This window comes from Hibiscus syriacus, unplaced genomic scaffold (genome assembly GCF_006381635.1).
Source record: "Hibiscus syriacus cultivar Baekdansim isolate YM2019G1 unplaced genomic scaffold, ASM638163v2 tig00111221_pilon, whole genome shotgun sequence".
NCBI classification, from domain to species: domain Eukaryota; kingdom Viridiplantae; phylum Streptophyta; class Magnoliopsida; order Malvales; family Malvaceae; genus Hibiscus; species Hibiscus syriacus.
In genome coordinates this window covers 35,764-96,711 of record NW_024063025.1, presented here as the reverse complement: position 1 = coordinate 96,711, position 60,948 = coordinate 35,764, and the positions used below count along the sequence as shown (strand labels likewise).

Genomic DNA, 60,948 nt, shown 5'->3' with positions numbered 1-60,948 from the left:
TTACTCCTACAGACTTCTACAACACTGTTGCCTTTGTTTTGTACCCCCAAGACGGCTGCAGCAGTCGATACCCCCAGAGGGAATGAATAATCGCCATATTTAGCAATACATTGTTTGACATCAAATTGCTCCATCAAGGATCGACACAATTCCCTCCGAATTGGTCGATCCTTTACTCTTATCAATAATCTAAACCCCATTTCACTCAGCACATTCAACGTATCATTCTTTTTAAGGTGTTCAATTAATGAATACACCATTTTTATGCTGCACCTTGTCGACACATCCTACATTTTTTAACAATATATAATGTTATTGTTCTTATATATCTTGTATCAACGTATTTACAAGTTTAATGAATACCTTCTTTTCATGTGCTTTCCTCCGTTCTTTGTATTCTTTACTATCATTCCTTGACTGTGTGGTGTAAGATTCCTTTTGAGCATCACTCATCGAATTCCATTTTGACCTCACATCTTTTGTCACATAATATTAAGCATAAACGTTTCTTAATCAATACATTAACGCTAAATAATACTCAATGTCAATTTCATTTTATATATCGAACCGCTGTGTGTGCCATCTTCCTTCATCCTTTTGCATTCGGTCATACTGTCAACATTTTGAAATTTGTAATCAATTTAAAGTTCCTAAATACTTTAATCCAATTACCATTTCAACAATAATAACAAAAAGAAATTGATACTTACTAGAAGTACATATATCCACCCTTTGGTTGCTTTCCACCCATTGACTTCATTTTTCCTTCATATATCAGTTTACGCAAATCAAATCAAATACTTGTATACAAAAATCGATAACCACTCTTGTGGTAAAACGGTTGGTCTTCAAAAGAATTTGAATAGCCACTACAACAAGTGTCAGCACATTTATACAACCTAAAATATCATTTTCTACCTATAATATTATATACAGGTATCCATGTTTATTTTTTACCTATAATATTATATAATAATTGGTCCCAAAATCTCCCTATTTCCTTCAAACGAATGGGAACACTCAATACTCCAAGTATCGGCACATTTATACAACCTATAATATCATTTTCTACCTATAATATTAAATAAAAGTATCGATATTTATCATCTACCTAGAAGATCACTTTCTACATATAATCGGTCTCAAATACTTCTTTACTTCGAAAACCCCAAACAACAACACATAAAAACCCTAATTACTGTAATAATAAAAAACTAGGGTTTCAACAACGTACCTTTCGATTTGAAATGCAACAACAAACAAACAAACTTCAACGTATAAACGCCTTCTGAAATGCAGCAACAATTACGCTTCGATTTCAAAAACTCTATCTATTTTCAGAGGAAATTTAGCTATGTCTTTATATTTACACTGGATATGTTATTTATATTCAATCGATGCAATTACATAAGTGTCGATACTTTTATGTGAAGTGTCGATACTTTCGATACCGGTTTTGTCATTTCGATACCGGTTTTGTCATATTTTTACCTATTATATTGTTATGAATCGATACATTTTCATAAAGTATCGATACTTTTTAGGCGCTATAACTTCTTCTCTTTTAAATTACGAAATTGTCGATACTTATATTAATTTATCGACACTTTCAATATATCCGGTAGCTTTTTACCGGTTTTATCATTTCGAGACCTGTTTTGTCATATTCTTACCTGGTATATTTCTATGGATCAATACATTTGTATAAAGTATCGACACTTTATAGGCGCTATAACTTCTTCCCTTTTAAATTCAAAAAGTGTCGATACTTATATTAACGTATCGACACTTTTAATATATCCGGTAGCTCTTTACCGGTTTTATCATTTCGTGACCGGTTTTGTCATACTTATACATGTTATATTGTTATGGATCGATACATTTTTATAAAGTATCGACACTTTATAGGCGCTATTACTTCTTCTCTTTTAAATTCCAAAAGTGTCAATACGTATTTAAATCTAATCGATACTTTCAATATATCCAGTAGCGGTTTACCGGTTTTATCATAATGAAACCGGTTTTATCATATTTTTACCTGTTATATTGCTATGGAGCGATACATTTTTTCATTTGTATCGACACAAACCGACAAGCTAAGTTTGCCGGTTGCCAAATTTTTTAATATTTTCTTCATAATTTCCACCTACAACATTGTTATTACTCGATATTTCCGGTAGCGCTAAACCGAATTTATTAAATATATTATAATGTATCCGGTAACGCCGTATATTAACGGTATATTAACCCGCATTTCCTGAGAAAACCCCTAAGTAGTATCATTGATTACTCAACTAATTAATAGATCTAGACAATCAAATTTAATAATTTATTATAAACATTTATTGAGAGGTCAAATTTAATATTTTAATATATATATTATATGTATATATAAGACGACCCCACTAGTCTTATGGGCGTTTCGCCCTGCGACTCTGATTTACTTTCAAGCTGTGATGCTTATTTTGAGAAAGTAAAGTCAAGGAAGAAATTACCACAACCGTTGCAGGAGACTTTAACAACTGCTTTTGCAAGGATTCCTGTTTCATCTTTCCCACAAGTTCCTACTGGAAAAGGTGATGAGAAAAGCTTTATTGCATCTACAATTCGAGCAATATTATGTTCATGAACTTAGTATCACTATGGAAAACGCATCAGTTTCTAATTGTTGTGACAACTTTTTCTAGTGATTGAAATTCAAGCAGACACAACAATTGCTGATGCCGTTAAGATTCTATCAGATTGCAACATATTGTCTGCACCTGTGGTAAACCCAAAGGCAGCCAGTAGCTTGAACTGGAGAGAGAGGTACTTAGGAATCATAGGTTACTCAGAAATCATTCTCTGGGTACTCGAGAGTGCAGAACTTGATGCCGTTACTTTATCAACCAGCACAGCTACAGCTGTTGGTTTAGGTGCTGGAGCCGTTGGTGCTCTTGGAGCACTAGCAGTAGGTGCGTCAGGTCCAGCTGCAATGGGAGCAGCTGTCGCTGGTGGTGTGAAAGCTGATCAAGCATCAGGAGGAGATGCTCCAGCAGCTGCTGACAACTTGGGCAAAGAATTTTACAAAGCTATCGTACAAGAAGAACCCTTCAAGTCGACTGCTGTAAGTTTTATGGTGCAATATTGAGTATCTATACAAAGAGCAGGCCATCTTTTTTTATATGTAATTCTACCTTCTTTTTTTCTCTATGAATAATAATCAAACCCCCAAATGCACTGTCATAAGATATTCTGATTGGACCCTGTGAAACAGACTTAACGACCAGAATGATGATCTAGTCTTCTTTTATGCCATCTTGAAACACGTGATTTTTTATCTTACAGGTAAAGTCAATAGTTAAATCATACAGGTGGGCTCCTTTTATTCCAGTCGCAACTGACAGTTATATGTTGAGTGTCCTACTGCTACTCTCAAAATATAGGCTGAGGAATGTAGCTGTAATTGAGGCAGGCAAGCCAGAAATTCAAAAACTACATTACTCAGTCTGCAGTTATTGAAGATCCGGAAGGATGCAGAGGGAGGGACTGGTTTGATTGTATTATTGCACGGCCTATTTCTGATATGGGACTCCCTTTCATGTCTCCTGATGAGGTAATACTTTTTGCTCAAATAACTAATAAATATTTGGGTAAAGTATAGTAGTGGTCACCGAACTTTTCTAAAGCTTTCATTTAGGTCTCTCAACTTTTAAAACTTGTAATACAGTCCCTCCAACATTTAGTTCGTTTCCAATATGGTCCCTACGTTGGAGACCATATTACAAACGAACTAAATATTGGGGGACTGTATTGTAAGTTTTAAAAGTTAGAGGACCTAAATGAAAGCTTTAGAAAAGTTCAATGACCACTACAATACTTTACCCAATTAATTAACTCTAGTGATATTTTAATTCAAATATTATTTATTTATTTTTATATTTTATTTTATAATATATCATATTCAAGTATTAATTAATCTTATATTTTATGTTATAAATATAATTAGAGTATTATAATATTTAGTTTGCAATATTATTCAAATTTTAATTAATAATTAAATTAAATTCTATTATATTATATTTCGAATGATTAAAAAATTCTTGGTGATTAACTTTATTACGTAAGAATTCAATAATTTTACCCAAACAACATTCTTACCCTCGTTCTTAGAGGGCGACCTCAATAGCCCGACGTGGTGGAGTGTCTACTCAAGAAGGTGACAATTAATGCTGTAAAATCAGGTAATCGGTCAGGTTTCAGTCGGATCCTGGCAGGTCGGGTAAAATCAAGTACAGGTCAAGTCAGGTTAATTTGATGGTTTGATTCGGATCAAGTCGGATACAAGTCAAATCAGTTTGGGTTATTTTCAGATTGATTAACACCATATTCATATCGGGTTCAAGTCGAGTCATTTTCAGTTCGGATCGGATCGGTGTCAGTTCAGGTTTGAAGCAGATAAAGACCAGTTAATTCAGGATCAGGTGGACTTCAATCGGATCTCGTTCAGATCGGGTCACATCATTGATAGATAAAATTCAGGTCGGATGTTTACCAGATACGGATTGAGTTCAGGTCGAGTCGTTTTTAATTTTGGATTAATTATTTTATCATCGTTCGTGATTGTTGAATTCCAAGTTGTAATTGTATATGATTCCGAGTAAATTACAAAAGAAATAATCATGGATCAATTTTGTAAAAAAATATAAATTTAAGGACAAAATTGAAGAAATGTAAAATTACAATTAAAATTTTAAATAAATTAAGGGTAAAGTATAGTAATGGTCACTGAACTTTTCTAAAGCTTTTATTTAGGTCCCTCAACTTTTAAAACTTGCAATATAGTCCCTAAATATTTAGTCCATTTGCAATATAGTCCCCTAACATTTAGTATGTTTGCAATATGGTCCCCAACATAACTGTTGGGGGACCATATTGCAAACGGACTAAATGTTGGGGAAGTGTATTGTAAGTTTTAAAAGTTGGGGGACCTAAATGAAAGCTTTAGAAAATTTCAGTGACAATTACTATACTTTACCCTAAATATTTTTGCAACATTAAACTTCAATCTTCTTTGTCAGGATATTAGCGTCCAGAGCGATGACCTAATTCTTGAAGCATTCAAAAGAATGAGAGACAATCAAGTTGGTGGTCTTGCAGTTGTAGAGGAGCCAGGCAAAAAGATTGTTGGGAATGTAAGCATAAGAGATAACAGACATTTGATGCTTAAACCTGAACTTTTCACCAATTTCAGGTACAGTGAAAGACTTGCACATCTTTGAACCGGCATACCAACATCTCGTACTTAAGTGAAGAATTATTGCTCTTTACCAACAAGTAGTAATTAGCAAATAGAGCCATGGGAAAATTCAATGTTTATGTAAAAGCTTACATAGTTACATTACATATGCTAAATTGCTGAAGAAAAGAGACTTGGGTCACTTCCGAAGATGCTTACCTAGTCTGCCTCTCAAAATAAAAATAAAAAGATTGCATCTAGTATTTAAGCTAACAGTGTTCCATGCAATCCTTGGTGATTTGAGAATGCTTTAATCTGCTTGATTCTTAATTTCAGGCAGCTCACCGTGAAGGATTTCATTAGTACTGTTGTCTCAACTGGCCAAGATTTTGGAAGACCCACTTCACCAGTAACATGCAAAGTGGATTCAACTCTTGGTGGTGTGATCCAGAATCTTGCCACCAAAAAGGTGCACAGGGTCTATGTAGTAGCAGACGAGAATGAAGTTATCGGTGTAATTACGCTCAGAGATGTAATATCTTGCTTCATATATGAGCCCCCGAACTTTTTTGATAACTACTTTGGGTTTTCAGTGAGAGAAATGTTGAATAAGTGAAGTGTCTCATAACCACAACCCAAGAAGAAGCAGAGATACGATAGAATTTGTTTCAATTTACAGTTTCTTGACATCTTGTATAAGATGTCTTCTACATGTAATTTCAAATGAACTAAATCCAGTGAACTTTTACTGCATTCCTTCATGCGCTTAAATTGAACAAATTTCAGGGAATTCTAGCAAATGTTTAATGGTGAAACTTTTTCCCGGTAACCCGGAATATGCCAAGAAGATGAAGAAGAGTTTGAATATGGTGGAGAAAAAGAATATTTTTCAGATGTTGTAAGAAGTTCCTTTTCATGTTACGGATATTGAACTAAATCCAGGGAATTTTCTCAATCCTCTGTCATCTATCATTTGTCTAATTCTTTCCACATCTCCCCACCTTCCTACTGCAGCGTATATGTTGGACAGTATCACGAGAGGAGCTGGATTCTCTGGTTCTAACTCTGAAAGTTTCATAGCCATTTCTTCTCCTAGCTCACAGTTAAAGTGATACCTACAAGCACCAAGCAGAGAGGCGAAAATTGAAGCAGGAGAGTCTGGCAGTTCTCGTATTAGTTCTTTAGCTTCCTCTAGTTTTCCACATCTACCCAAAAGATCAACTATGCAACCAAAATGCTCAAGATTTGGGCTCAAGTCACAATCTTTACCCATCATTTTGAAAACTCGTAATCCTTTGTCAACTTGACCAGTGTGACTACATGAAGATAGAACAGCAATGAAAGTAGCTGAATTTGGTTTTACATTTTCCTTCAGCATCAAGTCAAAAATCTCAAATGCTGATTCATTCTCTCCATTTCTTCCATAACCACAAATCATTGCATTCCAAAATGCCGGATCATCAGGCTTCGACTCGAACTGATAACAAATTTTACGTGCACAATAGGTATACCCACAGTTCATATACATGTCAATCAGTGCGGTAGCCATGAACTCCTCGTTACTAATACCCATTCTAATAGCAAGCCCGTGAATCTCTTTCCCCTGCTTTAAAGCAGACAAAACTGAACAAGCTGGCAAAAGACTGGTCATGCATTTTAAACTCGGTTTTACACCAGCAGACTGCATCTTCTCAAAATATTTAAGAGCATCGACTCCTTTCCCTAACTGTGAAAATCCCCTTATCATTGAATTCCATGTCGCTGAATCTTGTTTCATTCCTTCAACTTCCAACTCCTCAAACAGCACGACAGCCATCTCACTTTGATTGTTTAACATCAGCCCTGCTATCATTGAATTCCATGTTATCAAATTCATGCTTCCTTTCATCTCGTTGAAAACATCATAGCCCCATTGCCAAGTCCGACATTTGCAATACATATTGACAAGTGCAGTTCCAACCATTGTATCAAACCGTGTCTCAGATTTCATAAGAACCCCATGAACCTGTTTGCCGAACTGTAGGTAGAAAAGACTTGCACATGCTGATATAACAGAAATGAAAGTAACACAATTGGGTCGTCCTACTTGACAACTCTCAATCATGCTCTTAAACACCTGCAACACCATAAGTGGAACCCCATTTTGCAGAAGCCCAGAAAGAAAAGCATTATAGCTCACAACATTCTTATTGGTCATCTTAACAAACATATTAAATGCTAGAACTATTTCTCCAAAGTTAGAATACATAGTCAGCAATGAAGTTGCCACATAAACGTCCAACTCAACTCCTATCTTGATAGCCAAAGAATGAACTTGCATGCCAAGTTTAAGACTTTGACAAGCTGGCAAGACAGTAGCTATAGTGACTGAATTAGGCCTCCACAATCCAAAACACATCTCTTTAAACACTGTCAAAGCTTCTTTACGGTGCCCATTTCTCCCAAACCCAGAGATCATCGTGTTTAAAGAAGCCAAGTTCCGGTCAGGCATTTCATAAAACACCTTCAGTGCACATTCAAAGTCAGCCAATTTCACGTACATACCTGTGAGAGCTGTAGCAGCGTAGATGTCGTGGGAAAATCCGGTCTTGATGAGATGCACATGGAGGATCTGGCCATGAATTAGTGAGTTAAGCTTGGCACAAGCTTTGAAAAGAGGAGGGAACGTAAATTTGTCGGGAAGCAAGGATGCTACAAGGTTTTCACTGCATAAACGAAGTGCTTTGTATAATCTATTTGTTGTCAGTTTTATAATTTGGTGTTTCATGGGATTATACCAGACAGAGGAAAAGGGAAAGTATTTTACCTATGAATTGGGGTGAATGCTGAAAATACCATATTTGAATAGAATATTTTCAAGTTAATTGCATTATATGTTCTTCAATTAGGATTTTATTTTAAATTTGTCTCTAAATTTTTAAATATTCTAATTTCATCCTCAAAATATGATTTCTATTCTAAATTAATTCTTAAACTTTTGAACATTCTAATTTTATCTCTAAACTATGAACCTCTTCCTAAATTGGTCCCCACACTTTTGAATATTCTAATTTCATCCTCAAATTCATCCAAATATTTGATTAGTTTCAATCATAGTTTAACCTAAATTTTATTTTTTTCAAACATATAATAATATAATTTGACCTAACGATTTTATTAGCAAGGGATGTGATTAGTATATACATATAGCTTGGGATGATATTAGAATGTTCAAAAAGTTTACGAACCAATTTAGAATGAAAGTCATCGTTTGGGGATAAAATTAAAACATTCAAAAGTTTGAGGACTAATTTAGAATTATAGCCATAGTTTATGGATGAAATTAAATATTTAAAATTTTAGGGACCAATTTAAAATGAGAATCATACTTTAAGGACATATATCGACCATGGATTGAAGTTGCGGTAATAAAAACTAATTAACAACCAATTTAATACTTAATATTATAAACAATATTAATTAATTTAATATACTTAATCAAATATCATTAAAGAAATTTATTAAAAAATTTATGAATGTTAATAAATTAAAGTTATTACCGCCAACAATTAGTTGTTCTGGTAGGATGAGACATTAGGCCCCTTAAGCAAGGTCAGAGGTTCGAATCCTGGCGTTTGTGAATAGAGCAAACTGGGTTGAGATGATCGCTCTCGCCTTTGCAGTACCCGATTTAAATTAGTTGGTCAATATATCGGATATCCGTGATTAATTAAAAAAAAATTATCACTAATGGAACATATTGTTTTGTCCTTTGGATTTGAGCTTCTACAAATATAATCAGATACTTCTTAGGCTACTCAAATGCTCCAAACGCAAACATCAATCTCCTCCGTCTAGTTCGTTCAATAACTTCTTTGTGGTCGTAATTGGTTCATTTTTTTGGATTCCTCGTAGAGGAAACATGATCACTAATGTGTTAGTTAAACTCGATTTATTGAGAGATTTTTCTATGTGCATCTTTGATATTGTGCCGGTCTCAATTTTACCTATCGTTGATGGACACATCTTAAACCATCAATATGTTAAACTCTCTAATAGTTAGATAAGGTTTTCCTTCTTTTTCATTCAAAAAATAAGATAAATAAGAATTATTTTAATAGATAATAATAAAATGTAATACAAAAATATTTTATTCATTTTATTTATTATAATATAATTTAATCTTTAGGCTTAATTATAAAATAAGTACTCAAACTATACATTTTTCACGAACTGGTGCCTAAATTATTTTTTTAATCATCCAGATGTCTAACGTTACCATTTGAGGTGTTCAGGCCTTAATGGCCGTTTAATTATTCTATTAAATGACGTATGTCACACTCTGGTAATTTTAAAAATTTTATTTAAAAAATTAAAATTGTATTAAAAACCCTCAACTTTAAAAACTTCAATTTCAATCCCTAAATCCATGCCGGTTGTCATCGTTTGACGTTGATCGAACCTCCACCAGAACCTACACCCGACAACAAGTCAAACCCAACCATAAATGTCGCATCTCCGACGAAGGAAACGAAAAAAATCGCGATCCAACGACACACACTCCAAATTTGTGACACTTAGGCAATCCAACAACACGCATAATGATAAGGGAGACGACTTCCAACCATGGAGATGTCAAGGGCGAAGGTCGTGACCAGTAAATGAGGTTAGGGATTTGATTTTTTTTTTGTAATTTTAGGGATTTTTTTTTGTAAATATAATATTTTTTTATTTTTTTTCAAAAATATCATAAAGTGATATGTGTCATTTAACGGAATTTTTAATATTTGTTAGGAGCGAGGCACCTAAAATGATAATATTTGTAACGTTAGTCACCTAGATAATTCAAAAAATAGTTTAAGCACTAATTTGTGAAAAACAATATATTATAATTAAGCATAATTTTAAATTAAAAACAACTTTTAAAAAATATATTAAATATTGAATATATATGCATGACATCGCAAGCTTAAGTATCGACTGGCAGTGGCAACTTGGCAGCCTGGATCCAGCCCAACAAAACTAATTAAAATTCTAATTTGATATTATAATTTGACAAGTTACTAAAAGAGTTTAATTTTTATTTTAACTGATATACTTTAAACAAATACTAATTATGAGTTTTTTTGTAAAATCTAAAATAGTTTAGGGATACAATTTTAGTTTATCCCATTTCTTAATATATTTTTCCTTCGACCCCACTTGCATCGTACTCTATCATCTTCTTTGTCACCACGTCATCATACTAACGTTATTCAACGTTTTAATAATCAAAACATAATAAAATGATCAAAATTTATGTTTTTTTAAAAAAAATGTATATGCAAAAGTTTATAAATACAATAGATAAGTGGTAATTCTTGTAGTTTACCTTTTTTTCTCGTTAAACCCCCCCCCCCTCTTTTTCTTGGGCATATTTCTTCAGAGGAAAAAAAAGTGTTTCCTTTGGAGAATCCAAGTTAACTCGCCGCGTTTACTCAGAAAGTAAGAACCTTCTTTCTTTTTATATATGTTTTCTTCATTTATTTTTATTTTGTTTTTTTCTTCTTAGATTAGGTTCATCTTTTGTTTGTTTCTTTATTGTTGCTTCGATTTGTGTCCAAGGGAAACTCTTCATTTAATTTCTTTATATGTTGAAACTTTAGGTGTTTTTTTTGGTTGATATTGTAGTTATGGATCTTGGATTTTGTTAGATTTGAGGATTTTGGATTGATATCTTTTAGTTGTTACTTAGTTTAGCTTTTAATTTGTTCTCGTTCTGGAGTCTGGACACTGACTCAACAGATCACAACCATCGAACGACGAAGCATGGGTTTGTGTCACTTTGGTCTTTCTGTTTATGTGTAAGGAAATTATGAGATCATTTTCTTTTGTACATGATGAATATGTTGAAATTGATTTCCTGCGTGGATTATAGCTCAAGATTGCAAGTTGGAAGTGATCAGTTCGAATCATGGGGATATTGGTTAGAGTTTATGGGGTTGGGGACATAGCTGCCTCTCGTTGTGCAGCTCAAGACTTAATCGGGTATTTGCTTGCACCTCAATGTAAAAGATTAAGGGTTGTATGTCAACCTTCATGAAAGGTTATAGAACTGATTTCTTAAAACTTGGTTTAGTACTTCAGTTGTAGAGGTCTGATTTTAATCCTACATGTTTGATGTTTATGTTAAAGAACTCTGGTTTCCTGTACTGTTCGTAGTATGTGTCTTTGTATTGATTTTGGATCAGTCTCCTTTAGAATTTGTAGGCAGTGACGATGTCGACTCCAGCAAGGAAGAGACTGATGAGGGATTTCAAGAGGTTGCAACAAGATCCTCCTGCAGGAATTAGTGGTGCCCCTCAAGATAACAATATTATGCTCTGGAATGCTGTTATTTTTGGGTATGTAACTAAATAATACTGGAGTGTCTTTTTTGCTTGTTTTCATTTAAAAATTCCATAGAATTGTGATGATCTCTTTATTGGATGGATTTGCAGGCCTGATGACACCCCCTGGGATGGAGGTAAAGAAATTTTTAGTTCATTTCTTGTTTGTTTGATGCATTTGTTTGCTCATCTCTTTAGCAGATTTCTGGCACACTTTCTGTTATTATAACCTACATAATTGGAGACAGCTCAGTAGTTCTCTAGTTCCATCATTAATTTGTTAAATGGTTGTGAGTGATGTATTTGTTTGCTATAATGGGGAACTTTGGCTTGAAAACAGGACAGAACTGTGAATTGTTTGCTGAAGGTTTAAGTTCTTTGATGGGGGTGACATTGGTAATGATCCCTTAGACTTCATTTTCATTGAATAATGAAGCACAATATGTAATAATCTTGTCATGGGCATAGCCTTGAGAAATCTCCAAAATTCAATAACCATAGGAATGGTGTTCTTGAGGGATGGCCATTCAACTTCTGCACTCTAACTGTCAAACCTGGAAAGAAAATTTGGATGATTATTTCTTTAGTGGATTTTAGTTTGAACTACTAGTATTTCAGTATCATTTAAGCTCTATTTTTTATGGATATTTCTATCATAGAATGTAGGTATGCAGCTAATAACTTTTAATTAATATCTATTTAGATATTTTCTAATCCTTCAGGCGCGTTTAAACTAACTCTTCAATTTGCGGAGGATTATCCAAACAAGCCACCAACGGTTCGGTTTGTTTCCCGAATGTTCCATCCAAACAGTAAGCATCTGGACAAATCCTAGTATTTAATCACATTTACATTTTCATTAACTCTTGCGTGCCCTGCATTTTTGTATGAAGTGAACTTTTCTGTGATGTTTCAATAGTTGAGAAGTGAGTGATACTTATGATTTGTGGATAAATAGACCTTACTTGGAAAGTGGGTGATCGAGGAGGCCTAAATGTGGTGTCTGCTTATGCATCTCCAAACACGAGCCATGTTCAGGAAACCCAAATGCCACTTTGCATACATACAATTGAAGCTTTTAAGATGATGGTTATTTAAACAAGTTTAGATGTTCAGCTTTAGTTTTTGGTTTTCTTCATCTGAAATATATTTTATGTTTTATAATGACATTTATTTGTGAGCTCTGATATATTGGTGAGGCAACAGCTTTGGCTTTGTTCTGATCCCTATTTTTTCTATAAAAAATCAGTTTATGCAGATGGAAGCATCTGTTTGGACATTCTACAAAATCAGTGGTCTCCAATTTATGATGTAGCAGCAATACTGACATCCATTCAGGTTCATATAATTCTTTAGGTTTTCATTTGCTGCTATTTAAGGACTGTGGAATAAGACTACCTACCTTTTATTTTAAGCTTAAATAAAGTTGAGGAAGCAGAAACATAGGTTTTCTTTGCGAAGCTCTACAGTCAGCCAGTGGCTGATTGTTACGCATTGGAATATCTTTCATAATAATGATGATATTAACACGTGTTTATTTTAATCGGAGTTTGGAGCCTAAGGTCCCTGTGTTTTGAAGCCACTATGATTTTCTTGTGTATGCAGTCGTTGCTATGTGATCCAAATCCAAATTCTCCTGCAAACTCAGAAGCCGCCCGAATGTTCAGTGAGAACAAGCGTGAATACAACAGGAGAGTGCGTGAGATTGTGGAGCAGAGTTGGACCGCTGATTAGCTTATGTGTTGGTTCCATAGTAAAAGAAGAAGCAAAAGAGTATCGGAGTATGTGAGATTGTCGAGCAGCTGATTGATATCTCAGAGGTTGGTTCTATGGAACATTGAAAATAGTCTGAATAACATTGACACATAAGATGTGTTGCAAACTCTGTTTACATTATTATGTTGGTTTTATGAGAGTGAATGGTGTTTTCAAAGACCATTAATAATGCAACTTAGCTTGCAATGCGACGTGTGGGCTAGTCCAACATGATTACTTTGTTGATTATACTTGATTTTATTTGTCAAATCTCACTTAGCTGTTCCACAGCCGTCACTTTTGTACTTGATTATATTAAATGTAAAAATTGGTAATGTTATTCATCAAGAATATCTTATTTTTATGTGCAAATCTATACCCTACATTAAAAGTAATCCCCTAGAGAGATGAAGAAACTGAATTTAATATTTTTTTTAAAAAAAATTATATAATATCATTAAAAAATAAGTAATAGAACCAATCAACCAACTAAAAACTTGTTATTTTAGTCCCATGAAAAAAATAATCCCATTAGGCATTAGTAACTACCCTTATTTAGTACCTAAACAAAATTCACAACTCTTTGTCAATGACCCCACCACTTGTCTACTCTTTGTCAATTACCCCCACCACTTGTCTTAAACTAGCTAATATTTATTTTAGCATTAAATTCCAATACTTTTTTTTTGAAAGAATCTTTATATTCCGTATAACTTTATTATTAAAATATAAAATATTAAACAATGATTAAAAAGATAGACTAGACTGACAAGTCTTATTGTTTAAGTGGTTAAATGTATAGATCTTTTTACATAGAACTCAAAATCTATTCTTTGTTCATTATAAAAAAAATAAAATATTATTTATAAAGAATATATATAATTAAACTTATTTTAGAAAATATTCATAATGTTTCTATACATGTTTGTTTATTCTATTAAAATTACATAATTCGTTTTAAAATTCAAAATGGGCTGATCTAGATAAGGTTACCTATTATTATTATTTTTAATCATTAATATTTAATTTATTAGTCGATTAATTCGGATCAAATATTATAGAATTTAAACTTCTATTATGAAAGTAATCTTATTAATATGATTATTTTCATTTGTAATATAAAAATTCAAACGTGTTATCTCACTATACACTTAAATGGTAGAGTTAATTTATTATTAAGAATGTTGAATTAAAATGGGAAGGGCCCACTTTTTAGGCCCATTTAAAGCTCAAACGTCGGTATTTTGTGGACCACATTACTCAAATATTTACAGTCTTGTGGTTTATTTATTGCAGGCCATTTTCATCTCTTTCTTAGCACATAGCATTTATTAAATAATTAATTTTGAGTTCACCTCTCTTACACACACATAAAAGAGAAAATTTTGCTGAAGAGTCTTTTGTTGGAGGAATCGTTCTCTGGTACGACCGTCAGTGCTACATTTGTGTGCATGGGGTTTCTACTTTTAAGATTGTTTTATTTTGCTTGTGTAGGTTCTACTGGTTCAGTTGCTATCCAGTTCCATATCATTTTGTGTTTTTATGATTGAATTATTGTTTCGTCTTTTATGGTAACTTAAGAGCTATAGATTATGTAGTGTAGTAACACTTTGACCGCCATTAGCTGCAAAACTAAAGATATTCAGAATGATTGGTTGTTTTTAAAGATGTTACTTTTTTATTATTATTTAGTTTAATGCTAACATAATAAGTACTGAGATTTTGGTTTGGAATGACTTTCTCAGATTTCCAGATTTAGAAACTTGTCATTATTTTAGGTTCAACTGAAATGGGAAAATCTCCAGCAAGATGGATCAAGACCTTGCTTCTGGGGAAGAAATCTTCAAAGTCCAATATCTCAAAAGGAAGAGAGAAGCTGGTAAGAAAGGACTGATTATCTTCTAATAGTAGTTAGCACTTGAAGATTGGAAATGTCTGTATATTGTAATTGTTGTTATGTGCAGAATTGTGGAAATAAAGGCCAGGTTTTGGTTTCTTCCAAGGTAGTTGTGCCTGACCTATCAGTGGACCCTCCATCAATTTCAGCACCTATTCCAGTGAGCAGTGCTTGGAACGCGGTGGAGTCTGAGAAGGGTATACCTTCCCAATTGCCAAATGATGGGGTAAATATTCCATCTCCAACAGCGGATGGAAGTGATGCCACGGCTGATGACTTTGGTAACCCTGTAAATCATGATAAGATTAGGCTTGACCAAGCTGCTGCGACAGTACAGGCTGCTTTCAGAGGTTACCTGGTAGCTACTCTCCCTTTAAAACTTACTGTTGTACTTAAGGGTAATGCAGAGTAATGAAATTCCTAAGCCTTTTCCTGCTATAGTCTTCATTCAGCTGTGTGAATATTCTGCTGACTATTATGGGCAGTAACTTGAGTGCACCGTCATTGTTCTGCTTATTTTGCTTGAGTTGACATTTTGGTGGTACTATTGGAGTTTTCTTTATCTGCATCATGTCTTATGTTGTTGCTGGTGATTTTTTGTTTATTATTTGAAGTTTCGGATATATGCAAGGATTCAATGAGATGTAACTGATTCGTACTTCTCTCATGGTATGTCAAACTCTAGGGTTGGCTGCTGCCTTTATGTTTTATATTTATTTCATACTTTCTTAGTGTGCGTATGTTTTAAACTTAGCCCCTTGATGTTGCCAAAACAATGAGTATAGGAAATGTAAGTGAATCAAAATTTCTTTGGGCATTTATTACAATTTACAGTAACTTGGGTAGTCAACCACTGATTTGACTGAACTTAGTTTCTCAGATTAATATATTATCATTTTCACACAAACATATTCTAGTTTAGAGATATTTCAATCTATAAATAATCAACCACCTACAGATTTGTAGTATTTATACAAATTTGAAGTCAAATATGGTAATTATGGGATTTCAATAAAATGTGATAGAAGTATAGAATCTGCTGTCAACTTTTGCATGCCCTTATATTAGGATTATATCCTCCTCAAAATCATATAGTTTCATTGATGAAAATATCATATGTTGGAAGGCTCGCCGGGCATTTCGAACTCTCAAGGGCATTATAAGGCTGCAAGCACTTATTCGTGGTCGGTTGGTTAGAAGACAAGCTGTTGCTAGTTTATGCTGTACATGGGGAATTGTAAAGTTGCAAGCGCTTGGTCGTGGCCGAAAGGTCAGATGTTCAGATATTGCCGTGGAAAAACATCTAAGACTGCCTCAGGTGATTTTTCTTACTGACAAATGGATGATGGCTTGTCTCTTGTTGCTGTCCTGATAAAAACTGTAAACACCAATTCTACGCCCTAGTTATATTTGTTGATGTAAAAGGTCTATGAGAAAATTGTATTTTTGTGACTGTATCAATATTAACATGGGCACATATATAGCAACCTCGCAATAATAATTAAGGATGATTTTGTTTACGGATGCTTATCTGGAAATCAAACTATACCTCCCTTTTGTTTCATTATGTAGGTTTTTGAGTAGCTAATTACACATAACATGCTTCTAAGCTAGCTATTATTTATTTTTTAAACAGGGTTCTAAAAGGTTGGACTCTGTCAAAGTGAATGCATCTTCTAAGGTGAAGAATTTATCAAATAATGTATTTGTTCAAAAGGTATGGTTTACTTTCTCGTACTACTATTGGATTCTGCTTGCCATGTAAATGAGAACTGTGCTGAATGCTGATAGAATGTTCATGATGTTTAGCCTTGGGACGACGTGTTTCATGTTCCTAACTGCCGTATTACCTCTAGGTCTTCAGTATGGTCCAGAGGAACCTAACTCATCCTGGCAGTGGCTTCAACGATGGACAAAGCCACGTTTTTGGGAATCCTCATCAAAACCAATTAGGAGTGGATAGACTAAGTGCAGTGTTCAGAAACTGTCCAATGGAAAAGTTGTCAGTGGATCTAATCATTCTATCTCGGGGTATGAGAAAAACAAACAAGGTCTTAGGAGAGTTTCTGGCAACTCAGCAGCTGATTCAGTTAGGGAACATCCACAAAATGAGCTTGAGAGGGTTAAGCGCAATTTAAGAAAGCTTTCTCACTCTTCAAAGGAGGTCTCTGATAAATCTAATGTTATTGACAAAACAAAGAAGACTCTGAAAAAACCTTCTAGTTCTAATGACCCTAATTTTTCAGAACAGGAATCTACTGAGAAAATGAGAGGTGTACCTGCAACACTATAAAAAATGTCAAATCTTGAGGTTGATTTAAAAGTTTCCTCGGAAGATGCTTCTCTTGATGAGCCTAACGTCTGTCCAGCAGTTGATCTGCCACCTGCCGAAAACAATGGTAAAATTGAGCACATACCAGTGACAGAGGAATTAAGCTCCAAGGATGAGCAGGTCAGTGATGAAAGCTTAAAAGCAAACCAAAGAAGAGCTTCTTTACCCACAAAAATTGATAATCAGGCAAATGGGTTTAATAACAATCCAAAAATTCCCAGTTATATGGCACCAACTGAATCTGTGAAAGCTAGACTAGGGGGTCAAGGCTCCCCAAGGATCACCCATGAGGTTGTTGAGAAAGATGGATTAAACAGGCGATATTCTCTGCCGTCTTCAACCAATAGTAACACAAGTTCACTGTCCTCACATGGTCAAACAAGAGTCCGAGTAGCTGGTAAAGTTTCTATCCTCAATGACAAATCTGAATCATCCTCTAAAGATGCTAATGGTAAGCACAATTTTACGTCGGATGTTTTATGGCCTTATGCTTGTGTTTTTGTTTTGCTATATCAGTCCGCATTACTTATGATACACTGCTTAGTTTATCCCCGTTCTTTAAGGATATGGAAATTGACTCCCACTGGTCTACATAAATTCATATCTACATGTTTAGTTAAACTTGCTCTTATGTGGTTGCTCTATGTCATAATTAGCATGCAAGTTTCACTTTGAGGATGGTATCCAACTTAGATAGTCATTATCTTTGCTTTATGAATCTTTATCAATATTATTTTCTCATATTCAATTGAAAGGTTCTCTGCCTATCTGCTGCTTTTGCATAATGATTATGCATTATTGTTGACTTGGAAATTTCAGATAAGGTGGTCAGAGCTCAGTGGAGGAGGTAATTTTTGCATTAGGAGTTGTTTCATTGAAGTTCTCACGGAGTTTGGGCACTGATGCAACTTAATAGAACTTCGGTTATGTGTTTTAAACTTCTGGTGTCTGGTTGTTGAATCAGAAATTAATCATCAAAACTTTTGTTGCTTGGTGTATCTTTAAGTTTCCTTTCCCAAAGAAGTTCCTTTATGTGTAGATGGATAAGTCTTTTTGGATTTTACCGTTGGTTATTTGGTTTGTTTTGGTTCTTTTGTGTTTGTATGTATAATTCTTTTGACCCCTTTTTCATCCCTTTGTACTATTTAATATCAATAGTGTGCTGATTTTCCAAGCTGGCTCTCAGAGATCTTGAAGTATTTTCTGTTATTGAAAGTTGATTCTGTAAGGTTTAATGTAGCCCATGACAGTAACTCAATTATCGTGTGGGTACGTCAGTAAATGTTATAACATCAGAGGATGTTGTGGCACCTCGAATGAGATCATAATGTTGAAAATGGGACCTGAGATCCACATTTTGAGGCTCTTGTATTCACCTTTACTGATCAGTGCTATATGTCCATGGTTTATTTCCTGAGCAAGTGTGTTGGGTCCATTAGGGGCCCGGACCCTGCTAAAAGGATGCCATCGGCCGCTGTAACATCATATGACCTCGAAGTTGGCTTTGAACTAGGTCATTGGTATGGTACACATCCTGATCAATGGAAAAAAAAATGGTACCGTAAGTGTCCAAACAAATGGCATGGCATTTTCCCACACCCTTTAAAGTTCCACGAAACTCCATTGACAGTCGGATAAAAAAAAAAAGAGTAATGCATGGCTTAGAACAAAGAAAACGTGTAGAGTTGAAGAAAGAGTATTATATATCCACCAACATGTCTTTATAGCAACGGCCGGCTTTGTATGTTCATCTTTCTAATCGTGCCACCCAGAGTAACCCCAAACACTTGAGTAGGGAGGTCCAACCCATAGCCCCAGTGAAGTGATCGAGGGAACTCCAGAGGACAGTTGACTCTTTACTTGTTTGTTGTGAGATATATGATCAAGGAATACAAACCTTAACCTACTTATTTATAACTGAAGGTTCTATATGTGCAATTGGCCATGCAAGTATGGTTCAAAACCCACGTGTGAAGTTGAAACTGAATCTAGTCGGCGTTTGTGGGATGAGTTAGAGAATATTATTGAACTGAGTTCTCCCCCACACCTTTCCCATACTTGTACCATTGTTATAGCTCAGAATGTTTTATATGCATAGCCATTCGATGTATCTGCTATTAATCGTCCAAGCTATGTTGAATCAGCAGTTGTATGTATGTTTTTGAGATGACAATAAATGCCATTGTTCATTGTGAATGCTATAGATTTCAATTAACAGAATCTTAGATTCTATAGGGTGGTGGCGAAGAAGATGCTGGATAGAGAATAAGAGTATATATCGCCATAATTTATGCAACTTTTGGCTTACAGGCTACAAATCTTTCCCAAGGATCCATCTGGCCTTTTATTGCGTCTACATTAATTTTTTCCATGGGAATTATCCGACCATCTTTTGTCTCGCATGAATCAAGCCAAACAATCAGCAATACTGAAAATAATCTCAAGTACCTCCCAGAATAGTTTAAACCATGTTTTCACATGAGCCGATCATGACAAGGAAGCTAGAAGAAGAGCAGATATTTTGAAAATACTCTTCCGAAACTATGGATTACTTACAAGTGAAGTTTTCTTGTTTTATAGTAGTTGAAGAGTGTTTAATAGAAAGTTTTGCAACCATAGGCTCTCTAGGTTATGCCTACCGTTGTTATTTGAAAGGAGGAATAATTTTTCCAATAAAGGAAAATCTTTTTTATATCTCAAGTGTCCTTGGAACGAGAGGGTATTCGACTGTAAAAACTGATGTATACGGTTTTGCAGTAGTACCTGTAGATATATTCTCTGGCCAAGAGAAGTAGCGATCGATGGTACCAAGAGGGATCTTGCAGTATGGGCTAGACCACATCTAAGCAATCACATGGAGCTGGATAACACATTCACGAGAAAATAGCAGGGAACATCTATACCGGTAACAAGTGCACAATGGGACGGACCGGTGGATTACTAGCAAGTCTAGAGAAATTGCAGAAAGATACAGTACAAGTGGACACTCACCTTAACAAACAAGTAAGAGAGAGCTCAATTTCTTTTTGGTCATATTCCTCAACAAAAGTAGTAACTATGGTCCACTAAATTATGATTAGCTTTTTTCTTGAAGGTTATCATAAGTACTCAAGATGTTATATGCAAGCTAAGAACTCTGTTCACAGTTTACAATATGATTAACATCATGCATCAACCCCATAATTCATTAACCACGTGGATAAATGCTAGGTTGCATCACAATTCATAGCTATATGAACTACTTCTTTGGTCCACTAGAATATCAACCGCATGTCAGTACGAGGATGCTTTGGTCCCCAATACTTTACAAGAGGTATATGCTATATTAACCATCTTTGCATCACCAACATTCATGATGAACATTACCACCAATTTCTCTAGAAATATTGCTAAACTCTTTTAAATCCATTTATAAAAGCAATCCAATAACGTGAATAGGGTTTAGCTTCAATAAGAAACAAATCAAACGGAAAAAAAGAAAATACTCGGAGTTGATATCTCTATCTAATATGTTGGCATTCTGAACCGGCAGATTGGGCAATAATGGCAGCCACTGTTCAATGCAATCACCATGAAAAATATCCTCACAAGGCATCGAAAAAGCATCAGTTCCAATCTCCAAACATATAACACGATCTTTTTCTTCGGCTTCGGCTTCTACCCTAACTTCTTTAAAACTCTGTAATTGATGATTCTGCAGCTGGAATCATGTCATTGTTATCCGAATACAACAAATCAAAACCGTGTTCAAAGACGCATGCTTCTACCCGTGATATCAAAAGCAATACTTTGCAATTATATCCTTCATTAAACGCCCTTTTCCACATTCTTGATCCACTTTCACTAATATCAGGAATAAGCCAATGATAATTATCAGTGTCTATGTCGAGTTGGAGACTGCAAAAGAAAGGATGAAGAGTTTGGCCTCTCGTTTCTCAAGAGTGTTGAAATCAAAAGTAAAAACTGCTGGGTCGAGCGAAAACAATCATGGTAGTAGTATGACAGACGGAACTGGATAGTTAATTCCACCAACTCAAACGCCATTGAAACAAGTTGAGATTCTGGGATGATCCCAAATTGTAAAACACACGGCGGTGAAAGATACTAAACTCGGAAGTCAAACTTGAGAGGCAAGTAACTAAGTCTGACTCATATTTTTCGGATTCTCCTCTCCTAATCCTATGGATATTTATAAGAAGAAACAATGGCGGTTTAAGAATAGAAAATTTGATTTGTTAGGACTAACTTATAAATATTCCTATTGGGTATCTATTAGGTTATGACTAGTATGTTCCGACAGAATTTATCACTAGTAAATCTTGTAAGAAGATTAAAGGGAATAAAGCCTACAAAAAAACTAAACCTCTACAGTTAATAAAATATTAATTATTTTTTTACATTTTAATGAATATTCTTTTTACTTATAAGTTTCCAATAAATAAATTATTAATAACTTTGTGTTTTTTTAACCTGGTTGAAAAGAATATATATGATCCTCAAATTTTCCAAAGCATTGATATTATCGCTAAATTTTGTTTTATTGTTTTAATTAAAATTAAATCACTTGAAACATATATATATAATTACTAAGATTATGCTTCATAGTTTGCTTCGGCAAACCAGCTTTAACTAGGCACTATGATTACATTACAAAGTCTCTGCTGTTTCCAATGTTGTTCAAGGAAGGGTTGTTTCTGAGTTGAGGTTCATCAGTGGGGTGATAATGGGCAATTGTTTTAGAAAGAAATCTCATAACCCCAACCAACCTCAGCCTCAACCTGCTCGCCCTCCTACTGGTTTGCTGTCAAACTTCCATGAAAATATGTTTGATATATTTGGACATGAATCTTTCTTCATATGAACATATGTTTTGTACTTCATTTTGGCATGATGTTTCGCATATGAAAACTATGTTTTGTAGGAGATGATGCAGTTAAAAGTTCACGTTCCCGGAAGATGTCTACTTCACTAATTCAAACTTCATCTGGTCCTTCGCAATCTTCTAAATGTAAATCACTTCTTTATTGATCACCCATTGCTTGTTGTCTTAACCATGAATGATCCCATCCTGTTGTTTTTCATTCATGATCCAGCAAAGTATTGTAAAGATGAACAACGCAGTGCAACACGCCAGGAGAGAAACAAGGATGTTTCTTCACATTCACGTAAAGGTACGAAAACAACTCGAGTCCCCAATACGGTGTGAAAATAGAGTTCCTTTTCTAAGATTATTTTCTAGTTTTCTATTTCCTTTCTAGAAAATCGAAAGAAGAGCAAAGGACATGGTTCCCCAACGACTCCAAGAGATTGGCCAGTTTCAAGGGTGAAAAAACTTGTATGGGTTCCTGGCCGGAACATCAAAAGCTTTTATTACAGCGTCTTGAGGGCTGCCACCCATAAATTCAGTGACGAAAACATAATCGGTGAAGGCGGTTTTGGAAAAGTGTATATAGGATATATAAATCCACACAGTATGAGTGCGGCAAAGCCTGACACTGGCAAGGCGGTCGCTATCAAGGTGCTCGGAAGAAGAGGGGTACAGAGCGACAAAGAATGGCAGGTTTGGTTCTGATCCAGATATCCACCTTCACTTTCACTATATCTGAGAGGAATGTGTTTTGTTGATTTCAGAATGAATTGACGTTTCTAAAGACATTAAATCATCCAAATGTGGTGAAACTTCTGGGCTATTGCAATGAGAGAGACCATAGGATTGTGGTTTATGAGTACATGTGTAGGGGAAGCTTGGATACCCATCTCTTGAGAGGTAGAGCTCAATACCTTAATATGACCAGAGAAAAATGGTTGATACAATCATGGAACTAACGAGCTGTAAATGGCAGAGAATGATACAGAGCTAAACTGGAGTAGAAGAATCAAAATAGCTATTGGAATAGCAAGGGCAGTAGACTACCTTCACAGTTGTGCAAGGCCAGTCATTCATCGGGACCTCAAAGCGTCCAATGTCCTTCTTGATGCAGTCAGTTTCCCTTCCATGATACTTATTTTTAATGCGTCTGACTTACACAGATGCATATCTAACATTTACCTCACGATGTTTCCATCATTCCTCGCTGCACAAAGCAATCATTAAGCTGAGCGTCATGTTGCAGGAATTCAATCCAGAACTATCAGACTTCGGACTGGCTAGGTATGGACCCTTAGAAGACCAATCACATGTTAGTTCAGGGGTCATTGGAACGAGAGGATACATTGCCCCCGAATACTTTACAACAGGTATATGCTTCAGCTTATCATTCTGTGCCGTAGAAACTTTGGTATATAGGTTTGGCACCCCTCATCATGGGCTAAATTTCTTGAACAATTTCACAGGGCATTTGACTGTAAAAACTGATGTATACAGTTTCGGAGTAGTACTCCTAGAACTATTCTCTGGCTGTGTTGCAGTCAAGAGAAGTAGAGACACTTCCGAGAGGGATCTCGCAGTATGGGCTAAACCACATTTAAGTAGTCACATGGAGCTGCGTAAAATCATTGACAAGAAAATAGTATGGAACATCGATATGGATGAAGCACAGAAGTTTGCTTCAATAATCTGCCGATGCCTTAGCTCAGACCCTAAGAATCGACCCACAATGGGTGAAGTACTAGCAAGTCTAGAGCAATTGGAGCAGGATATGTTACTCAGCAATCTGAACACACTTGGACTATCCAAGTACTACCGAAGGGCACACATATAAAAGTGAGTGCTCAACTATGTAAGTTTCTTTTGGTCATATTCCTCAGCAAAGGAGTATTTCTGATCCACAAATTATGATTAGTTTGTTTCACAAATATTATCCTAATCCGTGATCTTATAAGCAAGCTAAGAACTTTCTTCATATTTTACAATATGATTAACATACTGCGCCAACCCCATAATTCATAAAAACAAATTCTCAGTTGCATCACAATCCACAGCATGGAATAAGTTTAATATTAATATGCATCGGTGGAAGTGAATGCACTATTATACCAATGAGAGAAGCTGACTATCACAATGAGAAACTGTAATCCTCATGAAACAAAGGCTATGCTAATTTGTCACATGAAATGCAAAATTACATTTTACAAGCAACTAAAAAAGATATGCATACGCATAGGAAATTTACAAGTGGAATCAATGTGTTCATGCGGATGACTTATGAGATGGTAATGGAGATCCACCGGTTTTTAGATGCATAGGTGAATGAACCTGTCTCATTGGAGATTTCTGAACAGGAAGTAGAATTGATTTCTGATCTGATTGATTGTATTTGGAGGCAGTTTTGGTGGCTTCGAGCTGCTCCAGTGCTACCAAAACTTCTGACATTTTAGGCCTGAGTTTGGCTTCAAAACTTAGACATTGTAAAGCAAGGGTAGCAGCTGTATAAGCGTTTTTCTGGGGGTATTGCCCCCCCAACCTGGTGTCCATGATTCGAAATAATTTTCTTTTGTCACCCAAATAAGGTTTCGCCCAGTCTACAAGATTCTGTTCCACGCCAACTTTTGTTTTATCCACTGCACGTCGTCCGGACAATAGTTCAAGCAGCACAACTCCAAAGCTGTATACATCACTCTTAGTTGTCAATCGACCTGTTCAACAATGGAAGCTTCATTACATGTAACTTCTGACTATATAATATGCAAGCTTCATCAGGAACCATCTCATGCAAAGATAATTTAGATAAGTGCCCACATTTTTTTCAGGCAAGCAGTTTGCATGTGAAAGATAGAACCCATTAAAATGGTAGCTTTGGTTGAATATTCCTAGTTTTGGACCCAAGGCACTGCATATAAAAGACAAACATACCATATGCTGCTTGCTCTCTTAGATACCATCACAGTTTCTTTTTCAGCAACAAATATTTCTGATGGTAAATTAAGATACTATGAACTTAGAAGAAGCCTGCGGAAACAGCATGTAGTACTATGGGATTTCGAAAAACCTCATACCTGTAGCAACATATTCAGGTGCTGCATAGCCGTGTGTACCCATGACCTGAGTTGACACATGAGTCCTATCACCAGTAGGCCCTGCCTTGGCCAATCCAAAATCAGAAAGTTTTGCATTGAAATCCTGCATGCAATCGATTATTGCCATCAGAGTCGTGTATAAAATTTATCAAAAAATTTTAAACATAGGCACAGAATAATTATTTTTCTTTACTCAGCATACCCCATCTAGTAATATATTAGAAGCTTTAAAATCGCGATAAATGACTTGGGATTTTAAATCATGAAGGAACGAGAGCCCTCTAGCAGCACCTATTGCGACCTTAAGCCTCACTGCCCAAGAAAGTGGCTGCGGCCCTCCTGGAAAACAAGACATATCATGATTAGCATCAAAGGTAATACTTGTAGTTCGACATTAACGATAGTTCTCTCGTTCAGTTGTCTATAAGAAGTGATACTTACTTCTAAAAAGATGATTCTCTAAGCTTCCTTTCGGCATGAACTCATAGACTAAAAGTCGGTTTTCACCCTCTGAGCAATAGCCAATCAACTTAACCAGATTTGGATGATGAAGTTGACCAAGATAATCAACTTCAGTCTGAAATCAAGTAATGAACTGACTATTAGCAAACAGGGCATACACACACACACAGGTAAAGTGAATGGGGGGAATGAAACCTACCAACCACTCTTTGTGACCTTGAAAACCTTCAGGTTTGAGCTTCTTGACAGCAACAACCGTCCCTGATCCAGGCTTTGTAGCAGATAATGTGCTTTCATCAATCCATCCTTTAAAAACATAACCAAAACCGCCTTCCCCAAGAAGACTGTCAGGACGAAAGTTTCTGGTGGCACTCTTCAAGTCACTGAATGAGAAAGGTTTCAAATTGGGGGATGACAATATTTCCCCTTCAGTCCTTGGTGTTGGAAGATATCCTGAACTGCTTGAATCACTGAAAGATGGGATGGTTAAGCTTGAAGGAGCTGAAGAACGACTAGTTTTGCTGGAAACTCTTGAGCTCCCAGAAGCTGCAAAGAGAAAACAAATTCTTCAGCTCCCATTATTAAATAGAGAACACGATATATCAGATGCAAAAGAAATTCAAACTAAAAGTCATTTAACATCTGGTTTGCTTCCATGAGAATATTTAGCATCACAAAACCACCTAACTCGGCATATATTTGCATCTATGCAGCATGTATTTAGAAGTAAACTTCTTTTACATCTAGCTTATGATGAAATCCTGAAATACACGGTGATGTGGAAATCAGAATTGACCTAGTTACCCAGATAAACTTATTTCAATAGAAGTTTGACAAATATATCCCAGTTTAAGAATACAGCAACACTTATAAGATAAAAAAACACAGATTTTGCATAGGTGAGAGCACTTTTTGTATTTCCTTCAAAACAAAATTTTGTAGAATATTTTGTCCTACAACTACAAGAACCCAGCCAGCATATTCATGTTCACGTGACACTCAAAATATTAAAACAAAGAATTTTCCAGTCAAGCTTACAATTTCTTATAGTTTGCATTTTTTCCCCTTGAAACTCGTTAAAACTTTACTTAAAAAAAAGGAACACCGTTTCAGGCAACTACATCTATTCACCGACAATTCTTCATACTCAAACTGAAGAACAGTCCCAAGAATCTTGCTTTGAGCAGCTCTCTATACCTTGAACCACAACTAAACCCGTTGACAACAGTAACAGAAAGGATAAAATGAATGTAATCATTAGCAATAAGCTTTTACAAAATAAACACTAAAAGAAATCCAAAAAAAAAGTCAAATCCAACCGAAAAAGTTAAACCTTCATAGCCATAAAGACATCCCAAAATCTTCAGTAAAAATAATAATAACACACCAAAACAACAAATACCCGTTTAAAGGAAACAAATGGTTACCGGAAGTTGCCTGGGGGCTTTGGCTGGAATCCACTCTAGTAGAGGAAAATAAGCAGTTGCCCATTATAGAAAAGATAATTCTTCACCAAAGTAAGAAATATATTATTCCTATTTCATTTTATAGGAGGTAACACTTCAACAAGTCATGGTAAGTTATGAGGTCCTCAAGAAGAAAGGAAACTGAAAAAATGGCTCTCTTCATATTGGAATTTGTATCTCTTACGTGGAGCTTTGAGTTGTTTTAGTATGTGAAGGTGCAAAGTTTTGATAAATTGAAGAGAAGGAAACAACAAAGAGATGAAGAAACAGAGAAGAGGCTCAGGTGAAGAGAAGAGAGTGGAGCATGGGTGTATTTTATTGGGGGGAGGATTTGGATTTTGGAAGAAACCGCGTGGAAAGGGCCAATAGGGGAGGACTTGGCCATGTCCCTTCTTTTGTGAGATTACTGATTTCTCCTTTGAGACTCCACCTTCTTTTTTATGTCTTTACGAGTCAACCCCAAATAACTCTTTATGATTTTACTTTTCTCGCTTCATTGAATTTTCAAATCAACTTTACTTATATAAATTATTTGTATAGGATTATATTTCTTATATTAAAGATTCACGCTGTACAAATTTCTTTTGTTTACCATCTTGTTTGTTTATGTAATTAATAAAATTTTATTTCTTTATCACTCAATTATTCTCTGTATAAATATTTTATGTATTTTTAAATAAGACGGTATGTTAATTTATTAACTAAATACCCAAACAACATCAACAATAATAAAATAAACAATTAAATGCATTTGTTTTAATAAATTTGGATGGATGGGACTATTTATATGAATTTGGTGCGGACATTTACGGAGCTTTAACTAGTGGAACAAACATTTCTGGTTCCAACACCCAAGTAAAAACTTGTGTTCATTCATTTAAATTGGTTGGAAATATAAATAGAAAAACCTAATAACGTAAATAAGCAAACCCTCCCATATAAATGTGAAAGCAAACCCAAATGTTCTAAAGCATATTTGCACGTTCTATATATCCAATCCATCTTGCTTTGCTTCCAATGCACCACTTCCATTCCACTAATAAGTTTCAATAATGGTCCACGTCGTTTTATTAACATTTTCATTTTTATTCAAATCTAAAACTATTTTAATTAATTGCTTTTATATTATCACAATGATTTAATTATTATCTTGTTGATAAGATGATTAAGGTGATTTAAACACTAATAAGTGATATAATATCATAAATCATTATTGTTTATTTTATATATATACACATACACCATATAGAGAGAGTTGTGTTCCTTTATTGCATTTTTCGTGTGGATTTAATAAAATAGAATTGGGAAAAAATTTACCCAAAGAAAAAGTAAGGCTTAATACGTACTCAAATTATACTTTTTTTTACTCAAATTGGTGCCTACAGTATTTTTTGATTCATCTAGGCATCTGATGTTTAAACGTGATCACTTTAGGTGCTCAGGATTTAACGGCCGTTAGTTTTATTCGTTAAGTGACACATGTCAAAATCCAATAATTTTGAAATTTATTTTTTATAAAAATATTAAAAAATATTATATTTATAAAAAAGACCCTAATTTCTTTTAAATCACAAAAAAGCCTCAAATCCCCAAATCCTAGCTCTAGCCTGCCGCCACTGCCCTTTCTGGCCACGACCACAACCGTCGATGTAGTCTCTGCCATCATCCTAGTTATATTTCGTCGTAGTTGTCGTCGATTGGCCGTCGGAATCGCGTGGGATTGTGATTTTCATCTTAGGGTTTGTGGGGTATAAAACGTCAATTCGTCGTCGATCAACTGTCGATCAATCACGATTTCATAGGGGTTTTGGTACCGGGGAGGTGAAGTTGGTTGGAGTTTCATCGACGGTAAAAGGGTAGTCAGCGTGGGTTTAGGGGATGAAATAAAGGCTTTCAAAGTTTTTGGTTATTTCAAAATTTGTGTCTTTTTTTAAATATATTTATAATTTTATATAAAAATTTAAAATTATCATATTATGACACGTGTTACTTAATGAAAAAATTAACGTCGTTGACGGCTCGAACACCTAAAGTAATAATGTTTGTAACGTTAGACATCTAGATAGATTAAAAAATATTGTAGACACCTATTCTAGAAAAATAATATAGTTTGGTAGTTGGGTATTAAGCCAAAAGATAACGTCAAAATTAGGTAAGCAAGTAACATCACGTGACGAAAGAGGGCCAATCCCTCTTGTGTGGGGCCACTAGAAACAAAAGGCGGTCTAGAAAAGGCATCTACATTCCAAAGTCATTTCCCAGTCCCCACCCTCACTCACATGCCTAAACCTTGTGTTATGTGTAGAGACAGATCGATTATATAAAATTATTAATTAATTAATTATTTTTATTTTTTATCAATTCATTTAAAAATTCGTGCATTTAAAATAAATATAATCATTACATGTATTGATGATAAATTTGACGGAAATAAACTACAATTTGAAATTGAATATACTCACAAATAAAAAGGGATTACATGAACAAAGGTCAAGTGATCCGCTCACATTAAAGTAAAAAGGGCTGATTTACTATTTTCTATCAACTCAACTATATTGAAAAAGGAAAATCCTCTTTAGAATATAATTTGATGAAAATTGACCAAAACCTCTTTTCTATTTATTCACATTTTGGACCCTACCATTTTTTAGGAGCGATGTTCTAACCTTCTATATGTGATTCTATGAATCATGGTCAATTATTCTACTATCATCTATGGACGAAATCACTCTTTAAAAAGGAGTGTCATTTGACATACTAATTTTGTAAACAAATTATATTAAAAATCAAATTAATATCATTTTGAAAAATAATCGACACCACAGCTTAAATTGATTGGAGTCACCATTATTACTACGCAGATAAAGAAGTAAACCGTGAATGCTGTGAGCTTTGACTTTAGTCTGCCCATCTGGGGATAATGGAATATCTAATTTTGCTTTTAAGCAAGGCTGCAGGTTTGGAATTGGGAAGACTTGAATCAATTTTTTTAACTTTAATAACATTCTTTGATTATTTCTCCTGCCCTTGAGCTTCCTTATCATTTATATATGTTCCATAATCATGTGTTGTGTTGACAAATCTCTCCTTTATCATTTCTTTTACACCGTTGAATTCATTCCCAATATTCAAACTCAAGATTTTATTTAAAAGAAATTAATTTTTTTATTATTTGATCTAAAAAGAAGGTTGAGAAATAAACTTGTTATAAAGTTAAAGTCAAAAGTGTAACACTTTCTCTCACTGCCATGGATGGGGGATTAACAAGTCCACGTGCTGAGCTAATCCATGAATCACGCTGCAAAAGATGGCGTTTTGTAAATCAGTAGTGTGTAGTTTAAACTGCTTATTACAATATATGCACGACTATTTCAGGTTTTGACCTGGTACAAGGTCCGGCTGGGAATTATTTTCTTGAAGGATTCTATGTATTAAGAAGTTTAACAAGCATTTTATTAATCGCAAAAGCGATTGTTTGTGGCTGGAAACTCTGTATTCAGATAAGTGATTGCTACCAGTAAAATCATCTCTAATTTTTCACTTTGAAATTGACCATCCATCCAGTTAGATAAACTGAGGGAAAAAGCCTTCATCCATCACTTTGAAATTTGATATTACTAAGACTGAATTTGTTGTGAGAGAAGCCCACAAAGCAAAAAAGGAAAAGAAGCGAATGGAATGCTGGTTAGGGGATTTTAAAGCCGCGTTGCAAGATTGATTAGCGGAGGGATGGTGGTCGCTTTCTGATATGACAAAAATTGATATATTTATTTGAGAGGATCATATATTCTTTTACAATGTTCGCTTTGTTAATTAAAAAAAAATTAATTTATTTCATCTTTTAAAACTAAAAAAACATATAACCGTCCAACTGGCGCATAACATTTGGATAGTGTAAAGCTATAAACTCTCCACAAACAGCATTCTTTTTAATAAAAGCCGAGAGGCAGAGTCAACATATGCACAAATCTCATGTTAGGTTAAAACGCATTCTAACTAAATATAAAACGATAGTTTGATCCTCTCGGGCTGTTAATTTAAATATTATTTCAAACACATCTATAATTTTTTTTCTCCTCTATTTAAAAATTGCGCCAAACTCATCCTCCTCAAAACAAAAAGCACAATATCGAGCATTAATACTCTTTAAACTATAATCGTTCTCATCAATCGCTCATGTATTCGTTAATTCTGGTTAAATTACACAAATAGCACCCCTCAAATTATGAACTTTCTTCATATCGATACATTTGTTGTATACTTTTAACTAAATAATTGATTATTTAGGGTGTAAATTTAGGAAATTTATTTTATTTCTTACTAATTTGATATGTAAATGGTAGTATGTATATTTAAACAGTGTTTTAATATTTTATTAATAATATATTTATGACATCTTTGATATATTTTAAACACGTTATCTAAATATCTAACATGTATATAAATTAGCCCAAGCCCAATAAATAAGTATTCGATTGTCGAGGAACAAAATTGGGCCCTTACTGATCCCACCGCTCTACTAATTCGGGTCGGTCCACTACAAAGTCAAAGGGGAGCTTTTGAATACGTTTGGCAGTTACGGTGGGTTGAAGCGTGACGGAGGGATTGGAGACCCGGCAAAAGGCCGCGTTTCAATAACCAATCAAAGGAAAGTCATGAAGTCACCCATCCAATCAAATAAATACACGTGGATAAGCCACGCAACTTGGAGCTCCTTCCCGAACCTGTTAATATCAATCAACTCTTGCTTGTATTTTTCACAAAAGATCTCTTTCCTCTTTTTTCCTACTTTGGGACCGATTGAAAGCCAAGTGTAAAGAAAGGGGAGAAACGGTTCTCGAACGGCGTCGTAATGCAAGCTCACGGCGCCGGACTCCAGCGAGTCCTACTGTTGGCATTTTGCGTGGCCGGGATTTGGGCTGCCTATATTTACCAGGGATTTCTACAGGAAACTCTGTATGCATTGTTTTAATTTTATATAATTTTTTATATTTTATTATGCTTGATTTCTATTGAACGTTTTCGATTAGTTATTGCTTCGTTTGATCTGTTGTTGAAAGTTTCTTTGGTGTGCATTTTACTTCTAAATATACCAAAATAATTGTAATTTATTAGTTACTTTGGAAGTAGGTTTAGATGCAAAGAAGAAAAAGCTTGGATCTAAGTTGTTATTTAACGGATGGTTTTGAAATGGCTGTTATTTGGTCGAATTTGAATGCATTTGTTGTGATTTTTCCAATTCATTTTACTTGAACGTACTTTTTTTTTGCCGATAGAAACTGTTCATTTAGATGGTACTAATTCATTCTTCTTACAGATTTTGCGTTATCATTTTCAAATTTTCAATTTGACAAATTTTTTCATGATGATAAATTTAAAAAATAAGGTCTTGGGGAAATAGAATGTAGCTTTTGTAACTGTAATTTGTGTTCGTTTATGGTATTTGATTACATTTGTTTCCTTTTTGAGTTTAGGTCCACCAAGCGATTTGGTTCAGACGGGAAGAGGTTTGAGCATCTTGCTTTTCTTAACTTGGCGCAAAATATGGTTTGCTTAGTTTGGTCATACATAAGTAAGCTTCTCCATTCCCTCCACCGTACTTTTTGATAAATTTGGCTATTTGTGTACCGTTGATTTGTGAGGATTATAGGTAATAATATTTTTTTCTTGTTCCTCGCATCCAGTGATAAAGCTTTGGTCCAGTGGCAGCAGTGGTGGTGCTCCTTGGTGGACCTATTGGAGTGCTGGAATTACGAATACAATTGGTCCAGCCATGGGTATTGAAGCATTGAAGTACATCAGCTACCCGGCTCAGGCATGTCCTTGTTTCTCTACACTTCTATATTTCTCATTTTACTTCCATGTTGTTTTGCTGCTATTGTAGGTTGACAGTTTAATATTATTTAATGTTGCTTGTCTCTGTTGCAGGTTCTGGCCAAATCCTCAAAAATGATTCCTGGTAATATACACTTCTATCTTCTATAAACATTTTTCCCCCTCAAATGTCTTCATTGATTGGTATATTTTTGGTATCATGTAAACTCTTTCCCACGTTATGTTTCCGCAATTAGCCTAATAATGTATTTTTATGCAGTCATGTTGATGGGCACTCTAGTTTATGGTATTCGATACACTTTCCCCGAGTATATGTGTACTTTCCTTGTTGCTGGAGGAGTTTCTGCTTTTGCACTTATGAAGGTGAGAAATGTGTTATAATTGTTGCTGTAAAAATTTATGCTACTTCTATTTTGTGAATTTAATTGGCATCTTGCATATTCAGTAGGCATATTCAAGGATAAATGTCATTAAGCATCCCCAAGAAACACCAGTTCTGAGTCATCTGTTGCTCTTGTGTTTACTTTGATCTTTTTCCAGACTAGCTCAAAAACTATTAGCAAGTTGGCACACCCCAATGCTCCCCTTGGATATGGACTTTGTTTTTTGAACCTTGCTTTTGATGGATTCACAAATGCTACGCAGGATTCGATAACTGCAAGGTATGTTTGTGGTAATATTACTCCTAGTATTTAGAACATAATTGCAACAAAAGAATGAGTTTGCAGCAACCCGCAGAATTCAACATATACATTAATGAATTTTTGACAATCAAGATTCATGAGTACTAAACAGCTCGGCTTGCTGACTCAACGAACCTCAGTTCATTTCTTGATATTTGCTGGCATGCCAACATTCTAGATATTTTAATTAGAACTGATTTTCTCTTGTTAATTTGAGTTTGCTATTTGATAGCATGCCAGAACTCTTGATATTTTAACTAGAACCGAATTTCTCTTGTTAATTTGAGTTTGTATCACTTAAATCTTTTTGGTTTCCTTTGCCTAGGTATCCGAAGACAAGTGCTTGGGATATCATGTTGGGAATGAACCTATGGGGTACCATATACAACATGATTTACATGTTTGGTTGGCCACATGGTAGTGGCTTCGAGGCAGTCCAGTTTTGCAAGCAGCACCCAGAAGCTGCTTGGGATATCCTCCTCTATTGCCTCTGTGGTGCAGTCGGCCAAAATTTCATCTTCCTGACCATAAGTCGATTTGGTTCCTTGGCTAACACAACCATTACCACCACTCGCAAATTTGTCAGCATCGTGGTGTCTTCTCTGCTGAGTGGCAATCCACTTTCCCCAAAGCAATGGGGTTGTGTACTTATGGTTTTCTCAGGGTTATCATACCAAATCTACCTCAAGTGGAAAAGGCTGCAGAGGTTGCAGAAGAAGAAAAAGACCTAAGGTTCAATGATATCCCAATTTTAAGACTACAGATTAGATGTAATTTTGAATAGATTTTCATTTGAGAAAACGTGTAATCAGTATCAGTTAAGTTGTCAACTTATCATATCAAGGTTTATTAAACAAGGCTTTAGTTCCATCAATGCACAAGTTAGCCAGCTGTAATTGCTTTTTTTTTTACTTCTACGTTTAACCTTTTGTTAAGGTAAATTGAAAACAAAGAGCAGTTTCTGCTTCTTGGGTAATACAGTTGAAACTTATCCAAAAAAAATTTTGAAAACAAAGGTTTATTGCCCTTCTTAATATTGAAATTAGAATCTCAAAATTGATGAATGATTAAGTAGGGCAGGAGGAGTTGCAGTTGCATATCAAACAGTCAAAACGCCACCTTACATGAGGAAACTTTATGGCCAATTGGTTCCCTTTATTTTATGAGGTTCCCTACCTCTACTGTTTAATTTTATTCCCTGCTTTTCGCTTTTGCTTTGGTAATAATTACACTTGTCCACCACTACAGCTGCCATCCCCTTCATCATCTTCTTCCTTAATTACACAGTTTTAACACTTTTCTGTAAACATCATCCGCACTAACACGACTGAGATCCGATGGTTTCATGTAGGAAGGAGATGATAAAAAAAGGGGCTGTTTCTTCTACCTGCTTGACAGACTAGACGTGAAATTTCTTTTGCTTTCTCTGTAAGTTTGCTGCCTTGCATTCTTATTACCTAATGTTCCTTTCATCTTTCTACTCTTAAAGTTTTGGTTCCTGGATGTGAGTGGAACGTATGAAAAATGTTTGCAAAACAACTATGTTCGAGTTCCTGATTTCATTGCTACCTGCTGCATCATACTCTGAGATGCAACGAGATGTCTAGCCCTCTAATCCAGGTAATTGTGAGAAAAAAGAGTAGAGCTTAATTCACACCAAAGCCAAAACACACGTTCACTCAAACCATATGAGTTTCATTACATTAGAAATAAGGATAGAAAACCACAACATAACTTATTCTATACCACATGCACACCCAACAATAGGAAATAAATCAAGTAGTTGATCCTCCTTTACTATTTCATCTTTTTTCCTCTCTATCTTTTATCATATTTAGGCAAGTTGCCTTTGTATAATTACACTCTAATGACTTTATATAGTAGGTTCTGTACTAGATTACAAAAAACTGGATCAGAATGGACTAAGAGATACCCGAAACCGCTCGGATGAGATGCAAACAGATGAATGACACACTAACAAGCACACACTAGTTTTAATGTGAGTATTAAGGTAGTACTCCCTAGTTGGGGGAAAAATTTAATGGATCTCAGGACATCTTATTGGATGTGTCTGAGAAGCTAGAATGCACCAAGACATTTCTAAGCCAATGAGTTAGGAATGCAGACCGTTAAATGCCTTATTGTAAAATTCCAGGCAAGGACTGCAACCCTAGGACAAAAAAAGAAGAAAAAATGAATGAAAACTCAATATGAGCTATGTTGCTCAAGGAAACAAATTATGAGGTATAAGTCTATACGGACCATAGACTGATGTTGATTTCATTATAAGAGATGATAAGAGGTTATTTATAAATAAATCAATGGTTGATCCTCCTTTACTATTTCATCTTTTTCCTCTCTATCTTTTATCATATTTAGGCAAGTTGCCTTTGTATAATACACTCTAATGACTTTATATAGTAGGTTCTGTACTAGATTACAAAAAACTGGATCAGAATGGACTAAGAGATACCCGAAACCGCTCGGATGAGATGCAAACAGATGAATGACACACTAACAAGCAACACACTAGTTTTAATGTGATTAAGGTAGTATCCCTAGTTGGGGAAAAATTAATGGATCTCAGGACATCTTATTGGATGTGTCTGAGAAGCTAGAATGCACCAAGACATTTCTAAGCCAATGAGTTAGGAATGCAGACCGTTAAATGCCTTATTGTAAAATTCCAGGCAAGGACTGCAACCCTAGGACAAAAAAAGAAGAAAAAATGAATGAAAACTCAATATGAGCTATGTTGCTCAAGGAAACAAATTATGAGGTATAAGTCTATACGGACCATAGACTGATGTTGATTTCATTATAAGAGATGATAAGAGGTTATTTATAGACTATGGAGGAGGACTCGTTTGCAAGGTGGCGGTTGTGAAAGATTGATTCCTGGATTAGAAGGGGACTCCATTCCAAGGGTCTTAAGTAGGAAGTTCCTTTCCTGAAAAAAGGAAACACACAGTGGTCAGTCTTGTGTTAAAGTTTCGAGATAATGTGACTATATGTGTGTGTATGCTTGAATTTCTGTGCTAAAATATAAAAAAGGAAACAACAGTACCCAAAAAAATAGTGCATTAGTTCTATTTTGAACTTCCCATGCTCAGCCAAAGAATATAAAATATAAGGGATGAATAGGAGGAAATTTACAAGTAAATGGAATTGTAAGAACCTAAAGCAAGACACTGAACCAGTATTACCACTTGGCATGAATAAAATCCCAAAAAGTCTTATATAAAAAGTTCGGGTTAGAAAGATCCTTTCCAGTGTTTAGAAAAACTATCATCCAGACAATTTTTCTAGGTGGATAGAGGAAAGTAAGATTCCATTTAGGCAATGAACATGATTCGACCTGGCCTCACTTAGTCTTGAGTCGATAACATTTATGGGATATAATACATAGAAACTATCAAGTGTACTTGAAGTATTAAAGCTCATCTGACTATTAATTAAGTTTTGATGATTAGTTATTGATACTATTATACCTTGAACATGCACAATGTTCAATTGGTGGTCGGTTCCTTTGTTAAATGCAGAAAAAGTGGGGATAGCTACCAGTAACTACAAATATTTCTGAGTGAAGAACAAACGGGAAAATCCTATAACAAAAATAAATGTGGCAACATGTGCCGGACATTGGAGTGGAACAAGAATGCTTCAAGATAAAAGAAGAGTCACAAAGGTTGGTGGAACCGACAGTTCAGAACAACTTACACTTTCTGAAAAATTTGGGCTGGGTATTCCTGCTGCTAGAGATCTGAAAAGAGGGGTGACTTGGACTGGGGAACTGAACTCTATGCCCAATGAGGTAGAAGCAACTATATTGTTTGTTTGGTCGTTACATGATGGGATTATATCGACTGCTGTAACATAGAACATTTCATCAGAAACACCCTTATCCACTTTATAATCATAAACAAGGTATTCCTAGGCCTTATAACAGATACCGAATTTCATTACCTTGATTTGTGTTTGCTCCAGAAGGAGTCCTTTTCTCCTCTTCGTTCCCGCAATTCTGCTCTTGGATAGGACTTGACAGTATATCCTGGTGCAGTGCATCTATCTTAGCTTGAGTTTCTTCTCCGGCTTCACCAGCCAGATGAGGCATCAGTGTCGACCCTGTGCTGTATTCAGAGCTGGCTGGAGATGCCTTATACAAATCAGGTTGCCTAGAACATATTAATTGTCAGTTGGTGTTTAGTACGAAAACTGACAAAATCTGAACTTTTAACTGATTTTTCTATTACCTCCAAGACGGTTGACTCCCCTCATTACTACTCCTTAAACCCTCAAACAAGTCTTTGAAATCTTCTAGTTGCAAGTCAATATCAGACATTGTATATCTCAGGATGTCATTTTCTTTACTCTGATTCAAAAAGTCTTGGAGAATCTGAATATAACATAGGATAAAGTTTAGGCCTTAGGGACATAGTACAATGCATGGTTTGGACTGTTATTCTGTTATCCCCGAAATATTAAAGATTTAGCACTTTACCAACTGTGAGCTACCATTTTATAACACAAAATCGTAAAGAAAATAACAAAATTACTTCTCACCTTCCAAGCATTTTCCAGACTTTTTTCTGTGTTGTCTGAGTTAACTTTCAATGCGAGCGAACTGAGTAGCTCCGCTTGCTGCATTAAAGCGTTTATCTTTGGATCGTCCTTTTTGAGAAATGTTCCTTGAGTTCTATTATTCTGAGCTGCTAACCAATAATGGAGGAAGAGAATGTAAGTGTATATTTTGAAGAAGTTTAAAGGAGAAGAGCGACTGATAGAAGAATGTATGCACAGTTTTAGATAAACTACTAAAAGATAAACAAATACAGAAACATCTATTTGCAGGCTTAACAAGAGAAACACAGGTGCCGATGCCAAGAATTGTTGGCTTGAGGTGATTTACCATCATTAGAAACCTCCTTATCATTATTTACATGAGATTGCACCACGACGCTGTTAGCATTGTGGAGATTTTGACCCAAAACTACAAAGGGATGTCTTAGCTGCTGATTCATCATTGTTCCAGATACTCCATGTGATCTATCTCCAAAATTGCAGTTTTCAGTGAGATCTGAAATGTGGGATCTCCTGAATTGGATAAAATAGAAGACATTAAATTTGTGGAACAATATCAAGTCATTACCGTGTACAGACATTTCTATATTTAAGGTACCTCATTCTCTTAACAGAACCAGTAGGGTCTGCTGTTCCATCTACATTCATCCCATTTTGAAGTAAAATTCGATTGTTATTTGGGTTTATACATGTAGTATTCTCCTTTGGTAAGGCTTCATACTTGGCTCTCTTCTTGCATAGCGTGGAGAATCGATTTTTAACAGCATTATCCGTTCTGCATTAATAATATATTCGATAAAAACCGATCATCTACTACAGAAGGATTGCAGAAAATGATCACTTTTTCCATAAACCTTATCTCAGTTAGTTCCTGCAATCCGAAGCTGTGCGTTGTTTGTAAAAACAAAAGTAAAAAGATAAAGAAAGATATATAAGTAGTTAACAATCTCTAGAACTTGTGGTTAAAATCTCTCAAGTTGATATCTCCCATCTCCCTTATATGAAAAGAAAAAGAAAAATAAAAAACCTGAAACATGTGTATACCTGCCTGAAACCACCTTTGCTATTTCAGTCCATCTATTGCCAAAAACTTTCTGAGCCTGCAGATCACCATAAGTCATCTACTTAGATGAAAATTTCAACTCCTACTATACCAGTAACATGCAATGACCTGGCAAAACTGATCCATCATAGTAACAGTTCCCCAATAAATCAGCTTTTGAAATTTTTTATTTATTTTTTAAAAAAAACAAGCTGACCCCATTAACTTAAATGAAAAATAGACCACACAAAATTAATATTACCTCACATAAAAGCATATCTTCCTCTGGTGACCATCCTCCTTTCTTGAAATCTGAATTCAAGTATATGTACCATCTGTATTTTTCAAAGACATTATATGAGTTTAAATGATCAAAACACAAGATCATGAGTTTGAGTATCAAGGTTTCACCAACCTTCTTCTGCACTGCCTTGTTGTTTTATCCTTGAATTTAGAGGCAATGATTGCCCAGCTGCATTCAGAGATTCAAAAACACAAACCCCTTCAGTTTTCATTCAGCATTGAAAATGTATCAAAACACTTTAAATGAATAAAAAAACTCACTTTTCAGTTCCATGTAAACTGATTTGTTCACGAAGGATATCATCTTCCTGCAACAACCCCCATATAAGAACCCATCAAAATAATACGAACTCTAGAACAAAGAATATGAAAAAGAAGAAAAACCTCTCGAGTCCATGTGACTATATGACGCTCCTTCTTCTTGAAATCTTCATTGCCACCATTCTTCTTCTTTGTTTCCGGCATCGTTTTCCCTTTTGTTTGTGCCTTTCACCTCTCAGTCTATGGATGCTCCCTTCCCCCCTTATATTAATTCCCAGGTGGCATATGCTAGAAAGCTACTACCTTTCTCACCCTTTATTAAAAATGAAAATAGAAAAGGACAGTTAGATCCCTGGAAAAGGAAGCAACACTTGCAGCATTTCCCCCCTCTTTTTTCTCTTTGATGTTTTCTACAACATAGCTTACTGTTGGGTTGAAATAGAATCCAAATGAGTCTCAACAACTCTCTGCCTTTCTACTCCGTTCCTCGTATTCTAACCTTTTTTTTCCTTTCCAAATACAACCACAAAGTCCCTGCTTTCCACCACCCCACCACTAAAGCTTGGAGTTTTTATTATTTACAGGTAAACGGAATAAATATTGAAACTTTGATGAGGAAAAGGAAGAGCGGCTGATGAATGATCTGATCTGAATGTGAAATAGATTATATAATTTGGTCGGTTTTTCTCTTTCCTATTGCATATTGATTTCTTAATTTAAAATATTAATTTAAATCAACGGATTCTTGCTTTAGTGCGCGGGTATGAGGGGTGAGTTCCAAAATTGTTTTTTAATAAATAAATCCATAAATAAATAACGCTGAATTTCATGACATTGGTTGTGCTTTTAATGAATGCTTCGCGGACTAAACCCACTGTGCACTTTCAGCTAACCCCAGTTTTATATATTATCATTCTAAATAAATAATGTAGTACTTTTAATATATATCATCATTATATATTAATGGCGATGATACAGTTTAGGGGGTTTAGGGCAGCTGGGTTGGGACGATGGTGGTCATGGGGCGATCAAGATGGTAGCCAGAGGAGGAGGCTGTGGGGGTGGGATGGGAGTGGGAGGGTGGGGGGATTAAGAGTTTTTTTTTTATTAAACTTAATAATTAAATATTAATAAAAATATATATCATTATTATGTATTAATAAAAAAATCACATCATCTAGCTGTTAGAGAAAAACGATCGAGTGATTAAAAAAATTAATTTATAAGGTTTAATAAATAAATTAAAAAAATTAAAAGTATAATAAGTAAAAAAAAAAAAAAGAGTAAAACTCAATGATGATTAGTGTAATTTACCTTAACTATAAAATGAATATATTTTATATGAAATACAATTTTTTATAATTTCATTGATTATTTTAATATATTATTGTTTTATTTTAAGTATGCGTCACATATTAATTCAAAAAATATTTGAATAATTTATTTATTTTCCTTTTCTTGAACAGGGATACATTTAAATGAAAGGAAGTTGACGATCGTCGTGACTAAACCTACACATAGCTCACCCTTTTTTATTATTTCCAATTTAAATTCACTGATTTTACGATTTTGGAGGGTTAATTTCTCATTTTGAAAATTTAAACAATCGGCACTCGTATGCGTGTAGCGTGATCAACACGCTTGGGGTTATTGGCTGGATGCCTATGAGTCAGTCAACGTGGTCTGTTTTCATTGGGAGGTAAATTTCACTTCATTTCTTGGTACTAAGATAATACAGCATATTAAAGTACAGCATACAAACATAATACTTTGCAAAAGAATTTATTTCCCCTATACATATAGATATTGGAATTAAATGGAGTTAGTTGCTTTCATCCAAATTGTCACTTCTCTTTGGTTTTGTTTGTTCGTGAGAAGCATATAAAAAATTACATTTAGATTTTGGAGGAAAATACCAAAGTGTACATCAAAATATTAGATCGGAAACTTCCTCTTTTCCTTCTCCTGTTGGAAGATTATATAAAAAAAGGAACAACATTAACATAAATATTATTTTGAATTTTGAACTATATTTTGTTTAAACCATACATAAAACATTTAAGGCAAATTACTTAAAAGTCATTTAATTGTGAGTTTATTATCAAATACGTCAATTAAAATTTCGTATAAACATGTCATTTTATTGTTAAAATTGAATCGGGTAACTAATATGATATGATATGATACGATTATATTTATAGTTCTCAAAATTTATCAATTCTATTAATTTCATCACATTTCGGGAAAAAATTCAATAAATATAACCATTTATATTTAAAAATTTTATCAATTTAATATTTGTTTAATAATGCCGTCAAACTAAATAAGTACATTGAACCAAAGTAGTAGTTGAATAACTATATTTTGTCATAAAGCAACAATAAGGTAAAGTTAAATTATTATCATATTAGGAAAATAATTAACATCTTTTAGAGAATTTATGAGAAGAACAAAGGTTGAAATGATAAAAAAAAATTCAAATACGAAGGGTTATATTTGTTGAATTGTTTCAAAGTATGATCAAATTGATAAATTTGGTTAAGTTTTAGGAACTAAAACTATTATTATATCATGTCATATCACTATTCCGTCAAATATTTGACTACAAAATAATATATTTGAAGTAATATTTAATCGAGTGACATGTTTATCATCAAAATCATAATTAAACAATCTTGGGTGTAGTTTACTCAAACATCTAAATCATATTTTTAGTTTTCAGTTTTGATGGGTTGGGTAGACTTTAACTCAAACGTGTGGCAAACATTGGTAGGCAATTTTAAAACTCAAAATTTCATCCAAAAGTCCAATATTTTTCTTCAGTGAGAACTTATTAACTCTATGGGGAAAAATCAAAAGAATATCAAGTTTGAACCATATGTTGTATGTATTCGATCTAAAAAAAGCATTTATTATAATTATATGACATGAGATTAATTATACTTAGAGTTAAGGTAGATTGAACACATACATAAGTATCGAAATTTCTTAACACTATTTCGTTTATCTATAAATTTAAATCTAAAGTTTAGTTTAAGAAATGCAAACTTCAAATCATTTGATGGGTGAAAATATAAACACGAAATACACCGAACCCTAGCTTAGTTGTTGAAGTTGAAAGCCAACTGAAACCCTAGAAAACTAACCACTGCTCTTTCTTAGATATTCACTTTCAAGCTAAAACGGTTCTACCCACCTGTTCCGGATTATGCCACGTGGACAAATGAGATTTGCATGACGTGCGGATAGAGAAAGGGTGGAGAAATAAACCATGTTATGTTAACTTTTAAAATCATCCACTCGTCAAACGGTGGTAGCCTAAGTGCCAAACCAAGGCAAAAGGACTGATTATGGCTTTAGTCCCTGTATTTTAATAATCTTCATGTTTTGGTTTTGCTTTAGTTTGATATATATTTTTACTTGGGTTTAAATTTATATATAGAGAATGGGTGTTAATTGCAATGCATGCATGTATGTTGTCCCACATCTGCAGCCCTTTAAAAGAGCATCGTGTCCTGTGGAGCCCTAGACCCTCTTTAAAGCCATCCCTTTTTCTTTTCCCCTCAATTTTGTCAGTGAGTGAAACGTGAAACTTTGCTCATTTTGTCTTGCCTCCACCCTGTAAATATGTATTATCTCTCATGTTTTGTGAAGGTGAAATCGTAATCTTTGACAATTGTAAAAAGATAATTTTACAAATTTTGTCCAAAGTCCCCTTGGTCCCATAAAACGTGTTTTAAAAGTCCATTACGTTTTCAACTTTACTTCAACCTCAATTATAGCTGGACACATCTGAAATTAACAGCCACATGTTTCCTGCTATATAAGATTTTCTAGTGTACCCATTGTGATATTCATTAAGTTATATTTGATAAAATTACATACGGGAACAATGGACAACCATTTAAAATATAAAATATATTTTTAGTGAGTTGGGATTCAATGCCATCATTGTCTTAGCTCTTAGCAGCCATCATTTTTTTTAATTTTATATTAATGAATCGATTACAAAGGGAGCAAAGGAGAGAGATAGCGGTAATGGTGCATGGGAAGGAGAGGGCCAAGGCCAAGCTCAAGCTCGATTCATGTTTCAGTGTCATGCTACAATATAATTATGTCATCAACATGATGAGTAAATGATATTACTAAACTGGACCGGCCATGGGGGAATTATTAGGAAGCCTTGGACAACTAAAGGCAATACGATAATCCCTAACAAACAAGGCAAAATAATAGAAGGGCAATGGTAAGTCTCCGAATGCATGCATTAGTATTACTAGGGAAAGGGGAGTTTGAACTAATCCATGAATGAAAAATGTAAACAAAAAGATTAATGTGGGATAGGCCCAAGTTCCCAAAGAGATTGATATTTGATGTGGAGTGGGTCTTGTTTTGATGATGCCATTGCCAAATGTGTGTCTCATCCGCTCTTTCTGCCTTTTTCAAAGCACGTGGGCCTTTCCAATATCTCGACATAAAGGGAATCATTACCTTGTAAATATTCAATCACCTTATCATTACATCTTTTGCCTTCGCTTATTATGCTCACCAAGCTTAATGCTGCGCTGGGCTCTAGGTCATTTCCTATATATACGTTCCGAAACATGATTAATCACCCCGATTTCTCTTTCAATATCATTTTAAAAATACATCAAAGCTTTATTAAATAATCATCGTCACTAAATTACTGATTTATTAATCGTCAGCCGAATATATTAGTTTCTTAAAGTTTTTTTATATAGTATAATATAGCCTGCTTTAGTATTAGACTGTAATCTGATTCATACACTGGTATTACAGCCTTAGAGAAAAATGCATCCTTTACTTGTTGTTAAGGATATATTATATCTAGTTGTTAATTGTTATCTCTAGAGGTCCAGGTTCGAGCATCAGAGATTACAATAATATTTGAGTTTTTATTATTAAATAATTAATAATCTTTATAATAGATAATACCTTATAATCACCCTATATTAATTCAAAAAAAAATACTATAGATTTTCCCTCCCTATTGTTGGTTGGTCTTACTGTTTTTTCGGAAAGAAAAGCAGGAGGTGTATGGGGACAACACCACTTTAGCCGGTGAATTAGCTTTTTGGATGGAATACAATGCAAAGCTCTATCGTTTTATGATAATAGTTCATACTATTAATTTGTCTTGTTGTTTGTGCACTGTCCCATCTTAATTTTAATTATCATTCACATCAAAGGTACAGAATCTTTGATAATAGTTGAATTATTATTCTCGTTGTTTTATTAACATTATTTTAAGTTAAGTTATTAAAAGTTATTCATAAAAGGAATGAATCATATGTGTTTTCCTTTTCTAATAAAAATGGTGGATCATTTTTGTCTTTTGTTTTATAATACATTCTTTGTTGTTCAATAGCATGTCTCTTCTTTTATCAAGGTTAGATTAGAAGTCACCTCTTCAACGTGTTGTCATTGTTATATTAATTTTATGTTAGTGTTGATGTTATTTATTATTTATCGTCGAAAATGGTGTTTGTTTGTATATACTATATTTTCAAGTTGATTGATTGATTTTTTTTAAAACTATTTTCTTTAATGACTAATTTGTGCTATGTGATAGTTTTAAGAAAATAACATGTTAATATGATTAGTTTTAATTAATTTTAATTTTTTAATTGTGATTTTATTGTATTTTTTAATTTATTCAATAAAATTAATGGATATTTTTTTAAGAGAAAAAACATGATAAGCTTACTTACCTAATTTCCATGTCCATATATATATGAATCACAATTTGTTAAATCTGATTTGATTCAATTGATGGTCCCATAAAAGATTTTTTTTTTTTCACAAAGGCTGAGATTCTCATTTTGTGTATATGTGTGTGTGTGTGTCTGTGTGATGAAGGATTCTCATGTAATATTAATCAAGATATAATCCAAATCACAGCCCTTAATATATGGGACCTTCCTCCAGTTTTTCTCCTTGTATGTATAAATGCTATGCCCCAATCCATGAATAAGATAATCTCAACTTCTCTAAGCTGCGTTACACCAATGTTGTATTGTAATGTCTCAAAATTGGTAGAAATATTATGTTGAAGGAGCTAAGAGTCAAGCTCCCAATCATATAAAGCTCTCTCTACTGTTGCATTCATTAGTTGGTAACACTGGTGAGTAACAGTGAGAATATAAAGAAGCCAAAAAGGGAATTTATTTTCACAAATGGATGAATTTATTAATGTATATATTGGTTTACTGCAAAGTGGAATCTGCCAAGGTGGGGGGGGAGATGAATTTACGTTCTGCCACCTTGACTCACTCTTCGGCTAATTTCAATAAAGATGTTGCGTTCATAGAAGAGCTCACCTACCAAATGAACTGCTGGACACAACACGGCATCTACATTGCTATCTCTTTTGTTTCCTCTTTCAGACTTGTCATCATATGATCCAAATGGAAAAACAAAGTTTGGTAATGGTGACTGCTACTACTTCACTCCCCCCAGCAGCTTCACGTTTCGCAGATATGTTGGGGCCATTTTCATTCTTTTCTTTTAACTCTGCATCAATGGGTAGGACACGAAATATCATTATATTTCACAACCAAAGTTTGGGACTAGTCATGGACGTTGCAGTTTATAACACTATAACCAAATAATCAATTTATCTCCTTACTTTTTATTGTCATGACTCAACCATTTCAAAGATTTAATAAGACAAATTATTATGATTTGCTTGCACTCTAGATTGACAATATGAACCCCCCACCCCCAAAAAAAAAGGAAAAAGAAAAGATCCCTTACAAACAATCTCATAATTGTGTTGACAAACTTCCAGGAAGCTCTCTTCATGGCTTCTGTTGATCAAAGTCCGTACTTCCCCCACATGAAGTACGTAGATTTATACTGTTTTAGCTCTAAAGCTTTGATTTATACCCTTCTGAACGTTACCATGCACCCTAGTTAAAAACTGTAGTAGAAAGAGATATTCTATTCTTGTGCAGGCATGCTTAGTCTTGGAGTATGAGGAGGAAAATTAACTGTCTGTCTCACATGATTGCTTACTTTTTTTTCACATTATCTGTCAGATTGTAATGAGAATTGCATCAGCTGCATGATACATATAAATCATGGAAACAGCAAAGGGTGTTTTGATTGAGCTTTTTAAAGCCATATTGGGACCCCATTTCAGCGCTCCATGACAGAAACAAGTTTGGTGTTTGGGGGGGGGGGGCACTTTTGCCTGCACTTGAACACTAAATGAGATTTGAGCCCCATGCCATGTGTCAGTGTCCCTGGGCTCCATTTTGTTCCACTGAATTGTGCATATGGGCCACCATTGGTCTACTCACGTCTAGTCCAAATGATATATATCTTCTCCTTTCCTATATGGGCTTCGGAGTTGTTGAGCCCAAGTCAAGTCAACACTATTTGACCTTCCTGATTTAACATGTTAATATGTCACCAATTCGAGGATAAGAAGCTAATTATGGAAAGATAAAGGTAGTAAAAAAAGTGTATTGAACTCTGAGTGGGATCAAAATGACATGGGTAAGGGAAGGGAGTCCCTTGATGATGGCACAAAAGGACCTTTTACTATGAAAACTAAGGCCCAATTGCTGTTGAAAGAATAAAGTAAACTAATGGCCAAAGTCATGTCCCAAACCATAAATAACCCACCATACCAAGACTATCTTCAATCTAGTTGCATCAAGATGTCTAAATGTTGAGAGAGAGATGGAAAATTGGAGCATTAACTCAAAGCTTAACAGAGTGAATTGACCATCGCCACCAACCTCATTCCTTGTATCCAACACAAATATCAAAGCTTAACCGTTATTATCTCATTTCTATTGGATCCTTGTTAAATGATACTACTTGAGAAAACCCATTAGGCTACTAATCTGATCTCACACTAACGACCTAAAGGCTAAAACACAGAATTTACATGCCTTTATAGCTTTTAACCTAAAGGCTAAAACACTTTGGCTATAGTTTCTTTCAAAACAAGAGGCAGGCTTCTCATTCACTTTGTACGAGGAATCGCTTCTATCCTGACCCGCACGCATTTTCAAGTGTAACATCCTCCTCATCTCATCTGATCACTCTACTCTTGCATTCTATTTTCTTTATTAACTTAAAATAAAATTCAAAGTACAAACTCCAACGTCCTCTTCACCTTATTTGCCTTGCAGATATTCTACCCGACAAGCTCTAGCTCGCTCAACCTAAAAGAGCATGAACCATATTTATACTTGTTTCAGTACAATTAGGGTTCCTGAATGATAGAAAATACCCACTAGCCTTACTTCTAGATATAATGAGTATGATTTGCAGTGTTTATTATTGTATTAAATGTTGGTTAGTTTTTAGCAAATAGAAATACAAGGTTGGTCAATGTTTTCAATCATCTGTCCATTTCATTTCAAACCCTAAATTGTTCTTTCCTCCATATGTTGTACATTGTGGGAGCCAAATGATTCGGAATTATTTGTTCAATACCGTTCTATTCTGTACGAACATGATACACGTAAGAAATCGGGAGAAGGAGTTGGAAGAAAGTGGGGGTAAGGAGGAGGACTTTGTTGGATGATAGCAAGTGGTCGATAGAGTGGGTCATATCATATATATATATATATAATATTTTGGTGCCATCAAAGAGTCCAAAAATGGGCTGAGCAGTAAATGGCAGTAGGGTTCTGGCAACGTCCCCTTCACGAGAACGACAGTTTCCAACTCCTCTTGTTTTCTTCTGCTCTTCAATCTGCTTGTCTTCTTCTTCTCTTGGAATGTGTGTTGGAATTCCATACTCTCCCGTTTTTTACAACAAAAATAGAAAAAAATTGGGTTAAAACAGTCCATAACTTGGACCAGGTTTTGTTCACCATGATCCATTAGGCATTAGCGTTTGATGATTATCAGCACCAAGAAGAAGAAGAGGAAGAAATCATTACAATGTCATCTCTTCAATGCAAAGAACACGATTCCAAAGCTAACTACATCTGCTTCATACCAACTACCTCATCACTTCCAACTTAAAACGTATAATTTATTCCTCCTTAAATTAATCACCTCTTGATGTAAAACTTTTTAAACTCGTCAATTGAAATGGTGATGCTCAAGCCATGGCCAAAACCCTGTTTGATCCTCGATGCTACAGAACATGTTACCGAGGCCTTCTTCTTTAACCATCTGATCCATCTTTTGGCATTGGAGGTGATTATCCGGCCTTGACGATGCTGTTTGAAACATCTGCGCTACCGCAACGCCGCCACCGTTGGGCCTAATGGATGTCGTAGGGAAAAGGGTTATGCTTGTGGGATGACTGTCGATTGCTGGTGTCCTTGAGATGACCAGATTCAAATCTGAGCTGTTTTCACTTCTGTTACTGCATGAACCTTCGGTGTCTTTATTGAGGTTGATGGATTCCGTCGGTTCCCCTCCTTTCAGTGCCAATATCTGCACCCACAAATTAACTTATCCGATCAATGACGAAGAATGTTGTTACACAAAAAAGCCAAATATTCATAGTAATTTAATACTAAAACCAATGACATCATTGTTGTAAATTATAAGAAAAATATTTCATTCTTTGCATGCCATTGCCACGAGTCATATGACTCATGGTTCTCTAATTAAGCTTCAAAAAATGATTGATCATCAAGGTCTAATTATAAATTTAGCCCTCTACTATGCTAACATTTGCTATTAATTCCTCTACTTTAATATGTCATAATTTGGTCTTTTACCATTTATAGGCCCAAATTGATCAAATCTACATCATTGTTTTAATCACAACAACTAGCGATGTTATTAATTTGAACCTGCTAATAACATGATAAAAGTTAGAGTAGAGATTAAATCTTGGCATAGTAGAGGGACTAAAACCATATTAGGCCATTAATCAACTCATAGAAAGTAAAATTATGTGTCAGTATTAAGTTGAGAAAACATTGATTCCATAGAAAGTCAATAAAAGCATTTGGTTATGATTATAATCTTCAAAAAGCTGAATTATATATTTTACACATGTATATGATTACCTGTGCATGGAGCTTTTGGTTCTGAGCTTGGAGTGCATCATTATCTGCTTTGATTGCTTCATACTGTTTTTTAAGCAGATCATAGTCTTTCTCAAGTTGCTTGGTTTTCCACCTTGCTCTTCTGTTCTGAAACCAAATGGCAATTTGCCTTGGCTGCAATCCAAGAGATCTAGCCAGCTCCATTTTTCTCTCAGGTTCAAGCTTATTGCCCAACTCAAAGTTCTTCTCAAGAGTCTTCACTTGTTCCATGTTAAGCCTTCTCTTCTTTTCTCCTGCTTGTGAACCATCATCTGACAAATCATCCTCCCCATTTGCTTCTTCACATGCATTAATACCGGAAAACGATATTGATCTCTTCCCCAGAAATGACGCAACACCTATATGTAAGTGTGTTAGAAACAGAAATCAATTCCATTATAAGGTTAGATATACATAAACTGATGAACCCTAAAGATTCAGATTATTATATATACCATGAAATTCTTGGGGTGTGCATGAAGGAAGCATTTGATTGATGGAATTTGGTGGTTGAGAATGATCTTCTTGATGAGGAGTTTGGAGCATGAAATTTGCTGGGAAAAAAGCCATCCGATTGCAAGACATGACCCAACAGGCAGCTGAGTTTTAGACAGTAATCCTAATCCCAATTATTTAACTGCCATGATGTTATTCAAAGGGAAAGAAGAAGATACTGGGGAGTGGTGGTGAGACAGAGTTTAATGAAAGAAAAGCAAAAGAGAGATTTGATTGATCAGTGTAAAAGGAAAAAGAAATAGAAATTTCTTGAAAAGGGTGGTGATGCAGAGATTTTTATGACCAAAGTCATGGGATGTGGAGCCATATTGATATCTTCTCAAAGGGTGGCTTAGTTACGTGAAGAAAAAGAAGGGTTGCTTGAGAAGCAAGAGAGTTCAGGGGGTGGGCCGGAGGAATCTAAGGGCCAGGGGTTGCTACCTAACCTACCAACACCCATCGTGGTTTGGGGCCAACCCTTCTTTCCCACCATCCATTATCCTTTCCCTCTCTGCAAATGCATCTGAATCACAACAAAAGCAAAAACTTTGTGAATTCCCCAAGCATTGTTTCCATCCCTACAAGAGCTGGTCTCTGTCATCCACTATCTCTCTCTCTCTCTCTGCCACTGCCACCCAATACCTCATGCATTCACTCACTCATATGTCATGTCATTTCCTCAATAAAAAACTTCTCATTTTCAAAAAGCAAACTTTCCCTGTCCCAAATCAAAAAGATTAAAAAGTAAAGAAAAATCCCACAATTTAAAGAAGATTCTGCTGCAATGATCAGTCCCAAATCTGAACTTCCTATCTTGAACAAACTTATGCAGCTTTCATGACTAGACATGGGTGCTTCCATCATATTTTTTTCTTTTATTTCTGAATAAGGATAGGATTTCGATCAGTGCTGTGGGTCTTCCCTTTTAGAAACCTACTGTTTTTCCCATCCAAATCTGCTTACCTGAGTTGGTGGCTATGTCATGGAGAGTCTTATCACATACATAGTCGGATGAGAAAAAAAACAATGAAAAATCTTCATTTAAATCCTGATGTGACTTTATGATGATCCATAGGTAATGGTTAAAACATAAATAAGTAGCAAAGACTTGTGGCGGTAACTATGTAAGTTTGTAAACTACGATGAAAGGGTGAAAAAATGGATTGAAATGATAGTAAATAAATACCAGAACAGAAAAGAAAGTCGGTAAATACCCTGACAGTGAATTCTGTACCTAATTCTTTACACGAAACAAAGAATCTATCAGTTCTGCAGCAGTAATACTACAATGATTGAATTTTATCATTGTAAACTTCTAACTTGATACTTATATGTTCAAATGATTATTATAATTATTCAAAATTTAAAAATTATTAAGTATTCATAAAATTTATAAAATAGTTATAAGTTATTAAATATTATAAAATAATTATTAAATTTATTAATTTTTTACAATTGTTATCAAGTCATTAATTATTTTATAATAAAAATGTTAATGATTATTTTATAAATTTTAAAAGTTTTTGGCCTCTGGTTGTTGTCACAGAAAAGAAAGAAATGAGGTATCCGCGTATGGTCCCTAAGGGGGGTAAGATTAGCCACAAATGTACAACTGACACAAAATTCGTAGATGAGGAAACGGCTTTCAAATTTCTGTCTGTGATTGATGGTTTTGAATTGAGGGCTTGACATCTTGAATGAAGTTGATGTTATCCCTCCCAGAATTTCACTGTTTTTCCCCGTTATATATGTCCATCAATGGATTTAGACTTTTAATGATATTTTTTTTTTCAATTTTGATTATTTTAATTGACGAAAAATATTACTAGGATTTAGATTAATTTAAGATATGCATTAGACATTGTCTTTAAGGATTTTTTGAGAGACTTATATTTATTTTGATGTGTACCCTTATTGATTCAACAAACAGTTATATCAAAATAAATATATACAAAAAGAAAAAAACCATGAATATTTAACTCAAGATGATACAATAGACTAGAGAGGGAGGAAAAGAGAGTGTGATGATTTGCTCAAGAATTTTAGAAAGGATTAAGAAAAAGAGAGAAGATAGATTGAAGAAAACAAAATTCTCAATATTTCATTCATATCTTCATTCGTTTCTTTACAACCAGTATATAGCTGAATTTGTTAAAATTTAGTGTCAGTTGTACTGTCCTTCCATAACAACTAGATTCCTGTAACTGATTTTATCTTTTGGATTCCACTGCAGACTGTTTGGGTTCTAGTTCTCCAATTTGGGCTCGTTCTTCTCTGGTCCACACCCATTCGATCCACACAGCCAGTTCTTCTCTTCAGGTATGTTTCCTGCTTGGTCCATCAATTTTATTTCATTTGTTCCCAAAGTCCCTAATTCTCTCATTTTCCCCAATACCTTCTCATTCCCGCCTCTTGATTCCCCAAATCCTTCTCCATTTCAGCCTCATGAATCATGACAATACCCCCAACTGCAGTCGATACTTGTCCCCAAGGATCGAAGTCAGGGAATTGGGAACGAAGCACTGTGAAATCTTCTCAGGTAGCGTTTTCCTCTCCTAAATTCGACCATTGTATGAGCAGTTAAGTCACAGCCCTGTTGTTTCTTTTGATAACACGCTTATCTAAAATAGTCGCATGATAAACCCGTAGTTGGCCATCAGAAGTGAGTTCAGGTGGGTCTGTAGAAGCAACACCTTTCTTTCCAATTTTTTTCTTCAAAAGGCTAATGTGAAATACTGGATGTAACTTAGAATGATTCGGTAATTCCAGTTGATAAGCGACTGACCCAATTCTTTTTGTGATTTTGTAGGGACCATAATAACGAGCAGATAATTTCAGATTCTTGTGTAAGGCTAAGGAAGTCTGTTTATAAGGTTGAAGTTTAAGGTAAACTTCATCTCCCTCTGCAAACTCTCGATCACTGCGCTTTTTATCTGCATAATGCTTCATCCGATTTTGTGTTTTGGTAAGCTAATCCAGTAGTATATTGTTTACATTATACCTCTCTTGCATTTAATTGTTGCACATTAGCTATTCTTGACTCAGTTCCCCAGGTCATTGTAGGCGGTGTATAACCATATAGGACAGTAAAGGGAGTATTACCCAAAGTTGTATGAAAACTAGTATTGTACCACCATTCTGCATGAGATATCCACTTAGCCCAAGAATTTGGCTTTAAAAAACAAAGGCCTTTTAGTTATTGCTCCGGCATTGATTAAGTCTCTTTGTCTGGCCATCCGTTTGAGGATGATAAGTAGTTGTAAATAGGGATGTAGTCCCTAATAACTTCAATAGCTCCTTCCAAAATATGCTAGTGCAATTTTATCTCGATCAGAAAAACAACTTTAGGTTGACCATGGAGTTTGTAGACCTGATCTAGGTAAACTTTAGCAACTTCAGTAGTTGTGAAGGGATGAACCAGGGGTAAAAAATGGCCATATTTGGTGAATTTGTCAATGATCACCAAAATAGAATTATATCTATTAGAAGTAGGCAATCCTTCAATAAAGTCCATGGTAATAAACTCCCAAGCCTGCTGTGGAATAGGTAAAGGTTGTAGTAACCCAGGCTGTAAGACATGCTCATTTTTTTATTATTTGACATACATCAAATTGTTGAACATATTGTTTAACCAATGTTTTCATGCCCTTCCAATAAAAATATAGCTTCATTCTATGATAAGTAGCTTGTATCCCAGAGTGTCCCCCTTGTGGTGAATCATGAAGTGTAGCAAGAAGTTGATTCCTTAATCCACCTGTCTAACCAATATAACTCTGCCCCTATATCTTAAAACACCTTTAGTATAAGACCAAAGTGACACATTTTGATTTCCAAGTAACAACTTAGGAATTAAATCCTTTGCAAAATAATCCCCTTCATAACTGTTTTCAACTTTATGTACCCAAGCAGGAATTATAATTGTTGTAGATAATTGGTTTAATTCAGAATTTTCCTCAAACCTCCTTGATAAAGCATCAGCAGCTTTATTGTGTTTCCCTTTGCGAAATTGAATGGAGTAATCCAATCCCAACAGTTTAGTAAGACCCTTCTTTTGAATAGTAGTAGTGGGTTTTTGATCTAGCAAATGCTTCAAAGATTCATGATATGTTTTGATTGTAAATGGATTTCCTTCCAAATAGTGTCTCCATTTAGAGATAGCCATTAGGATTAATAAATATTCTTTCTCATAGATGGACAAGTCAATTTGCTTTGGTCCCAAAGCTTTACTAAGGTAAGCAATTGGCTTACCCTCCTAAGATAGGACTGCCCCAATACCTTTGGAACTAGCATCAGTCTCCAAGCAAAACCTTTTATTGAAATCAGGTAGGGCTAACACTGGAGCACAACACATAATCTTTTTAAGGAGTAGAAATGATTCCTTAGCTTCTTCAGTCCACACAAACTGATCTTTCTTAAGCATTGTAGTAAGAGGTTTACTAATCCCCCCATAAGCTTTAATAAACTTTCTATAATAGCCAGTGAGACCAAAAAACCCATGCAAAGATTTCAAGTTATTTGGAAAAGGCCACTACTGAATAGCTTGAATCTTAGAAGGTTCTGTAGCAACTCCATGTTGAGAAATAGAATGTCCCAGATACTCCACTTCTGTTTGCCCGAAAAACATTTAATTCTCTTAGCAAAAAGCTGATTTGTCCTCAGAATCTACAAAATAGTTCTTAATTGCTGCACATGACTAAGCAAATCAGAACTGTAAATTAAAATGTCATCAAAAAAGACTAGAACAAATTTTCTAAGGTAGGAACCAAAAAGATCATTCATAAGAGCTTGAAAGGTGGCTGATGCATTAGTTAGCCCAAAGGGAATCACCTTAAACTCAAAATAACCATGATGTATCCTAAAAGTTATTTTAGGAATATCTTCAGGTATAATTATGATCTGTCAGTACACAAATCTTAAATCCAGCTTAGAAAAATATTTAGCTCTAGCCAATTCATCCAAGAGATCATCCACAACAGAAATAGGAAACTTGTTCTTCACAGTTAGTGCATTTAACTGTCTATAATCAATGCACATTCTCCAGCTACCATCTTTCTTTTTTACTAACAAACATGGTGAGGCAAAAGAACTTTTACTAGTTTGAATGATTGATGCAGCTAATATGTCAGCCACTTGTTTTTCAACCTCAGTTTTCTGATGGTAAGGCATTCTGTAGGGTCTTACATTAACTGCTTCAGATCCTGGTTTTAAAGTAATAGAATGATCATGCTTCCTTCTTGGAGGCATTCCAGTAGGTTCTTCAAACACATCTTTAAAGTTAGCTAATACTGCTTGAATTTCAGGAGGTATATCAGTGTTACTAACCACTGCATTTAACATATAATTCCTCCACCAAATCAGGGTTGTTTTTCATCAACTTTTGCATTCTGGTGCCTGAAATAACCTTCATAGCAACATTGTTCACTCCTCCCTTTAACACAATATCTTGATCACCAATTTTAAAATTGAGAGTCATGTCATTAAAATCCATCAATACTGAACTATATTTCTTCATCCAGTCAACTCCAATCACTATATCTGTAACATCCCAAATTATGGGTAGTGACTAAATTGTAAAATTTCAGAATTTGGTGATTAAAGTGGAAAAGTTGAAAAGTTCAATGATTTATGTAGAGATAATCCCTGGAAGTTTTTGTAATTATACAAAGTAGTAAAGGGTAAAATGGTCATTTGACAATAAATATATTTTTTATCCCCTTTAATAGGAGATTGAAACGTGGAAGATGAAAACATTTCATCTCTTATTCCTTTCTTCTTTCTCCTCCCGTAAGAGCTCAAGGGCAAAGGTAAGTTTCTTCATTAGTTGATTATTTGTTCAACTAAAGGTTGGGTTTTGATCATTGGATGGTAATTAAGCTTAAGGAAAGCTTAATTGGTTCTAAAACAACAAGATGAAAGGTATAGGAGAGATTAAAGATTTTGAGTTTTTGAATGAAATCTTGAAATAAAGTTGATAAGTTGAATTTTAAGTTGAATTTGACTTGTCAATAGTTGAATTAAGAGATTTGGAGTGATAGAAAGAATTTAGAACATGTTTGAGTATAATCTTGAATTTCATAAGAGAGAGGATTTTGAGAATTAAGATGGATTAAATGAGTACAAATGGGCTTAAGTATGTGTGTTTGAGTTTAGTATATAGAAGAGGTTGAAATATGAAGTGTTTAAGATGAAATGAAGTAAATTTCATGCTGAAAATATGATTTCTGGGCAGGGGAATCGGTACCCATCGGTACCCATTCAATGGGGAATCGATACCCTCAAGCGAACCAGAAATTCCAGAATCTCATAGGGGAACCGATTCCCCCACAGGAGGGAATCGATTCCCCCTAAAGGAAAAATGTGAATATTGGTTTAATAAGTTCGTTTAAGTTGCTAGTATCCAATTACAAGGTGTAGGTATCTAATGATTGCCTCAAAATGTACATTTATGTAGATTCTGCGCGTAAAGCAATTCCGGAACATTTGGCAAGTAAGATCGATCAAGGGAAAGATAAGAGATTGGAATTGACTAGTGAGGCCAATGTGAGTGCATACTAGTGATATGTAGTGTTTAATGGAATAATACTTGCATGAGTCTATTTCCTAGAGTAATATGCATGAAGTCATGGACATGATTATGTGTTGTTATAATTATATGTGATTATCTGTATTACATTGATTGTATGTATGCATGACTAAAGATAATGATATGCTTTGTATATACTATATGATTTATGTAAAACTTTATTATGTAATAATGGAAAAAAAACATGGGATAAGTTATATGATAGAGTCATAAGAAATGAAATGAACACGAGAGAATAAGATAATCAAGTATAAGTCATATGATATGGTATAAGTGGTTATACGAGAAATGTTAGGAGACTCTAAGAGAATAGTATAAATTCGAGGGCATAAATAAGGATACATAAGTTATATAGGGAGATTGATAAATTAAAGGAAACTATGGTTTATGTATTAAAGTGAATAGCTACAAAGTTTTATTAAAGAGTATTGTGGAAGTCATGAGAAATTGAACTAAATAAATAGATGGTTTATGTGAGTGGAAAAGGAAAATGATATAAATAAGTGGAAATTATTTATAGATAGAATGAGACTAATTGAACCTGTAATATAACTTTATAAAGAGTACTTGGGTAAAATCATTATATGATACAATTATAGAGTATTACTATACATATTATATTAAAATATGATATATGAGAATATGAGTAAGTTTATAGGTTATTGATAGGACATATAAGAATATATAAATGTATGATGATATGAAAAAAGGAATTAGTAAGGATAAACAGTTAGTGATATGAGAACAATGTATGTGATATATGTATATGATGTGTGATATGAATTGCATGATATGATATATGTGTGATAGGGGTTATGGTATCTGTTACATAATATACATGAATATATGTTGATGTATATGTAATTGAGTTGTATAATTTGATAGCATAAAACAATCATGCATGATTAGTGGGTATGAATTCCATTAGATGTGTTTTCTTTATGTCTCACTAAGTAATCGAATTAGCGTGAGTGTTTCACACGCAGGTTACAGAAAGTGAATATAGAAGCTGTGAGGAGCAATACAGGTCAGCATCTCCCTTACAAAATTTCAGATCAGAGAAAATAGAGGATTTAAATGTTTTTGGTTATTTTGAGTATAGTTGGCATGTACTAATTGGTTGAATTAAGTATGCTCTGATTGATTTTGGTTATTTTGGTCAGTTTATGTAACTAAACCGCTTTTACTTTAATGAAATGTTTAAATTTTCTTTGAATTTTGTCAAGAGTCAAAGTTTGAAAAGTCAATGTGACACCTCATACTCGTATCCGGGTCGGATATGGGTTGGGGGTGTTACATTTAATGATATCAGAGCTAAGGTTTAGTCGATTCTCGGCATAAACCGAAGTCCAAAGTGTCATAAAATGTGTACATTCCAACTAAGGTGAAAAATTCTGATATGATAGTGTAAGGAGTGTGTTGTCTTGCTAATAGAATTAGATTGCTAAGTTATAATAGAAGTATGATTATATTAATTTCGAAGTGAAGTAAGAGGTGATATTCCTGATTGTGATAGCAATTCACCTGCCCTGGCCAGGTAGGGGGAAGAGCGTACACTTCAGAAAGTGCCTCATAAGATCAAAGATTGATTTCAGAAAGTTGAAATCATATTAGAATAGTGTTAGAAAGTTTTCACAGGTCTGAATCGGAAAAGTGATATGAAGTATTCTTATTATTTCATGGATACGATTGAATATGGTGAACAAGTGTCACCATAAGAAAGTTAAAAGATCTAAGGATGTGGCTAGAATTGTACAAGAGTTCAAGAATAAGTGAATCAGTGACCAGTTTATAAGATAAATGCAATTATTGTGATGAATTTGAAACAAAGAGATAGTATTGGGTATAAGAAAAATATGGATATTATAAGGGTTTGCATTCTAGATGAAAAGAGTTAGCGTTGGCTAACCAGTTTATGTGACGAAAAGTGTATTGAGATTAAAGGATTTGAAGATATTATTAGGATAAGTTAACCGAATATGAAACGGATATGGATATAGTTGTGTATCTCGACCATGTAAATGTGATGTAGTGAAGGAGATAAGGATTCATATGGTTAAGGAAAGTTATAAAGTAATAGAAAAGTTTAAGAATCAATATATCAACAATCAATTTATAAGACAGAGAAAGTTAGAATGCTTGATTTTGAAAACAGAGGAATCGTAATGTGTAGGGATATGAATATAGTTTGATAAGTTGAAAAAATTGTTGTTAAGTTATTTGAAGGAAAAATGATGTATGTAAGTGAGGTATGGAGGGTTTGTGACTAGACGAAAAGAATATTATTGATGTTAAAAAAACAAATAAATAAATAAATTTGTTCTTTTCAAGAAGTATGATTGTATTAAAGATCTAGAGAGATCTCAGAAGAATTAAGAGAATTTGTATCTCATTAAAATCACATTATCGAAGAGAGACAGATTATGATTCTCAATTACAGACTCGATTTGAATTAGTTGTATTCCATAGCAAAGGATCAAAACTTGATGAAAGATAGATACGCTTGAATAATAGAGTCTGGTATTGGAAGATTAAATAAGGAGTTAAGAATGAATATGAAGTTAAGTTAGAAGGGAAAGTAATGGATTGGATTAAAAGTTCTGCTAGAAAATAGGTAAAGCAAAATTATTTTAAAAGGATCAAGTGATATAGGTACTGTTTTGCAAGGGTTTAAGAATAGGAGCATTGATGATTGATTTATAAGATAAAGGAAATTGTAATGCCTGAGTTTGAACCCAGGAAAATTGCATTGTGAATGAGTAAGAATGTGAGTTGAATGAGTCAAATAAATAATGCTGAGTTAGTTTCGACCGGAAAGAGTAAAGGATTAATATGTTTGAAGGAATTCAAGTATATGTGTATTATGATTTGAATAAGGACTTTACGAAGAATAAGGTATGTGCAAGGAGTGTTGATTATCAAAGTGATGAAGAGATGATAAAGATTAATAATCAGAGATGAGCACAAGTGAGAGGAAAAGAGTATGTGAGAATGAAAGAAAATATATGATTTATGTATAAGGATATTTTGATTTTGAATAAATAAAGGTTATGTTTCTTGGTCAAGCAGATTTAGTCAGAGGAATAAAGAATAATTTATATGTATTAAGGAAGTTTAAGAAGTAATTAAGCGATGATGGAATAAAGGTTGGTTATTACTGCAAGGTAATTAAAGATTGATAAGGAATTTGATTGATTAATGATTTTGAGTGATAAGAACTGATGCTATTTGTTATATGATAAGTGACATGATAAGGATGTAAAAAAAAGGGTAGTTGAAGAACTAAGGGAAAGAAAGATTAAGTAAAGGAAACAACATGAGAACATTAACAGACATGTTCTTATCAAGGTGTGCAGTGAAAATTTGAGGACAAATTTTCTTTAAATGAGAGGAGATTTGTAACATCCCAAATTATGGGATAGTGACTAAATTGTAAAATTTTAGAATTTGGTGATTAAAGTGGAAAAGTTGAAAAGTTCAATGATTTATGTGGAGATAATCCCTGGAAGTTTTTAGTAATTATCCAAACTAGTAAAGGGTAAAATGGTCATTTGACAATAAAGATATTTTTTATCCCCTTTAATAGGAGATTGAAACGTAGAAGATGAAAATATTTCATCTCTTCTTCCTTTCTTCCTTTCTTCTTTCTCCTCCCGTAAGAGCTCAAGGGCAAAGGTAAGTTTCTTCATTAGTTGATT

General features: G+C 34.5%; 10 protein-coding genes and 1 pseudogene across 17 annotated transcripts; 6 read left to right on the top strand and 5 right to left on the bottom strand.

Annotated features, from left to right (window-relative positions):
* Nucleotides 1-2,413: 2,413 nt before the first annotated feature.
* Nucleotides 2,414-5,965, top strand: LOC120156519 (SNF1-related protein kinase regulatory subunit gamma-1-like). Its single transcript, XM_039167829.1, is given in 6 exon segments — nt 2,414-2,576; nt 2,688-3,106; nt 3,328-3,471; nt 3,473-3,595; nt 5,061-5,233; nt 5,555-5,965. Coding segments are annotated over 6 exon segments (1,302 nt in total). The 3' UTR covers nt 5,835-5,965.
* Nucleotides 5,966-6,058: 93 nt separating this feature from the next.
* Nucleotides 6,059-7,995, bottom strand: LOC120156526 (pentatricopeptide repeat-containing protein At2g02750). Its single transcript, XM_039167838.1, has one exon. It carries the CDS (start codon nt 7,983-7,985, stop codon nt 6,132-6,134), a length of 1,854 nt encoding a protein of 617 aa, XP_039023769.1. The 5' UTR covers nt 7,986-7,995; the 3' UTR covers nt 6,059-6,131.
* Nucleotides 7,996-10,614: 2,619 nt separating this feature from the next.
* On the top strand, nt 10,615-13,503 carry LOC120156527 (ubiquitin-conjugating enzyme E2 2-like). Of its 2 annotated transcripts, none has more exons than XM_039167840.1 (6): nt 10,615-10,681; nt 11,447-11,580; nt 11,677-11,702; nt 12,288-12,377; nt 12,815-12,903; nt 13,171-13,503. In XM_039167840.1, the coding sequence occupies exons 2-6, from the start codon at nt 11,456-11,458 to the stop codon at nt 13,297-13,299; spliced, it is 459 nt and encodes a 152-aa protein (XP_039023771.1). In that variant the 5' UTR covers nt 10,615-10,681; nt 11,447-11,455; the 3' UTR covers nt 13,300-13,503. The 2 variants fall into 2 exon arrangements, with proteins under 2 accessions (XP_039023771.1, XP_039023770.1); XM_039167839.1 differs by having other exon boundaries at nt 11,677-11,705; nt 12,291-12,377.
* Nucleotides 13,504-15,048: 1,545 nt separating this feature from the next.
* Nucleotides 15,049-18,547, top strand: LOC120156529 (annotated as a pseudogene).
* A 2,865-nt stretch (nt 18,548-21,412) lies between these two features.
* On the top strand, nt 21,413-23,121 carry LOC120156516 (probable serine/threonine-protein kinase PBL4). The gene is made up of 5 exons (XM_039167828.1): nt 21,413-21,539; nt 22,232-22,345; nt 22,471-22,557; nt 22,643-22,720; nt 22,808-23,121. Exons 1-5 carry the CDS (start codon nt 21,413-21,415, stop codon nt 23,119-23,121), a joined length of 720 nt encoding a protein of 239 aa, XP_039023759.1.
* On the top strand, nt 22,754-24,259 carry LOC120156531 (probable serine/threonine-protein kinase PBL9). 4 transcript variants are annotated; one of them, XM_039167847.1, is made up of 4 exons: nt 22,766-23,316; nt 23,393-23,529; nt 23,663-23,786; nt 23,958-24,259. In XM_039167847.1, exons 1-4 carry the CDS (start codon nt 23,280-23,282, stop codon nt 24,248-24,250), a joined length of 591 nt encoding a protein of 196 aa, XP_039023778.1. In that variant the 5' UTR covers nt 22,766-23,279; the 3' UTR covers nt 24,251-24,259. The 4 variants fall into 4 exon arrangements, with proteins under 4 accessions (XP_039023775.1, XP_039023778.1, XP_039023777.1 ...); XM_039167846.1 differs by having other exon boundaries at nt 23,925-24,259; XM_039167845.1 differs by having other exon boundaries at nt 23,883-24,259.
* Nucleotides 24,260-24,502: 243 nt separating this feature from the next.
* LOC120156530 (probable serine/threonine-protein kinase PBL3) lies at nt 24,503-27,710 on the bottom strand. Of its 2 annotated transcripts, none has more exons than XM_039167841.1 (6): nt 27,395-27,710; nt 26,167-26,513; nt 25,947-26,082; nt 25,708-25,844; nt 25,485-25,608; nt 24,503-25,124 (listed from the first exon to the last, which is right to left on the bottom strand). In XM_039167841.1, the coding sequence occupies exons 1-6, from the start codon at nt 27,456-27,458 to the stop codon at nt 24,679-24,681; spliced, it is 1,254 nt and encodes a 417-aa protein (XP_039023772.1). In that variant the 5' UTR covers nt 27,459-27,710; the 3' UTR covers nt 24,503-24,678. The 2 variants fall into 2 exon arrangements, with proteins under 2 accessions (XP_039023772.1, XP_039023774.1); XM_039167843.1 differs by lacking the exon at nt 27,395-27,710 and adding an exon at nt 27,006-27,268.
* Nucleotides 27,711-32,209: 4,499 nt separating this feature from the next.
* Nucleotides 32,210-39,208, top strand: LOC120156523 (UDP-galactose/UDP-glucose transporter 3). Of its 2 annotated transcripts, XM_039167833.1 has the most exons (10): nt 32,210-32,389; nt 32,908-33,005; nt 33,118-33,248; nt 33,362-33,392; nt 33,528-33,631; nt 33,809-33,930; nt 34,277-34,683; nt 35,303-35,379; nt 37,494-38,688; nt 38,803-39,208. In XM_039167833.1, the coding sequence occupies exons 1-7, from the start codon at nt 32,286-32,288 to the stop codon at nt 34,680-34,682; spliced, it is 996 nt and encodes a 331-aa protein (XP_039023764.1). In that variant the 5' UTR covers nt 32,210-32,285; the 3' UTR covers nt 34,683; nt 35,303-35,379; nt 37,494-38,688; nt 38,803-39,208. The 2 variants fall into 2 exon arrangements, with proteins under 2 accessions (XP_039023764.1, XP_039023765.1); XM_039167834.1 differs by lacking the exon at nt 37,494-38,688.
* LOC120156525 lies at nt 36,538-38,099 on the bottom strand. Its single transcript, XM_039167837.1, has 3 exons — nt 37,918-38,099; nt 37,672-37,820; nt 36,538-36,901 (listed from the first exon to the last, which is right to left on the bottom strand). The coding sequence occupies exons 1-3, from the start codon at nt 38,063-38,065 to the stop codon at nt 36,794-36,796; spliced, it is 405 nt and encodes a 134-aa protein (XP_039023768.1). The 5' UTR covers nt 38,066-38,099; the 3' UTR covers nt 36,538-36,793.
* On the bottom strand, nt 38,174-40,696 carry LOC120156524 (transcription factor MYB88-like). 2 transcript variants are annotated; one of them, XM_039167835.1, is made up of 9 exons: nt 40,262-40,696; nt 40,139-40,185; nt 39,990-40,046; nt 39,837-39,909; nt 39,577-39,632; nt 39,131-39,307; nt 38,861-39,045; nt 38,515-38,663; nt 38,174-38,347 (listed from the first exon to the last, which is right to left on the bottom strand). In XM_039167835.1, exons 1-9 carry the CDS (start codon nt 40,340-40,342, stop codon nt 38,201-38,203), a joined length of 972 nt encoding a protein of 323 aa, XP_039023766.1. In that variant the 5' UTR covers nt 40,343-40,696; the 3' UTR covers nt 38,174-38,200. The 2 variants fall into 2 exon arrangements, with proteins under 2 accessions (XP_039023766.1, XP_039023767.1); XM_039167836.1 differs by having other exon boundaries at nt 38,515-38,660; nt 40,262-40,690.
* A 7,813-nt stretch (nt 40,697-48,509) lies between these two features.
* Nucleotides 48,510-51,009, bottom strand: LOC120156515 (homeobox-leucine zipper protein ATHB-13-like). The gene is made up of 3 exons (XM_039167827.1): nt 50,628-51,009; nt 50,155-50,531; nt 48,510-49,570 (listed from the first exon to the last, which is right to left on the bottom strand). The coding sequence occupies exons 1-3, from the start codon at nt 50,755-50,757 to the stop codon at nt 49,211-49,213; spliced, it is 867 nt and encodes a 288-aa protein (XP_039023758.1). The 5' UTR covers nt 50,758-51,009; the 3' UTR covers nt 48,510-49,210.
* Nucleotides 51,010-60,948: the final 9,939 nt, after the last annotated feature.

Excerpts from the sequence above, each read along its gene's own strand:
- LOC120156526 (XM_039167838.1), bottom strand. The coding sequence starts at position 7,985 with ATGAAACACCAAATTATAAAACTGACAACAAATAGATTATACAAAGCA.
- LOC120156527 (XM_039167840.1), top strand. The coding sequence starts at position 11,456 with ATGTCGACTCCAGCAAGGAAGAGACTGATGAGGGATTTCAAGAGGTTG. Across the intron at positions 11,703-12,287 it reads TGACACCCCCTGGGATGGAG|GCGCGTTTAAACTAACTCTT; the intron begins GTAAAGAAATTT and ends CTAATCCTTCAG. Across the intron at positions 12,904-13,170 it reads CAATACTGACATCCATTCAG|TCGTTGCTATGTGATCCAAA; the intron begins GTTCATATAATT and ends TTGTGTATGCAG.
- LOC120156516 (XM_039167828.1), top strand. The coding sequence starts at position 21,413 with ATGATAATTATCAGTGTCTATGTCGAGTTGGAGACTGCAAAAGAAAGG. Across the intron at positions 22,558-22,642 it reads TCCTTCGCAATCTTCTAAAT|CAAAGTATTGTAAAGATGAA; the intron begins GTAAATCACTTC and ends TTCATGATCCAG. Across the intron at positions 22,721-22,807 it reads TTCTTCACATTCACGTAAAG|AAAATCGAAAGAAGAGCAAA; the intron begins GTACGAAAACAA and ends TTTCCTTTCTAG.
- LOC120156531 (XM_039167844.1), top strand. The coding sequence starts at position 23,280 with ATGTGTAGGGGAAGCTTGGATACCCATCTCTTGAGAG. Across the intron at positions 23,317-23,392 it reads GGATACCCATCTCTTGAGAG|AGAATGATACAGAGCTAAAC; the intron begins GTAGAGCTCAAT and ends TGTAAATGGCAG. Across the intron at positions 23,530-23,662 it reads CCAATGTCCTTCTTGATGCA|GAATTCAATCCAGAACTATC; the intron begins GTCAGTTTCCCT and ends GTCATGTTGCAG.
- LOC120156530 (XM_039167841.1), bottom strand. The coding sequence starts at position 27,458 with ATGGGCAACTGCTTATTTTCCTCTACTAGAGTGGATTCCAGCCAAAGC. Across the intron at positions 26,083-26,166 it reads AAGGTCACAAAGAGTGGTTG|ACTGAAGTTGATTATCTTGG; the intron begins GTAGGTTTCATT and ends ACTTGATTTCAG. Across the intron at positions 25,125-25,484 it reads ACCTGAATATGTTGCTACAG|GTCGATTGACAACTAAGAGT; the intron begins GTATGAGGTTTT and ends ATTGTTGAACAG.
- LOC120156523 (XM_039167834.1), top strand. The coding sequence starts at position 32,286 with ATGCAAGCTCACGGCGCCGGACTCCAGCGAGTCCTACTGTTGGCATTT. Across the intron at positions 32,390-32,907 it reads GGATTTCTACAGGAAACTCT|GTCCACCAAGCGATTTGGTT; the intron begins GTATGCATTGTT and ends TTTTGAGTTTAG. Across the intron at positions 33,632-33,808 it reads CTGCTTTTGCACTTATGAAG|ACTAGCTCAAAAACTATTAG; the intron begins GTGAGAAATGTG and ends ATCTTTTTCCAG.
- LOC120156525 (XM_039167837.1), bottom strand. The coding sequence starts at position 38,065 with ATGCCTCATCTGGCTGGTGAAGCCGGAGAAGAAACTCAAGCTAAGATA. Across the intron at positions 37,821-37,917 it reads TGGAGCAAACACAAATCAAG|CAGTCGATATAATCCCATCA; the intron begins GTAATGAAATTC and ends TCTATGTTACAG. Across the intron at positions 36,902-37,671 it reads GCCCAAATTTTTCAGAAAGT|GAAAGGAACTTCCTACTTAA; the intron begins GTAAGTTGTTCT and ends TCCTTTTTTCAG.
- LOC120156524 (XM_039167835.1), bottom strand. The coding sequence starts at position 40,342 with ATGCCGGAAACAAAGAAGAAGAATGGTGGCAATGAAGATTTCAAGAAG. Across the intron at positions 39,910-39,989 it reads ACAAGGCAGTGCAGAAGAAG|ATGGTACATATACTTGAATT; the intron begins GTTGGTGAAACC and ends TGAAAAATACAG. Across the intron at positions 39,046-39,130 it reads GGTTCTGTTAAGAGAATGAG|GAGATCCCACATTTCAGATC; the intron begins GTACCTTAAATA and ends TATCCAATTCAG.
- LOC120156515 (XM_039167827.1), bottom strand. The coding sequence starts at position 50,757 with ATGTCTTGCAATCGGATGGCTTTTTTCCCAGCAAATTTCATGCTCCAA. Across the intron at positions 50,532-50,627 it reads CACACCCCAAGAATTTCATG|GTGTTGCGTCATTTCTGGGG; the intron begins GTATATATAATA and ends ACTTACATATAG. Across the intron at positions 49,571-50,154 it reads ACCAAAAGCTCCATGCACAG|ATATTGGCACTGAAAGGAGG; the intron begins GTAATCATATAC and ends TTGTGGGTGCAG.